The sequence below is a fragment of the Magallana gigas genome, chromosome 1 (genome assembly GCF_963853765.1).
Source record: "Magallana gigas chromosome 1, xbMagGiga1.1, whole genome shotgun sequence".
Lineage (NCBI taxonomy): Eukaryota > Metazoa > Mollusca > Bivalvia > Ostreida > Ostreidae > Magallana > Magallana gigas.
The window spans coordinates 25664665-25736753 of NC_088853.1; the positions used below are offsets into that span (position 1 = coordinate 25664665).

The window sequence follows — 72089 nt, forward strand, 5'->3', positions numbered from 1 at the left end:
TACAAGTGCAACAGCAATCTTGTATAAGTCATAAAATTTGAACCTGATAGTGAACATGAACATGAATTCGTAAATATTTTAAGCATGTTTTTTTTTGTAAAAAAAAAAATACAAAAAACTCTTTATTTAGTTTTTAAATTACTTTTTTTAAAACGTATTTACTTTTCACAAAGTAACAGTAATGCATTACTTTACTTATGTAATGGTAATGTAATCCATTATTCAAGAAAAGTAAGTAATGATAATGGTAATTTAATGCTCTAATTCATTAAGTAATGGTAATATAATGCATTATTTTACAATGTAATTCACCCCAATTGATTCCAACAAAGCCAGAAAACATGAACATTAACATTTAACTCTGTTCATCAATCGATAAAATTGTATATATATGATATGATGTATAAGTCTTCCAAATCGTATAATCTATTATAGATTTTGCTTACAATGCATTTTTTTAAATTTAAATTCAGTTTAATCAACTAAAGAGCCGACAAACGAGAAGGCAAATTCAGACTTGTTTTTATTTTCTTTGTACAAAATTCCTTTAGAGATGAACAGCATTCATACTGCAAGTAGACTGGAAGACAATGAAACGCCTATTTAATCTGTAAAACATCTGTGCATAGCCCGTCCCGATTTTAACTTCGGCTTGGGCATGAGGTTTTGTAGTATTAAGGTGAAAAAATGTCAAAAAAAAAATTCACAACTTTTCAAAAATGGCACATTGCGTTTGGGAAGTTTAATTTCGATTCCACCATCAACCTTTTCTATTGATTAATGAGCTCGTACACACAAACTGAATCGTCAACGGCGCTGTGCATATAGTTACGTAACTCATTCCACATTTGAACCCGAGCAAGAATATTTTGATCAATAAAACTATTTGTTTATATTCTATTTTCAAATCATATGTATGATCTCCATTACTTCATACTATGGCAATAATCATACAATTACCGTTTGTAATGCGTACAGTAACGAGCCCACTTCTTATAAAAAATAGTAAAATGTTCAACTTTAAAACGTGTTGCTGAAAATATATTAAAATTTACCATCAAAATTAGTACAGCCAATTCGTTATATATACATTCTACTGTGTTTTTCCATTAAATTCTGTGATCTTCAAATGCCTCTAAATCAAGTAGTCAAAGGTCAAATTGACGAGTTTTATTATGACGTCACAAACGTTGAACGCTGTAAACTGCAACGTCACAAGCGAAAAATAAAGTTCACGCTTGTGGCTGTTTCTGTGGCGCTTCCATTAATATAAACTTACCCTTAGGATAAAATAGGAATTTTAAGGTATGAATAACATTTGCAGACAAGGCAAGAAGTTAAAAAATGTAAATATAAGCATTAAATCATGACTTTTTGAAGTATTCACTCTCATAACTGCAGCGGTGTGTGCATACAAATTTTCATAACGCGCTAACGCGCGTTACTCAAATTGTATGCACACACCGCTGCAGATATGAGAGTGAATACTTCAAAAAATCATGATTCAATGCTATAATTTTCATCTTTGTGGTATGTTTTTTTATGTAAACAACCATTGATGATTCATACAACAATCATATTCTTAGCGAACCATTTGACGTTTGCGTCAATATGTTTTCTTGTTCCTTTTGTAACATCACCGAAGGGGTAGTTTGATATTATTATTATAAATATGACGTCATGTCAGCTGTTTTACGTGGTACCTACCGTGAAAACTTTCTCCCACAATAAACACGTGCCCTAAGAAGGAGTTGTACTATTGTTGCAACAACAACAAAATAGAGTAAAAAGGTATTTACTGAGCACGAAAAATGTGATTCTCATTTTTAAACATGCTTGGTGTATTATAAACGTACATTTCCCTAAATCTACAGTTAAATAATGAGATTTGCATGCATATATCTATGTTACACAAGTCAACAATGAAAACGAAAAATGTAGGCCTACAGCTTATTTAAACACAATGCAAATATAATAATGAAATTAATGAGTTATTAAAATTCGATATCATACCGTACACCTAGACTCTTTTAACATACTTGATTAGTGACATATTTGTAACTGAGAGCTGTATCATCTTTTAACATACTTGATTAGTGACCTATTTGTAACTGAGAACTGTATCATCGCGGTGTGCTGACCACTAGAGCCGAGTTCAAGTTAAAAATTGTCTGCTATTTATTGAAATTAAATAAATGCATTTGGAAATATCATCCTTTGACATTTCAGATTCTGAATAATTACTCCTATTGTTTTACTATCTCGTCTGTCTAAACAGCCGATATTTTTATCTGAGTCAAAGCCTGTGATTAAATTATGAATCACCTATTTAGTTTTCAAATTGCGAGAGAAACTCGTGAAAATGACCATTTAGATAGCAATAATAGTTGAAGTTAATTCCATAATTTGAAAGTCATAGGATAATAATATAAAATGATTTGGCTTATATAAAAGGCATGTTTAACCGTGTAAAGTTGTAAAAGTTTTTGAAGATACAGCAAAACAAGATGGCATTAAAATGGTTTTATGTCGCCATAGTAACATGGACGTTGTCTGCAAACTACAGCTGTGTAAGTGTCTTATATTTTTACAATTCGTTATCTACAATTTCATTCAATTTTAAATGTTCATAGTTGATCTAGTCATGGATCAGCCGCACATTTTATAAAGCAAGTTTGTATGTGCAATGTAAAACAATTTGATTTGAAACATTGACTTCGTTAAAATCATGGTGAAAGTTTGCCAGTAACCCTAAATTTGATCTTTTTTCCCTTTAAATCAAGATTCCATCGCTAAACATTTTTTTTTATTACTATTAGTGAAGTATTATTTATTACGGTTCCAAATTGGAAAATTTTAAAGGACAATTATATATATAAATATATTGTACATTGATCACTTAGATATAGCTTTGCTAAAGGTAAACCGTAAAATACAGTGAACGATATCTTGTATAAAGTAACAATAAACATGTTTTTATGCTTGATTTCTATATAAAAAATTGTCATATTTTAGAAAAAAATGAAAGAAATTGACAACATAAACATGTACATGTAACATTAAATGTTTCTATTATAAGAGACATGTATCTGTGACAGTCAATATGAAAAATAAGAACAAAGATAATGTTCAAATACTTCGGATTAAGGGGTAGTAACTGATTGATATAAAAATTTTCTTTTTGGAATTACTTTGCCTTTTGTAATAATAATTCAAAACATAACGTTTTCATATTTTAGAATGCTGAAAATCCAAACTAAACATATTTCCTTATTTTAAGATTGCTGAAATTGTTCGCATGCCCCAGCAACCATCAATACAAATGCTGGGACTGACTGTTAAACCTTTGAATGAAAGCTTCTCCGCGTATGTTCTTGTTTTCCTTGGACCTTCCGATACAGAGGTTGAATTCAACGGCGACACCCTGGAAGTCACCAAAGGTATTTGTCTGAAGTCAGTTAAAATAATACTTACTGTTGACAAATAATTCAACACTAATTTTTTTTAATTACTGTTCTAGAAAATGACAAACATTTATTTTTTTTCCAAAGCCAAACAATGTTGGAGCATGACTATTTTATCAACATTTTTAAAGACTTCTTTTTATTTCTGTTTTAGTAGATGTAGATGAATTTAAAGCATTAATGGTGAATAATAACGACAACATGGACAGGAGGATAACCTTAAAGTCGAAATCAAAAGAGGAAACCATTTCAATGTATCCGAACTTTAACTACAACCTCCTTACTAAAACAAGCTTTATTGAAAACACCTGTTATGTCAAGATAGAAAAGGATGAAATGGGAGAACGCACAAAATATACAGCTACAGTGTCATCATTTGCAGACAGAGAGGACTTGGAGAATGTGTCCAAGTATTTTATTGCATACATACGCGATAAATCAGGCGCCATTGTACAACTAACGACACGCCATCTGAATGATACTGAAAATGAAAATGTTGTCAGTTATTACAAATACCTCGACACTTACTATTCAGGAAGTAAAACTGACAGTTACAATGAATACTATGCCATTCTGAACTATCCCGCAATCGAAGCGGATGGTATAACTGTCCAAAGTTTTGGCTTTGTTTTGTATGTTTCAAGCTCAGATTATTATGGAAACGACATGACGATAAATCGCAGTTGGTATTATCAGATCGTCTAAACGCATAATTTAGAAGCTGTTTAATACCAATACCTATACGTTTTGAAATAAACAAAATGATACTCCAGATCAATGTGTTTTTTTCTCTTGTAGTAGTATATTGATTCAGATTTTTTTTTGGGAGTTGATTTTAATCAACTCTCCTATGCAGTTACTCTGGCAAACCGGAAGTGAAATGTGTTTGGACCGACACCTTCTAAATACCTGAAATAATAAAGACCTGAATGGCCTAAAACTTTATATAAATGATAAACTTTTATGTTTTGTGTCAAACAAAATGACTTTGTGTGTGTGATTATTTCCTTATAAAATATGGGAAAAAAATATCACAAAATGACATCCATATGAATTATTTACGCAGAAATATGGAAGACTTGAAGATTTGAATTGACCTGAAAATTTCAGCTGAGCTGAAATTTTAATAAATTATACGTTTTTATGTTCTGCATTAAATTAGATGACTAGGTGTTAGGTTTTCCCTATTATACACATGGATCGAAATTCTTGTTGGAAAAGCCAAAGGATTCATATTAGAAAAACAATTTTGCGCATTATTATTCATATACAGTTAAGGAACTACTTGCCAAGCCAAATATCGTTGATTTTAGCCTAAGAATACTCAATAAAATCAACTCCCGTCAGTACTTCTGTACTTTGACTTTTTATTTATTCTAAAAATATCTACTTAGAATAGAAAGTCCAAAAAATCCTAATGCCTGTTACAAGGGTTTGTTATAACGCACTTTGAAAAAAAAAAGGTGTAGACATATTGGATCACGTCAACACACTCTAAACAAAACGTGCACAGATTGGTCAAGATAGCTCACGCATTGCTGTATGTTTTACAATTAAATGCTAGTATGCCGTGGAATGCAATTTTAATGATTATCGAATCCAACGCTGGGAGATTTGTATGTGTTCCTATGAGAAATTGAATGTAAGACTTAATTATATGGTATTAAATGATACTATGAAAGTTTAACTACAAATTGTTCGAAGTAAGTATTTTTAAAAAGCCCAAAGATGACCACGTATCTGAAATGTAAACATTTGTTCTTTAAAGCTATAATTGATAACTGAATTAAACCAAGAGATGTTTGTAGAAAATTTATGCCAGCAAGATACCCCATTGTAGAGAGTACCTACGACGCACCTGAAGATGATTCTATTACAGGGGCTGTTCATGAGATATGTGCAATATAAGTTTTTGGTATCAATGCATTAAATTAAATTCAATACTCTGCATATTATTACTATAAAGCTATGTATTCAATTATGATTAGGCGTTACAGTGTATAAATGTGTGAATAAATTTACTTTGATGTGTCAATATATAAACCGTGCCTGTTTAAGAGGGTAACAGTTGAAATTGACACCCCGAGAAAACCATTGACAACCTCTACGAAATTGACAACAAGAGGAAACCATTGATAACCTTCGCGAATCATACTGAATGTTTAAATTTAGAAAAAAGGTTACTCATTTTCTATTGGACTGACTTGATTAAAACGGCGAACCGTATACGCACTATTTACGTGCATGTAACAATTCGTAATAATTTGTTGTGTTACTCGTTGACAAGTGTGTTGCTAACGCTGAGGATAATAGAACTGATGATTAGACGTGTCTAAACCAGTCCAAAGTCAGTTTTAAAATATAAGTACAATAAATAAATTTAGTTCTCGACTGTTCTTTAATGATCAGTTAAGTAAGCTTAAGTGTTGGAAAACTATTGTTTTTATAGGATGCGAAGTTGGTGAATATGGCGCTGATTTTAGGTCGTGAATTGGATGCCGAGTCTGTGATATAACTAGTGGTATCTGTAGTACATGTAAGTCATTTATCTAACCAAAATATGTAGATAATAAATGAAATAAAATTCACGATGTATCGAAATTTAGATAATGTATGCAAATAAAATGAAGAAATGATATTGAATGGCCCATTAAATATGTTCAACTTATTTTTAATCGAAATAAATATACTTTTCTATGTGTAAGTCTAGGAGTACATGTATGTGTGTGTATGAATGGAAATGCTTTATGTGTATCTATTATGATGTTAACTATATAATTCTGTTAGCTTATTTAATACTGCATCTCTCAACTTATATTTTACAATTTTAAAAATTGATATGTTAAATGTTACATATTTAATTCTTTAAGATAATGAATTGCTATGATTTGATTTGATTCTAAAAACATACGATTTCAAACAAAAGCGGTACAAATTTGACAAATTCTCATTTTTATCTATTTTCTTTTTTCTAAATGCGGAACTGTGCATGATTTCTACTAGGAAATATTACATATTTATATATTAAATATATCATACCATTGTTGTTTCTCATAAATATATAAATAAGATTTCGAGATACACAATGTAGTTTTGAATTTTTAAACACTCTTCTCTTTTACAGGGTAAAAGTTGAATTTTTTTGATTGAAACACTAAACAGTTATTCAATAATCGTATAAACGCGTTATAAATTATTATTGCAATATGATTACAATGTATTTTATTGCGTTTGATTTTTTTGAGCGAATTATTTCTTTCTGATAAAATAGTTATTTTTAGAATTAAACGTTATTTCTTTTATAATAGTAAAATATTGCTGTAATATAACGCTCAAGTAATACATTTTTGTCAAAACCTGTTAATCATACCAATGTTTTTCTTTTCTTATTCGCTTAAGGAAAACTAAAATTTCTCTAAACATATATTTTTATGATGTTGAGAACAGCATTTTGATGACTGATTTTGTTTTTGAGATATTTTCATACATCTTTTCTTGTGTTTAAATTAACAAGCATTTTTTTTAATTTTATTTTTCCAAATCAAAGAAACACTGCACACCTGATACACAGTTTTATTTCTCAGGCCAATCAATGGAGGTCAATATAGATTTGTATACTAAAATATCTGTTTTGTTGTAAGATTTTTTCCCCAAATATTTAAGGAACGGTAAGTATTTGTTGAATAAAATAAAAATACCTCTCTTTTGATATAAAGAACAAGGTGCTGGCCAGCCAAATTAGGCGCCAATCTGACTTCTTTTTTCATCCACAGCTCTCATACTTGAAACATAAGGTGCCTGACTCTTCGAAAAATAATGCACCGTCATTTCATAATCATCAATAAAAAACAATTAATGGCGCAATGCATCGATTTAACGTGAACACGTTTGTAAACAGGATGTCACATTATTGTAATGAGTTTTATATTGAATCTAGTTATCTACATCCCGATCTGCTTCAATACTCGTATTGAAAATAGAGTAACAATGTCCGTCTGCGAAATTTTTTAAGCATTTTATCATGAAAAAAAAACGTTTCGCACACTGAGACTTTTGTTACATAAATCAACCTCAAAATAATGATCACAACCATTCTCGAAGTATTTACAAAGTAGTTTTCATGAAAATATTTCAGAAAAAATAAAGAAGTTGCCCTATATCAGCATATACATGTACCCTCGTAAACACGAAGTATATGAAATGGTCATTTTTTTAATGACATTAAATAAAAATCATCATATAATTCTTATGTTTCAATTTCGTTGGAAATCTATTGAATATTTTTTTTTCAAAATATATATCTCTCAAGAACGCTTCTCTCGGTTATATTCAAGTGAAAAAGAAAAGTAATACAAAAAATGTGTAATTGTCCCTTCTACATATGTTATTCTTTTTATGTTATTTTTTTTCTATTGATCTAAATATATTTTGGTTACTTTTACTCATAAAAAAATCATGATATTCATTATTGTAGAAGTGAAATAAGCCAGTTGTCCTTGTCTTATGATTTCAAACAAAACATTAAGAAATGATTAAGTTTTAATTTTAGACTATCTGAAAAATTGTTTTTGTCCTTATTTCAAAAATAGAGAGAAATATATTTTGAAACAAATAGAAAAGTCAGATAGTAAGCGATTTTATAATAAATATTACGTAATTGTTAGAGATTGCTTAGACGCTCTCCGATCCTCAGCTATGCCTGACAACTCTAAATTGTCAGAATTTATTTCACTTGTTCCATAAATATGCCTTAACGCAGACAAATTTAATAACCCATCAAGTGTTAATGTTACGGTCTGCCTTTCAGCGAATTGTTTGGGTTAGTGAGTCCACGGAGATCTACTGAATTTACATCTTTAATGGTGTTCGAACCTTTTTTTTTTAATTCGACCTCAACTTGTGTATATATATATATATCCTTTTATATTCATTGTATACAAATTTACAATACCTTTGTAATAAGCTTAGATACCATTGATAATGATGGATACTTTATAACAAATCCTGTCTTAAAATCGTTGATCTTTGCCGAAGGGGCATACGACTCTGCAGCATCACTTTCAACCATACTTCATGGCTGCAGTTTAAATACAAGTATTATTTTAAAGGAATGATCGACAATAATTATATATTGATACCTAAAAGCTATCAACATGATCAGTTTGATGTAAAATAATTTTAAAAAATACTTTTTTTTGTTTTGTTTTTTTACAAAATTGGATTATTTTAAATCTGTACACCATTATTTCATCATTATAAACCGTCAACAAATTAAATTTTGAAATAAATTTGGGGAAAGCCGTTCGTAAACTCCTCGTCTAGTTTTATATTTTTAATGTAATTATTAAATGTTAATGTATCTTCTTCTTCTTCTTCTTCTTCTTCTTCTTCTTCTTCTTCTTCTTCTTCTTCTTCTTCAGAATACTGAGTAGGGATCTTCAAAGAGCATTAACACGTATACAAAGAGAGTGTTGTATGAAAACAATTTAATGCGACTGAAAAATATTGAATGCCATCATAACTTGCTATTGAGGTCGCATTATAATGTAATGTTGTTTATAAATCAAGCCATCTTCCTAGCTACTATTATGCAACATCAATAGATCGAGGTCAGTTCATGGAGCATTTTCTTATGATTGAGGTCAGTTCATCGAGGTCAACTACATTATTGAATGAATCTTTCGATCGAAATTCTTACGCGTGAGGCAAAATGTGCATTCTTGAATTAACAGGTCGAACTGTATTTTATGTATGTTTGCATCTCTTAAGGTAAATGAATTGAAAATAAAACTGAGTAAAATGTTATATAAATACTAAACCAAACTTAAAGTTTTTATAAGAACTATTTATACAAGCGGAATGTGTGCGCACTTGGAAGCATTTGCCGGATGCCTTATATGGACACAACCGTGATCGGCCGAAACCGATCACAATAATATACAGTGTGTATACGTAGTGAGTTTTGTTCAGTATCAATCATCTCACATTCCATAAAACGCTCTTTTCACCAACTTAAAGGACACCTTAAATAATCTGTACTAAAAATAAAAAGCCATTAGGATTTATAACGTGTATGAAAAGCTCATTCATCGTAGTATTACATTTTTGTAACAAAAAAGTGCCGTCATTTTCAGATCATGTTTGGTTGTCAAAAACTAAAGTCAAGGTCTTATTTCACATTATACAAACAGATGCAAGACCTTCTCGTTGCTTGCAATAAGATCGCGTTTTGTGTCTGTTGTTCAAATATAAAAAAAATTACAGAATTATCTATATAGTTGGAAAACAGAGGAGGCTTTATCTTTTGTATATTTGTGTGTTTACAGAACTATTACATTATACACTGTTTTTGTTTTGGAAATACTTTAAATATGATAAAAAGAGTTACATGTTTATTAGATACAAAAAAAAATTACATTGTAAAATAAAAGAAAAGAAATTTACTGTTTCAAATATTTTTTTAAGTGTAATTCATGTAGAATTAATATCATCATTTTGCAAATATAAGTGAAATAAAGGAAATATTTAGATCCATTTACGAAGAATCTTGTAATTAACCTATTACTGATACATGTGTATTTGAGAAAGAAACGACGTTTTCTCGGTCCTTCTAACAACCAGTGAGTTTAACTTGGAGGCAAACAGCCCGTGTGGCTCCCGGATGTTGAAAATAAAGTCAAATTCAGCAAAAGAAGCCATATGGATTTTGTTCAATCTGAACTCAAAAGCCCGTAGAGAAACTACATTTCCTTTGAACAGCTGTAAAATTGAAATTGAAAAGCGTGAGAATGGTATACAAACAGAGTACAAAGCGAGAGTGGAGAATTGTGCAGATGAAGATGGATTTTAGAAGTATTTTGTACTCGATCTTAACCTCAAATCAGGAGACGCATCCCAGATATATTCCAAAGATCTTAACGGTCCGGATATTCAGCGAGTTAGCAAATATTTCAAATACGCAAAGACATATTATACCAGCACCGAAAGAGATACATATTACACCATCCTAAATAACCCTGCACTGGAAGCTGACGAGATTACTATTACAAACTTTCACTTCACTGTTTCATCTAAATCGAATCCTTCTCTTTTTAGTGATAATATTTATTCTACCTATAACTGGAACTACTATATATGAATACAAATACCATTGTAAAAAGCATCTCAGCTCAGATAGGTAGTCTTACATGTATCTGGGGAAATCCTCAATTTAAACATGTACAACAAAATGCATTTATAATTAAATAAAGTTTGATGCTTCCAACAGTTTGTTTGAGCCCCTTTAGATATGCTGCAGCTTTATTCATATCGCTCAAGTGTTATTATTATACTTTCATGTAAAATACTGGAATCTGATTGGTTTAGACGCAGTTGATAATACGTTCTATTACCCTCAGCGTTATCAACACACTTGACAACGGGTAACACAACCAATTGTTACATGTGTGTAAATTATGCGCGTACGGTTCGCCATAGAATTCACGTCATTTCAATATAAATGCAGTAAAGTTTTCTTTAAAATGGAGACATTCAGTATAATAAAATAAATAGTGCCTGTTTGGGAGGGGAAGAGTTGAAATTGACACCCTTCGCGTTGTTTGACAATAGTTTTCTCGGGTTGTCAATTTCAACTCTTACAGTTCCAAACAGGCACTATTTATATAATGCTCTAATTTTGATTTGAAAATGTAAAACAAAAATGCATTTATGGTTAAATAAAGAATTGATGCTTCCAAAGTTTGTTTGAGTCCCTTTAGAAATGCTGCAGCTTTATTCATATCGCTCAAGTGTTAATAAACTAATCTTGATATAAACCATTAGAATGCTGCATTCTATATCACACTGCTTCATTTTTAAGATTTGAATTATATTAACAGTTTATATAACATGCTATTTATAAACATATCCTTTTCTATTCTTCCGGGCGTTATTACATGAACTCAGATTTCTCCAGATCCAACCCATTTCATAAATCACACACGTAGCATCGTTTTTTAATGAAGGGGGGGGGGGGTAGTCTCATTGAAAAATGTTGACAAACCAAAATCATTGTTTTTTCTTTAAAAAATTCTTTAAATTCTTTGAATTTCTGTGAAGCTCATTTCTCATATTTCAAATTTATTGCCCATGTTATAAGAGTTCCGTCGGTATAATCGGTATTTTATTAGTTTGAATACTTTATTGATAAGTCACAAAATAAATAAAAACAACTGTTAGTTTTAACAAATAAATTAATTGCCCAGTCAATTCGGATGCAGAACAGCAATGCAATCATTTCATAAAATTGTCTAGCCTACGATTCGTGGATAACTTCCATCATTAAGAAAAAAATCCAAACAATCGCTGTTACACGATTGATTAAAATGATTATGAACGGCATCGTCAGCTGTATGATTTTACTTTTTATATAATTAGTTAATTTTTAAGCAAAAAAGGAGTCTATAAGTATACACTAATGCAATTATGTTTAAAAGTGATAAATAATCATTTTATTTTTCCATTAGAAAAAAAAAAGAATACAATAACCATGTTAAAAAAATATTTATCGACTCTTTATCAACATTGTTTTTTTTTGGGGGGGGGGGGGGGGGAGATGAGCCTTATTATTGGTAAGTTATTGGTAAGTTGCAAAGCAGTAACAATCATTTCAACTTCAAAGTTATCCCAAATTATATGTAACCGACCTATTATCAATAGCATTTAATAGCATTTTAAAATGAATGAAGTAGCCTTTGACGGGCATCTATCAAAGTCACCGAACGCAAAATTAGACCTAATCTGGATAAGTAATTGAAGAGTCAATGGAGGATTTGTGTGGCTAATTTCGCCGAATGAGTTGTCATTTATACAATTGAATTTTTTTAAAGTTTTGTATGTCTAGTTGATTTAATATATTTTCAAGACTGTTCATTGTTACATGCTATTAGAAAATATCATAACATTACAGGCGCCCAGGGGACACGTTGCTTATGAAATTGATAATTTGCAAAATATTTTATGTTTTAAAATTATAGCACGAACAGTTAACTCAATCATTTTTACAAAGTCATAAATAAGGTAAATGTGTTGACTTTTTTAGTGAACAAAGTAACATGTGTTAGTGACAATTATCATGTATTTTGTATTTCGAAATTATGGATTTTTCTGTATAACCCAATTTTCAGCACCATTTCCGTTTAAATTTTTTCAGTGAAGTTTATCTGTGCAATTTAGCTGTCTTGATTAATGAAACTGCTTATATTTGTTGTAACTCTCACGTTGTGAAGTTGTTTTCATTTCAGAAAGTCATAAAGCTACATGATGGAGGCAACCCATTTCTTTCTACAGCTTTCTCTAGTTGTTGTACTGACTGCAAACCATAAATCTGCAAGTTGTATTACATTTATATGTATCCATTTTTTTTTTTTTCATTTTAGTAGTGTTTGTCAACATACGCATAGTTTAGTATTTTATGTCTTATACTTGTTTTCATTAATTTTTACGTAAAAACATTCTGCTTTTAATTTCTTCTTTGTTTTTATTTTTTGTGTGTGTTCGTTGTTTTTGTTGTTGTTTTCGTTTTTTAAACATTTTTGTTATACTTGATAAATATTAAAAAAAATATATTTATTGAAGTAGAAAATATCACCGTCTTTCTTTTCTGGCTTAATGATGAATAAATAAAGTTTGCTAATAGTTACATTTTTGGGTATTATTATAATTGTTCATAGATATTAGTTGGTATATAATAGGCAGAACTAAATTTTGTACAGCTATTTCTTGCATTGTTTCTACAATTATATGCTATGCTCTGCGATTTTAATGATATGGTATGAGATTTTAATGCAATGTTAAATATTTGAATTTGATAGTATTAGAAAACAAATAAAGGGCTTAATGATATACAAAATCGCCTCCCTAAGCAGTGTCCTTAACTATTTCGAAGTAAAATGATAAGAAGTCATAGTGAACCACTAATCTGCAATGTGAACATTTGTCCCTTAAAATAAAAACGTTTCAAGCCGATTTATTATAACTTTGTTTTTTTTATTTTATGGTATGCAATCGCATGATATGACGAATAATAAAATCTGCGACTGTATGCTATTGTATTAGATTTCAATGCTATGGTATAAGATTCAAATGCTATGCTATGAAATTTGAATAATATGATATGGGATTTGAATTGTTGTAAAAGAACAGGCGTGAGCTGACTGTAAATTTTGATTTTATTTGCTTTGTATTAAAGATAGCTGAAAGTGTGCGAAGACTCGGAAAGCCCGTGCTACAAATACTGGCAATCAACAAATCACTGGACGCCCATGACGGAGTGTACAATGGGGCTTTCAACGGCCCAGCTGAAACAGGGTTTGAATTCACAGGCAGGTCAATTGAGGTCAACAAAGGTTTGTTAACTTTAATTTTTGCAAGCTATTTATTTTTCGTTTATATCTTAAAACTAATCAAGGGGTTTTTGTTGTTTTATTACAAATTAAATATTTTTGCCTATTTTGAATGTGTATACAGGTTTGAGAACGATCTATTGAACTGCCGGTCAATAGACTGTGATCTATTGGACCGCCGGTCAATAGACTGTGATCTACTGTGAGATACAGGCAAGTGGCCGGTGCAATGTGTATCGTTCCGATCCTCTCAGATTGTCGTTTAACTGTATTCCACCTGTATCTCAAGCGACTGTGTAGTGCGCGGCCAGCGCGCTAGGTTCCGTTCGTTATCGAAAGCAAGATTTTTGTCTTGCCTAGGTAGCCGAGTGGGGAGCGCGGTGGCCGCTCACTGCTAGAAGAATGGGTTCCAGAGGTCGTGAGTTCAAGCCTCGGTCGGGGCGGATGGTGGAGCTCCAACAAAAGTGAATTTCTCTGTGCTTTATATATATCTTTATCATTCACTATGGGCAGGTATATGTCAGTTTGAGAGTTATTGCAATGTTTGTGCTTGTTATATATGTTTGTATCTATGCAATGTGTATCGTTCCGATCCTCTCAGATTGTCGTTTAACTGTATTCCACCTGTATCTCAAGCGACTGTGTAGTGCGCGGCCAGCACGCTAGGTTCCGTTCGTTATCGAAAGCAAGATTTTTGTCTTGCCTAGGTAGCCGAGTGGGGAGCGCGGTGGCCGCTCACTGCTAGAAGAATGGGTTCCAGAGGTCGTGAGTTCAAGCCTCGGTCGGGGCGGATGGTGGAGCTCCAACAAAAGTGAATTTCTCTGTGCTTTATATATATCTTTATCATTCACTATGGGCAGGTATATGTCAGTTTGAGAGTTATTGCAATGTTTGTGCTTGTTATATATATATATATATATATATATATATATATATATATATATATATATATATATATATATATATATATATATATATATATATATATATTCTTCATTACTTCATACTATGGCAATGATCATACAATTAACGTTAGTAATGCTTACAGTAACGAACCAATTCTTAATAATAATAGTAAAATGTTCAACTTCAAAAAGTGTTGCTGAAAATATATTAAAATATACCATCGAAATTAGTACAGGCAACTCGTTATTTTCATCTTTGTGGTATGTTTTTTTATGTAACCAACCAATGATGATTCATACAAAAATTATATTTTTTGCAGCTGATTTATAATTAACGCTTGCGTCAATGTTTTCTTGGTTCTTTTGTAACAAAGTTGAGAGGGTAGTTTGATAAAATAATAATAAATATGACGTCATGTCAGCTGTTTTACGTGGTACGCCCATATCGCCGATCTACCATGAAAACTTTCTCCCACTATAAACACGTGCCCTAAGAAGGAGTTGTACCATTGTTGCAACAACAACAAAAAAAGAGAAAAGTATTCACTGAGAAAGAAAGATGTGATTTTCATCTTTAAATACATCTACAAGTATATTAAAGAGATTTGCATCCATCTTTCTATGTTACACAAGTTGCCAATGAAAACGTAGGCTTACAACTTATTTATACAAAATACACAATGAAAATATATTAATGAAATGATTTAGTTGTTAAATTCTACATCATACTGTACACGTAGACTCTGATAACGTACTTGAGTAAGGGAATATTTGATGACTGAAAGCTGTATTATCGCGGTGTGCTGACCTCTAGAATCCAGTTTAAGTTAAAAATTTTCTGCTATTTATTGAAATTAAATAATGCACTTTGAAATAGCATTCGTCCTTTGACATTTCACATTCCAAATAATTACTCCTTTCGTTTAACTATCACGTCTGTCTAAACAGCTGATATTTTTATCTGAGGTCAAAGCCCGTGGTTAAATTATAAATCACCTATTTAGTTTTCAAATTGCGAAAGAAACTCGTCAAAATGACCGTTTAGATAGCAAAAATGATAGTAGTTAATTCCATAGTTTGAGAGTCATTGGATAATGAGATAAAATGATTTGGCTTATATAAGAAGGCGTGTTTAACCGTGTAAAGTTGTAAAAGTTTTTGAAGAGACAGCAAAACAAGATGGCATTAAAATGGTTTTATGTCTCCATAACAGTGGCCATGTTGTCTGCAAACTACAGCTGTGTAAGTTTCTTATATTTTTACAATTCGTTAACTACAATTTTGTTCAGTTTTAAATGTTCGTAGTTGATCTAGTCATGGATCATCCGCAGATTTTATAAAGCGAGTTTGTGTGTGCAATGTAAATTAATTTGATTTGAAACATTGATTTTCGTTAAGATCATGGTAAAAGTTTGCCACTAACCCTAAATTTGATTTTTTCCCCATTCAATCAAGATTCCACGGTTAAGCAAATTTGGTTTTTTAATTACTATTAGTGAAGTATTATTCATTACGGTTCCAAATTGGTGAATTTTTAAGGACAATGTTATAATATATACCGACATAGCTTTGCAAAGGTGAACAATCAGGTAAAATACAGGGAACAATATCTTTTATTAAGTAACAATAAACATGTCATATTTTAGGGGAAAAATGAAAGAAACTGTAAACATGTACATGTAACATTAAATGTTTCTATTATAAGAGACGTGTATCTGATCTGTGACAGTCAATATAAGAAATAAGAAAAAAAGATATGTTCAGATAGTTCAGGTATAGAGGGTACAGTGCTGCTATCGTGAAAATTGACAAAATAATCCTATCCTATCCTATATCATTGGGTTCATGTTCAATGAAAAAGATTTTTAAATACTAAATTTTTATTCAATACATTTGTTCTTGGGTATGAGAGCTAGGCCTGTACAAATTAGACCTTTTCTATATCATGTTGTAGATGTAGTAACTGATTGAAATATATAATTTTTTTTTCAATTACTTTGCCTTTGGTGATGATAATTACAAACAATCACATGGTTCTATATTTTAGATTGCTAAAATTCAAAACTAAACAAATTTCCTTATTTTAGATTGCCGAAATTGTTAGAATGCCCCTGCAGCCAACAATATCTACGGTGGCAATGTCTGTTATACCTTTGAATGAAAGCTTCTCTGTGTGTGTTCTTGTTTTCTTTGGACCTTCCGATACAGAGATCAAATTCAACGGCGACACCCTGGAAGTCTCCAGAGGTATTTGTTCTCAGACATTTAAAATAATACCAACTGTTGACAAATTATTTAGCACTATATTTATTCTAATTACTGTTCTAGAAAATGACAAACATTTATATTTTTTCCCCAAAGCCAAACAATGTTGCAACATGTCTTTTTCATTAACACATCTTTAGACTCCTTTTTATTACTGTTTTAGAACATGTAGATGAATTTGAGGTCTACATGGTGAACAATAATGCCAACATGGATAGAAGAATAACCTTAAAGTCGAAATCAAAAGGAGAAACAATTACAATGTATCCAAACTTTAACTACAACCTCCCTATTAAATCAAGCTTTATTGAAAACACCTGCTATGTCAAGATAGAAAAGGATGCAATGGGAGAACGCACAAAATATACAGCTACAGTAACATCATTTGCAGAAAGAGAGGACTTGGAGAATTTGTCCAAATATTTTATTGCATACATACGCGATAGATCAGGCGCCCGTGTACAATTATCGACACGCCATCTGAATGAAACTGAAAATGAAAATGTTGTCAGTTATTATAAATACCTCGACACTTACTATTCAGGAAGTAAAACTGACAGTTGCAGTGAGTACTATTCGATTCTGAACTATTCCGCGATCGAAGCAGATGGTATCACTGTCGAAAGTTTTGGCTTTGTTTTGAATGTTTCAAGTTCAGATTACTATGGAAACGACATGACAATTAATCGCAGTTGGTATTATCAGATCGTTTAAAAGCATAATTTGAAATCTGTTCAATACCAATACCTATAAGTTTTGAAATAAACGAAATAATGCTTCAGAACATTGTGTTGTTTCTCTTGTACTACTATATATAGTTTATTGATTTAGATCATTTTTTTTTATTTATTCAAAAATATATACTTAATATAGAAAGTTCAAAAAATTTTAATGCCTGTAATAAGGGTATGTTACAACGCATTTTGGAAAATTAAAAAGGTGTAGACATATTGGATCACGTCGACACACGCTAAAAAATGTACACAGATTGGTCCTCATGCATATATGTAAATTTTACAATTTAATTCATGCTGTGGAATGCAATTTCAATGATTATCGTATCCAACACTGGGAGATTTTTAAGAAATTTAGTGTAAGGCTGAATGAAATGGTATTCCATGATATGGTATGAAAGTTAAACAATATCGCTTTCGTATGATTAAAAGTTTCTAAATATTCGAAGTTAAATATTTTCAAAAGCCCAAAAACGTATTTGAAATAGTAACATTTGTTCTTTAAAACAATAATTGACAACTAAAATAAAACAAGAGATGTCTCAATATATGTAATATCTTCAAAGAAAATAAATGTATAATGCAAAAAATTTTGTGTTTTTTAAAGTCCAAGGGGAAAAATCTGTCAAATCTTGCTTGATCATACCTGGAAAAGAACTTGATCAGATATTATTAAGATAAATCTGTGTACCAAATTTCATTTCAAAATGTGCAACCCTTGCGAAGAAAATGAACTGCTTCTGCAATAAAGAAACTTTTCTAACTGTAAGGGGCATGACTCTTTCCAAAATTGCTTGATAGAACACAAAACTGAATTTGACCAAGTTATTCCTATGATATAACATTTTACCAAATTTCATTTTAATATTTGCAAGATTTACAAAGAAAAAGAACAGAATATTTTGGTGAAACGACTGATCGACAGACGAATATACATATAGGCGTACGGACAACAGCAAAGCAATAATTTATTGCTCCTTAGAATGAAGTATAATTACAGAAACGAAATTCCCGATCATGTTAAGGCTTCCCGATGGATTTTACAGCGATGTGTAGAAAGTCACTTGTCTGTACTTCATACGATATGACGTCATAATTATGTTTGACGTCACGATCTGCATTCCTGTCGATAGTTCTCAGGGAAAGTATCATAACGTAAAAAGTGAATTATAGCAAACCACTATAAAATTGCATGTTTCCTTTACATAAATGCTGCCGTTAATGCTAGACGTTCAGAATTCACTCATATTAAAAACCGGTATCAAATAATCGACAGTTTTAAAACTTCGTTTTAAATAAAAGACTATTAATAAACTTGTAGTTTGGAGACTTTCCCTTCTAAGTGTAAACAACTGAATGAAGAAAATGTAATGCATGTAAAAACAGCTTGTCGCAGTTGAAAGATCAACACAATTTTAGAATATTTTACGTAAAATTGGTAGAGAACATAAGTACCATTGTGAATTGTTTTTGGGAAACCTACGGATTTACCCCAATTTTTTGTAAATCACTTTTCAATAGTATAAATGTGCATTCTTTTGGTGATTTTGTGGAATGTTTCAACAATTATCTTCCATAAAGGAAATATCTTTTTATTCCCAAGCAAGAACTTCAAAGCATATGACTTAACAAAGGATTTTTCTTAAAAATATGTATAATTTAATGTCATTAAATACCTACACCTATGCGATTTAAATAGATCATTTGCAATATTACCCGTCACGTGATTACAAAGAACATATGACGTCACAAAAATGCATCAAATACAATGTTTAACATCGGTGTCAATAAATGTTACATAGATTTTAATAAATACTCCCGCTCAAGGTATTTTTGCGATAATTGAAATAATATCGTTTCCCAGCCGTTTTTTAGCATCGAAAGTCTTCAATGAGCAATATTAAATTTTGACAATAATCACACATCCTTTTTTCCAATAACTAGGTTCTTGGCAAAGATATGGCATCTCATTTGACATTAAAGTCGTTTACATTTTTTTATGAAAGCGAAATAAAAGAGCGAATGGAGATATTTCCTTTATCGGTTTTAAAGATAGTTCTGAAATTCATTTGATGTTGTTCTTGCAGCTGAAAAATACTTCACGCATGATGTTGACTTTTTTTTTGGTTAATTGAACTGACAACTCCTGTAATAAGTAAGTACTATCATGTTATAAGTCGTCTAACTCTAATGGCCTATGTTTCTATGTTTCTTCTATGTCAAGTCTCTTCAAAATGTTAGTTTAACTTGTTGCAGAGTGTTCCAGAAATCTGCAAAGAACACAACAACAAGATTAGCAATAGTTGATCAAGGTATATCTAGACATGAGAAGTGTCAGTTATTCTTGCAGCATCTTAAGGTAAGTAGCCAAAAAATAAACAATATTGCAGGACATTTATTTCCTTACACGACCAAACTTCGACTTCATCTTATATGGGCAAATAAAATTCACCGGTGGCAAAAATAAATACAACAGGTTGTTACACCATTTAATAATGAAAGGTAAAAAATTAAGTTCTCATGGGATGTATGTAATTGTGAGTTTTTCCCTTCTATTTTATTTACTTGCAGCATGAACACATCAGTTTTATTCATGATACACTAATAAGTGGAAGACATCTCAATCTCTAACTGAAGATGAACTTAGTGTATCAATTGTGTTTTACAACGTTCAATATTGAATCTCGTTATATGTACATGTATCATACAATGGAAAATCAGTTCAAACAGGGAGCAATATTTATAACATTCCTACCAAAAGTTTAAAGTTAAACAATGACCCTGTAAATTGATTTAACATGCTACAATTCATATTAATTATCTTTATTAAATGTACTTGTACTCTTCCTTTTGCTATGGTAGAAAGACATGTTAAAACCGTATATGAAATTAAATGCAAAAAATATACATTTAGCTTTGCCACTAGAAAATAATATCTCCTTCAAAGTCATATTACGCAGCTTGTTATTGCACAAGATATGAAAGGGTTATGTAAATCAATGTATTTATTTACTATAAAGAAAAACATGACAAGATCTGTCATCGATCTGTAGGTACATCGGAAAAATTATCAGTATATTTCTCCCATTAATCTACTCTTGTATTATTTAATTGGTTTTAGCTTACTCGAGTTGGAAACCATGATCCCAGGGGTATATTGGGATCATATTGGGTCTCAATGTTTTAGTTAAGAATGTAAAGAGAAAAAATCTTTAAAAATCTTTCTTTTTACACCAATAGTAAGTAAGTAATGTCAACCTAGTGAAAACAACTTTAGATAGTGTGTATTCAATTTATTCAGAACCGTGATTATATGGAGTTAGTTTGGGCCACACTGAAGGGTCACAGTTTAAGAAAGGAAAAAAACTATATATGCCGTAACGCCACGAATGCAATCATAATTTTCAAATGCCAAATTTAGAAAAAACAATTTCCCGACTGCAAACAAAGTTATACATGTAAATCCCTCATTCTATTACATATCGCCTTTCGGCTCTGCGAGGGTATCATATAGCATTACTTTCCCGAGTTCAGCGAGGCATACCATTCACGATCTCAATTCAAAGATTTTAACAATAGAGTATAATCATGTAACAACATTGTATATACCGCCCCTATATAAACCGATGTGCCTCGTGCGGCATCATTCTTTTTCCTGAGCGGGCATAACGTAAATTTTACTCAGACCTGTGTACTACCTGACAGGATATATAATATCTTGTTTCTAGGACGAAGTCCAGAAATTCAAACTTATGTTGTGTATACCAAGAACGTAGTTGTGGTTCTCTTTCCTGTATAATTTTACAGGTATTCTCTACCGTTACGTTGACACTTCGGTTGTTTAATGGCCGGTAGAATTATGTCGAATATGGATGTTATTTTGTCATTAGGGGAGAACACGGATGATAATTTTGACAACGATGTTATCCCCGATAATGCTGACAAAATGCAAACTAGGTCCGAGAGTACGAAGGGTAAGTCCCGTACTGTCTGGAGATAAAAGAAAAGCATCTGAGGCGAGCTCGAAACCGTCTAAAAACGCCATGTTACAAACAAGACAGCGGAAAACGAACCCTGTCTTGATATTGACTCATTAATATCAACACTAGGTATAGAATCGATTTTAAAGTCTATTTCGTGTTTATCTGAATCTGTTAAGAAATTGACGAATATAGATCAATGTAAGGCGGGCAGTTTTAGCAATAATGAAAATGCTATGGAACAAAGTTGTAGTCATTATCAACCAAGTGCAACTATTACGAGACCTACAGAGTTTGTTAGTCTTAATCAGGATGATGGAAATGATTATGCTATAGATGGTTTTAATTTTAGTTATATTGATTCCCCTAACAGTTTATCCCATGTAGGTGTTGATCCCCAAATAGCATTTAAAGATGCATTTGAAGTTCCAAGTAATACTGGGAACATAGATCAAGTCAATTCTGTTGATAATTGGGATATCCAACAATTAACGCCAGAGGAGGCTACTGGTCCAAAAAAAGGACTGGTTTGGCTAAGGCTGTACATGCAGCTGTTTCTGTTTAGTCTAGCAAAGAAAGCATGGGTGAAATAGCTAAACGGTATGGTAGGCCAGAGAATTGTACTTACCTCAAAGTTCCCAGGGTAAACAAAGAAATCTGGGATGTAATGAACACTCAAAGTACTGAGAGTACTGAGAGGCGGGGTCTTGAAAGTTTGAATTTGTAATTGTCCTGGATTTCCTCTAATATGCTTAGAGTAAGTAAGTATTTTTAAAAAGCCCAAAGATGACCACGTATCTGAAATGTAAACATTTGTTCTTTAAAACCATAATTGATAACTGAATTAAAACAAGAGATGTTTGTAGAAAATTTATGCCAGCAAGATACCCCATTGTAGAGAGTACCTACGACGCACCTGAAGATGATCCTATTACAGGGGCTGTTCATGAGATATGTGCAATATAAGTTTTTGGTATCAATGCATTAAATTAAATTCAATACTCTGCATATTATTACTATAAAGCTATGTATTCAATTATGATTAAGCGTTACAGTGTATAAATGTGTGAATAAATTTACTTTGATATGTCAATATATAAACCGTGCCTGTTTAAGAGGGTAACAGTTGAAATTGACACCCCGAGAAAACCATTGACAACCTCTACGAATTTGACAACAAGAGGAAACCATTGATAACCTTCGCGAATCATACTGAATGTTTAAATTTAGAAAAAAGGTTACTCATTTTCTATTGGACTGACTTGATTAAAACGGCGAACCGTATACGCACTATTTACGTGCATGTAACAATTCGTAATAATTTGTTGTGTTACTCGTTGACAAGTGTGTTGCTAACGCTGAGGATAATAGAACTGATGATTAGATGTGTCTAAATCAGTCCAAAGTCAGTTTTAAAATATAAGTACAATAAATAAATTTAGTTCTCGACTGTTCTTTAATGATCAGTTAAGTAAGCTTAAGTGTTGGAAAACTATTGATTTTATAGGATGCGAAGTTGGTGAATATGGCGCTGATTTTAGGTCGTGAATTGGATGCCGAGTCTGTGATATAACTAGTGGTATCTGTAGTACATGTAAGTCATTTATCTAACCAAAATATGTAGATAATAAATGAAATAAAATTCACGATGTATCGAAATTTAGATAATGTATGCAAATAAAATGAAGAAATGATATTGAATGGCCCATTAAATATGTTTAACTTATTTTTAATCAAAATTAATATACTTTTCTATGTGTAAGTCTATGAGTACATGTATGTGTGTGTATGAATGGGAATGCTTTATGTGTATCTATTATGATGTTAACTATATCACTCTGTTAGCTTATTTAATACTGCATCTCTCAACTTATATTTTACAATTTTAAAAATTGATATGTTAAATGTTACATATTTAATTCTTTAAGATAAGGAATTGCTATGATTTGATTTGATTCTAAAAACATACGATTTCAAACAAAAGCGGTACAAATTTAACAAATTCTCATTTTTACCTCCTTTCTTTTTTGTAAATGCGGAACTGTGCATGCTTTCTACTAGGAAATATTACATATTTATATATTGAATATATCATACCATTGTTGTTTCTCATAAATATATAAATAAGATTTCGAGATAGTTTTGAAATTTTAAACACTCTTCACTTTTAAAGGGTAAAAGTTGAACTTTTTTGATTGAAACACTAAACAGTTATTCAATAATCGTATAAACGCGTTATAAATTATTATTGCAATATGATTACAATGTGTTTTATTGGGTTTGATTTTTTTTAACGAAATATTTATTTCTGATAAAATAGTTATTTTTAGAATTAAAAGTTATTTCTTTTTTAATATCAAAATATTGCTGTAATATAACGCTCAAGTAATACATTTTTGTCAAAACCTGTTAATCATACCAATGTTTTTCTTTTCTTATTCGCTTAAGGAAAACTAAAATTTATGTTAACATATATTTTTATGAAGTTGAGAACAGCATTTTGATGACTGATTTTGTTTTTGAGATATTTTCATACATCTTTTCTTGCGTTTAAATTAACAAGCAATATTTTAATTTTATTTTTCCAAATCAAAGAAACACTGCACACCTGATACACAGTTTTATTTCTCAGGCCAATCAATGGAGGTCAATATAGATTTGTATACTGTAATTTCTTTTTTGTTGTAAGAATTTTTCCCCAAAAATTTAAGGAACGGTAATTATTTGTTGAATAAAATAAAAATATCTCTCTTTTGATATCAAGAACAAGGTGCTGGCCAGCCAAATTAGGCGCCAATCTGACTTCTTTTTTCATCCACAGCTCTCATACTTGAAACATAAGGTGCCTGACTCTTCGAAAAATAATGCACCGTCATTTCATAATCATCAATGAAAAATAATTAATGGCGCAATGCATCGCTTTAACGTGAACACGTTTGTAAACAGGATGTCACATTATTGTAATGAGTTTTCTCCCCGATAAAACTCTCGAGTTTTAAGGGGTAGATTGTCACGGCGGTAAGATCAGTAAAGAGCGTGTTACTGTTATGGTGTGTTCAAACATGTCAGGTGATGAAAAGCTGCCACTTCTCGTAATCGGGAAGTCAAAGAAGCCGCGATGCTTTAAAGGCATCAAAGCCCTACCGACAGCATACGAAGCCAACAAGAAAGCTTGGATCACGTCTGAGCTCTTCACCGCATGGCTGAAGCAGAGACAGAAAAGAAAAGTCGCCATGATCGTTGACAATTGCCCCGCCCACCCCAAGGTTAAAGACTTGAAAGCCATCACCCTGTTCTTCCTGCCGCCGAATACCACCAGCAAGACCCAGTCTATGGACCAGGGCATCATCCAGAATTTGAAAATCCACTACCGAAAGCTCGTCATCATGAAGCAGCTAAAGTCCATCGAAAGAAACAAAGAACTACAGATAACAGTACTCGACGCATTACGGATGCTATACCAGGCCTGGGACAGAGTCACAGAGAAGACCATCAAAAACTGCTTCCGTCATGCAACTTCGTAAGTGCCGCCACCAATGAGCATGCATATTCCCCTGACAGCGATAAGGAAGATCCAGAAGATGACATCCCCCTAGCCGCCCTCTGCCTTCGTGTGCCGTTTGATAACTACGCCCAGATCGACGAGACAGTGATAACGACAGAAGCAGTCACAGATAAAGACATCTTGGTCAACATCATCGCAGCTAGACACAAAGAAGCAGAAGAAGACGAAGAAGAAAAAGTATCAGAACCCACGGAGGCACCAAAGAAGAAGCCTACTCTACAGAAAGTCGACGCCGCCCTCGAAATAATTCAAGACTGGATCGAGATGACAGAAGACACAGAGGACCTGCTTCCCAGCTATCAGAAGATACATCGACGAGTGACTTCAGCACAAGTCCGTGCATCTGTTTTAGTACAGAGTACCCTCACCACGCTTCTCAGTGACTGTGCCAGTGGTCGCGATGTGAATTAAAGACTGACAGTGTTCCATAATATCATCATGTGTGTTATGTGATTTGACAATAGTGTGAACGTGATTTATTTATATTCTGAAAAGTTGTAAACATGTACATTATGCTTGTATGTTTGATTAAATGTTATTTAAAATAATTGTAACGTTTCATATAAATTCTTATTTAAGTGTATATGTGCAATGTCTATAAATGTCTATAAATAAAACATCGTTTCAATATTTCGTCTTTTTTTTTCTGTTCATACCGGTTCTCAAATTATAGTGCATATAAGGACTTCCTGTGTTAACATGTCAGGACAAAAACAAAAACGCTAATGGAGTCGAAGAATTTCGACTTCGGATATCTCGAACACCCGGATATCTCGAAGTTTTTCCGTGGTCCCCCGAACTTCGAGATATCGATATTTAACTGTATTTATAAACATATCTTCTTTTTATTCTTCTGGGCGTTATTACATGAACTCAGATCATTTTTCAGATCCAACCCATTTCATAAATTAAACACGTAGCATCGGGTTTTCTTTAATGAAGGGGACGGGGGTGGGGGGGGGGTTAGTCTCATTGAAAAAAAATTAACAAATAAAAATCATTTTTTTTTCTTTCAAAAATTCTTAAAATTTCTGTGAAATTCATTTATCATATTTCATTTTCATTGCCCATATTATAAGAGTTCCGTCGGTATTACCGGTTTTTTATTCGTTTGAATACTTTATTGATAAGTTACAAAATAAATAAAAACTAACAAATAAATCAATTGCCCAGTCAATTCGGATGCAGAACAGCAATGCAATCATTTCAAAAACTTGTCTAGCCTACAATTCGCTGATATCTTCCATCATAAAGAAAAAAATCCAAGCGATCGCTGTTACACGATTGATTAGAATGATTATGAACGGCATCGTCAGCTGTATGATTTTACTTTTTATATAATTAGTTAATTTTTACACAACAAAGGAGTCTATAAGTATAAACTAATGCAATTATATTTAAAAGTGATAAATAATCATTTTTTTTTTCTATTAGAAAAAAAGGAATACAATAACCATGTAAAAAAATATTAATAGTTTTAATATCAACATATTTTTGTTTTGGGGGAGGGGGGGGGGAGAAATGAGCCTTATTATTGATAAGTTGCAAAACAGTAACAATCATTTCAACTTCAAAGTTATCCCAATTATATGTAACCGACCTATAATCAATAGCATTTTGAAATGAATGAAGTAGCCTTTGACGAGCATCTATCAATGTCACCGAACGCAAAATTGGACCTTATCTGAATAAGTAATTGAAGAGCTAATGAGGGATTTTTTTGGCTAATTTCGCCGAATGAGTTGTCATTAAGTACAATAGAAATTTCTAATTTGTGTAGGTCTAGTTGATTTAATATATTTTCAAGACTGTTCATTGAAACATGTTATTAGAAGATTTCATAAACTTTTACGCGCCCAGGAAAAGGTTGCTTATGAAATTGCAAAATATTTAATGGTATAAGATTATAGCGTGAACTGTTAACTCAATTAATTTTACAAAGTCATAAATAAGGTAAAAGCGTTGACTTTTTAAGTGAACAACGTAACACGTGTTAATGACAATTATCATCTATTTTGTATTTCGAAATTATGGAATGTTCTGTTTTACCCAATTTTCAGCACCATTGCCGTTTAAATATTATCAGTGAAGTTTATCTGTGCAATTATCCTGTCTTAATTCATGAACTGCGTATATTTGTGGTAACTCTCACGTTGTGAAGCTGATTTCATTTCAGAAAGTCATAAAGCTACATGATGGAGGCAAACCATATCTTTATACAGCTTCTTGTAATTGTTGTACTGACTGCAAACCATAAATCTGTAAGTTGTATTATATTGATATGTGTCATTTTTTTTTCCATTTAAGTAGTGTTTGTCATCATACGCATGGTTTTATATTTGTATGTCTTATTTTTTTTAATTTTTACGTAAAATAACATTCTGCTTCTAATTTCGTCTTTGTTTTACTTCTTTTTATTTTAGAGTGTGTGTGTTTGTTGTTTTTTGTTGTTGTTTTGTTTTTTTAAACGTTTTGTTAAAGTTGATTAATATTAAAAACATATATTTATTGAAGTAAAAGATATCAACGTCTCTCTTTTCTGGCTTAATGATGAATAAAAAAAATTGCTAATAGTTACATTTTTGTGTGTTATTATAATTCTCCATAGAAATTAGTTGGTATATAATAAGCATAATTATATTTTGAACAGTTATTTCTTGCATATTTTTCACAAATGTATGCTATGATATACGATTTTAATGGTATGGTATGAGATTTTGATGCAATGCTATGTATACATATGTATTTGATAGTATTAGAAAACAATAAAGGTCTTATTGATAAACAAAATCGCCTCCCTATGCAGTGCTTAAAACATTTCGAAGTAAAATGATAAGAAGTCATAGTTAACCACTAATCTGCAATGTGAACATTTATCTCCTCAAAACCAATTTATTATCACTGTGTATGTTATACTATAGTGTGCAATATCATGATATGACAAAGGATAAAATCTGAGATTGTATGCTATTGTATGAGATTTCAATGCAATTGTATGAGATTCCAATGCTATGCTATGAAATTTGAATACTATGATAAGGGATTTATATTGTTGTAAAAGAACAGGCGTGAGCTCACTGTATATGTTGATTTTATTTTTTTTGTATTTAAGAGAGCTGAAATTGTGCGAAGACTCGGAAAGCGCGCGCTACAAATACTGGCAATCAACGAATCACTGGACGCCCATGACGGAGTGTACAATGGCGCTTTCAACGGCCCAGCTGACACAGAGTTTGAATTCACAGGCAGGTCAATTGAAGTCAACAAAGGTTTGTAAACTTTAATTTTTGCGAGCTATATTCATTTCGTTTATATCTAATAACTAAATTAAATTGTATGACATGTAAATGGTTGGATAAATGGAATGCATACTCCGTTAAAATTAATCAAAATAAAACTGTTATATTAGAAATATGGATATGATTTCGTATTTAACAAAATAGATTTAAAACGAGATGGTTGAAATTAAGATACATAACTGGTTTAAATTGAGATTTAATTATAACATATCTTGACAGAACTTGCAGAATCCCCCCTTTGCATTCTTTTAGTCTTAAAGACATTAAAGCGTTAAATGCGCATGTGAGCGTTTAGGAAAAAACGAATTTGTGATAAAACGTCACTAGAGTTAACAATTTAAAAATCCAAACACAATAGGTTTACAAAGAATATAAAATTCAATATTTTCATTTTTGACTGCACTTCAAGAAGATTGGAGTCATCGATTTGCATATATAAGTAAAATTAATAATCAATTACATTTTCGAAATGACTTGTGATAGACATTATTTTGATATTTTTAGGAGAAAACAACGTTTTCTCGGCCCTAATGACAACAAGGGAGAAAAGTTTCAATGCAAACAGTCCGTATGGTTCCCGGATGTTAACCATAAAGTCAAATCCCACGAAAGAAACCCTGTCGGTGTTCATTGATCTAAACTCAAAATCCCGCACACAAACAACATTTCCAATCAACAATTGCCTAATTGGAATAGAAAAGCTTGAAAATGGTAATCAAACACAATACAAAGCTACAGTGAAGAATTGTGCAGTTGAAGACGGATTTGAGAAGTATTTCATGCTAACTCTTAAGTTCAAACCGTGGGGGTCATCAACGATACATTCCACAGAAGAGCTGAATGTTCAGAATATTGAAGATTTCAAATACGCCAAAACGTATTACACCAGCGACGATATAGATACTTTTAACACCATTCTCAACAATCCTGCATTGGAGGCTGACGGAGTTACCACTTCAGACTTTCAATTCCAAGTTTCCTACTGGAATCCCTCCCGTGTAGGTGATGATATTGTTGCAAACTATTACTGGAAATACAATATCTGAATACAAACACCATCGTAAAGGCAATTCAGCTCAGAAACTGTTTATTTCATTGGTTGGTTTTACCTGCGAATTCTTATATACCTAAAATATTTTTTTAGTGTAATATAAGATGTGTTATGGTTGAACACAGATGTATTACTTTTCGATGAACCATACTATAATATGTGATTCAAAGATTCTATTTAATATTTTGTTTAATTTGTACCCTAAAAAATAAACCAGTGTATGTTTAGTTTTCTGCTTCAACCGTAACCTTCTTTTATCTGAGAAACACACATACTCATATTCGCTTAGCAGCTGGTACATTTTATTTCTAAAACATGTAAGATTGTTGTTGTTTAAAAATCTATGATCTTTGACTTTTTTTATTTAACAGGTTTCAAATTTGAAAAAAAAATAAATGAAGTAAAATTTGGGTTCATGACTGTATTATCCATACTTTTTCATTTTCAATTTTAGCTGTCAATCTTGAATACTTCTTCTATCAATGTGACCGAACACGGAATTAGTGCTTATATGAATATGTAATTTGAAGATCCCACGAAGGGATTTATTTGCGTAATTCCGCCAAATGATATGTTGTTTAGTATAGTAAACATTAATTTAGTTTTCTTATTCTTGTAGTTCTAGTTGATTTAAGATACACTGATTCAATGTGTGTTTACATATAAAAGACAGCACAAAGAAAAGCTGATTACAGTCTTTTTTCATTACTTAAATACATATTAATCAAAATACAAATATCTTTTCAATATAAACTACTATCCTTTTAGTTTTACAAGTATCTAAAGATATTTCAACTATGAACAATTGTCCTTGGTTTACAGTCAGCAATAAGAGAAAATAAAGACATTTAAAACGATATCAAACACTGGGAAAGCCGGGGGGTTTGACAGAGGAGAAACTTCCTCATTGGTGGTGTGTTGAAGACTGGCCTTCTGTCCGTTTTATAAATTCTGTAGCACAAGCTGATACATCTATTAATCTCCCACAAGTATCCCTTTTTCCCTGGGCTTCGCCATTGGAATCCAAAACACAGGTCGTTCCATAAGTTGTTGTCGGAGCGCAGAGCATTGGCCGGTGAGGAATGACCACTTAGGAGCATCTGGTTTAATTGACGAACAACCCCTGTCAGCTAGTCATCATTACCCTATTAGGCCGCGCGAAACAGTCTGGCAGTTAACAATTGACCCCTGTCAATTATAGCATCAAGCTGATCAATATCAAGACAAATAAGCATAAGTAAGAATAAAAATCATTGAAGAGTACTTATGTGCTAGGCAAAACTTGAACACACTTTTATATGTTGTAGCTGATTGTGTTACGGGAAGATATTTTGCTTTTAAAATTAAATTTTGATTTTAATTGACATCTTTTTTTGTAGGAATAAGTGGTTTCTGTAGTTAATCAAAGAGTACAAATAGAAAACGTACGATGTTCATGCTTGATTTTTAGAGTTTTCTAAACCGATATCGATATGTGAATGTTAAACTATGAACAAAAAAAAAACGTTGTCTAGAAGTGTACTTCAATCACTCAAAATAAACATGATAATAAACTTGTTAATGCACAAGAAACATATTGAGCATATATTTTCAAAACTCATCATTGCAACACATTACTAGAAGCACAGGATGAATGACCATCTTTAAGTCCTCCTTAAAGATAGCTTAAAGGTGTTTAAAGGTAGCTTAAAGACGATCTTTAAGCCACCTTTAAGCTATATGTGTTGCTTAAAGGTGGCTTAAAGAAAGCGTAAAGATGGCTTAAAGGCAGCTTAAAGACTGTCTTTAAGCCACCTTTAGGGACAACTTATAGGTCCTTAATGTCCAAACTTCTTTAAGCCACCTTTAAGCTACCTTTAAGCTACCTTTAAGCTACCTTTAAGCCACCTTTAAGCCACCTTTAAGCCATTTAACAAAATATAATTCAATATTGTGCTTAGTTTACCAACAAAATGTATTAACTTTATGAAAGGAAAGGTATTAAAAACGATTTTTGTTCTAGAAAAAAAAAACAGGAAAAAAAAAACAAAAAAACGCCCACGGCGAGAAATGAACCCAGGACCCTTTGTTTACTAGCATCACCACACTTCCTCTGCGCCACGGCAACTTACATATTTATGGTTGTTTTTATATCCTATATATCGGTGGATATTGAATCAATGTATTGAATGTGTTGACTTGAAAAGATTTTGACAAACCATTCAGTTTGTAACAATCAATTATATCTAATTTATAAATTACATGCATGCATGTATTTAGAATGAAATACATAACGTGGTCGTCAGTGAACAAAAATATATTATACCTAAATGGAAACCGTTAGGCTCACTAGTAGGCTTTCTTAGTTTATAAATTTAAACCGAGTAGATATACGTTTATCTAATTTATAGCTATGAAAATGTAAGAAAGAAAATGAAATCATTTCTTTTATTAAATGCATTGAAACTTTTAGGGTATTTGTTCAATTTCCCGCAATTTCCCGGTTTTCATGATCGCGGCGCCGTTCCAGTATGTGTAAATATTTAATTGTATACATGCTTTTTAAACTATCAATTCTATAACAAACAATATTACCAATTACCGGTGACGTATTTACTGCATGTGGCAATTGCAAATGATGTATACATATACTTGTACATGTATTGTATGATGTACCAGGCCGGGTATGTGACATATTCACCCTTATACATATATTTAAATAATTAACCCCTATTTATGATCACCGGTACATTAATTAATTAGCCTCAAGAATTTACTCTTACATACATGTATCGTTAATTTGTAGACGTAACATTTTTGAAACCCAGAGCTAGGAAATAATACTTTGAAAATGAACTTCAAATGTAAATTAACTTTTATTCACTAGACTTATCGTATACTCGTACATACTAAGATTCAACGCCTTTAGAAACCCTGCACCTGGGCACACGACACACCTGTTGTGTATATCTTGTATATTCTGTGTTAATTCCAGGGGTTTTCTTAAGTTGGACAAACAATAGACTTTAATTAGATATACACAAACGTGCACCTGGGCACACGACACAACTGTTGTGTATATCTTGTATATTCTGTGTTAGTTCCAGGGGTTTTCTTAAGTTGGACAATCAATAGACTCTAATTAGATATACACAAACGAACAAAACTATGTCTAGACAAACAAAGCAGTAATATCCTGCCCGATATAACAAAGGCAGTTGAGAGTCTTTTCATCTTTAACATGTATCTAGCAGATCTAGAGTTAGACCTAGAAATAATGAAAATTGAAAAAAAAAATACAAACCTTAAACCGATTATCAAATTAAATCATGCATTTTTGGTTCATTATCTTTATTTTTGTTTAATAACTGGATGAACTGAGAGAGAGAGAGAGAGAGAGAGAGAGAGAGAGAGAGAGAGAGAGAGAGAGAGAGAGAGAGAGAGAGAGAGAGAGAGAGAGAGAGAGAGAGAGAGAGAGATATTTTTCACCGATTAATTTACATGTATAGTAGGAAACAAACATACTTTAATTAGTTTTATGCACAGATTAAAATACAGAGACTGCGCTCACCCCTACAATAATTTTCAAACCCCCCAAAAAATTATGAAGAATTTTATAACGGCAATCTGTGTCCATCGGAGCGGTGTTGATGATAGCGATCTGTGTTTAATGGAGCGACAATTAAAAACCGCCTGGAACACCCCTCCCCCTTCTTTGGAAATTATATTATCACTCGGATGACCCCCTCCCATCCCTATAAGAGCTTTTGCATATAATATATATCTTTTATCGATCAGCTTGATCAAACTTGACTTAAAGGGAACTTAAAAATGGTTTAAAGACAACTTAAAGGGAGCGTAAATGCTACTTAAAGATGCTTAAAGGTAGCTTAAAGATGGCTTAAGGATTGTATAACCTTTAAGCCACCTTTACGCCTCCTTTAAGCCGCCTTTAAGGACTTGCTTTAAGATTGTTTTTTGCCCTGTGAAGATTTTTTAACATAATTGGCACCCGGTGACAACGTTGCTTATGAACTTGGCTAACTGCAAACTATTCAATGTTTTAAAATTACAGCGTGAACTGTTACCTCAATCATTTTTACAAAGTCATTAATCAAGTAAATGTGTGGGCTTTTTCATTAAACAACGTCACATGTGTTAGTAACAATTATCTTGATCTTTACGTCACCGTTTACGAATCACAAATCAAAAGTGATTAATTTGAAAAGAGGGAATATTCTCTAGATTTTATTCCAAGCCAGTAAATATTGAAAAAAAAAATATTGATCGGTCAATATTTTTGGACGAGCTAATATTACATAATTATACTTACTTTTTGTCTATATAGTTATATATACTAAGAATAATACTTCTGAATATAACACAAAAAAATACGATTTGTATAAAACACTATATAAGAAAATACAAATAAATCCTACGTTCCTCATTCTATTGATCGAAGTCATTGTCAGTTGTAAATGTGCTGAAGATATACATGTGTATATTTATACATAATAATTTATGTCATGAATTCAACGTATGAAATCTAAATACAGCTGCAAGCTCCGATGTGACGCAGTCAATTTTGACAGGTCATCAGATACGAGATGTAGTAATAATGTCGTGATGTTATTCTATTTATTTTATTGTACTGTCCTTATTACAATATTCCTTTTTAATTTTCTTTGTGTGTGTACATGTTTGGTAATTTTGGAAATCCAGCATCCCTTGAATAATGGACAGAGCCAATTCAAATTTTCCAAAAGTATATGGGCTTAAATCATAATTACGGTCCGCCAGAAGGTGGTCATTAATTTTATAACAATTTAGATACTGTAACCGTTTTTCTGCGGAATAGGTTTTTTTTATAGAATTAATATCATGCTTATTCTTATAAATTCAAAGTTATTCTGCATGTAGAAACATGTTTTATGCCTTTAAGTTTCTCATTCTGTTCAAACGAGACCTGAAACACTTAAGGCCTGAATGACATGGAATTGTTTATAAATGATATATTTGAATTTTTATGTTCTGCGTCAAAAATGACTTTGTGTGTGTATTTATTATACTAGTATTTTAATGTGAAATGTGGTAGGGAAATATAATAAAAATTACATCCATATCAATGATTAAAAAAAAATTACAAATGACCTGAAAATTTGAGATGACCAGATTTATCGTTAATTCTCTTGATAACAGTATTCAATTAAATAACAATCTTTATAAACTGAAGTGTTGATAAGATTTATAACTCCATTTAAGAAAAAAATATTATCTTTTACCTAAAAAATTCTGCAGTTTCTACCGGCTGAGCATGATCTTACGGGCGCCTGTAAAGTGCGAAACGAAATCGAAACGAGACGAAACGAAACGAAATCGAACGAAACGAAACCAATCGAAACGAAACGAAACCAATCGAAACGAAACGAAATCAAACGAAACGAAACCAAAAATCTAAACGAAACGAAACGGAATTTAAACAAAACTAATATCAATTTTGACTTCATAAAAGTGAAAATAAATTCATTGAAATAATATGTTGAACCATAAAATATAACTACCTGTATGTTTCAGATTTTCGCTGTAAGTTTTTAAGCCGATTATCCGAAATTTGCAAAAAATATATAATTACGAGGGTTGTTCGGAAATTATTGAGACATTTACTCTTATTTCCTTGGGGGGAAAAAGAAACCCTTGAAATTTCACCAAAACGTAAATCTGGATAGAGTTTAACAATGTGAAAAGTTTCGTGTCCATAGCATGATTAGATCATTCCTGGTAAACGGACCACCTTGCCTTCGTCGAGTGACCTGGCGCAACCGCAAACTTACCGCAACGTCATTTTAACGCTTCTCGTTGATCATATGTTTTAAACACCAAACAAACAAAGGGATATTAGAATTAATTCTTCATTTCTCATCTTTTGTTTACATTGCAAGATGTCAACATTCTCTCCATTCTTGATTTTTTGGGGGAAAAATCGGGTTATTTCTAACCGAAAGTCAAATAACTGTGAAATGTCTCTTACAGTCATTCTGTGTACATATTTTAGAACTGTTGACATCATATAGTGTGCGAAAAGTACTTGATATTAAGTCACTTTGTCTGAATTCTAGCTAAACAATTAGTAAAAGAAGACGATATACTGAAGCCCTCTATCCCTTGCCATCGTATATTTTTTGTTAAAGCAATTGGGTGCACTGAAAAGGTTTTTCCGAAATTTCCACCAATTTGATGTATATTTGCTGCGCCGCCTTGACGTCAAAATTCAATATACCGTCGTTGTCAGATTTCTATTGCTTGGTAAATATATCTGTATCATATCCGTATTTCAACTCGAACAGAAATGAAACTTGATCAAAAGTTCGTCACAATAAATAGCAAAATGAACATATATAATCTGATTTCTTTTATTATAAATTGTTACTTTGCGGACACTTAGATAGACGATGTTTTAGTTTTATTATTCTCCGAGTTTATGCTTGCACCGGGTACCCCGATCGCTGATTTGTTAATCTACCGTTGTAAACAAAATATTGAACATTTTTAAAATATTTTTTTGTTTAATTATTTGTTAAGGTTTCTTAAATGTTCATGCCAATTTTCACCCTAATTCGTCACTTAGGAAGGGAAATATCCATGTTGTCTCAATAATTTCCGAACAACTCTCGTATATAAATAAGTGATGTACATTCCTCTACCTTTTAATGTTTCTAATTTGTTTCATTAACTACACAATATAAAGATGATTATACTGTAAACGTATTAAAACTGTCTTTACCCCTTTGGCTGTGTATTCTATTTTGCGTTTTTGGCGGAAAATGGCGTCCGCAAAATCAAGTACATTGCCAAATGTAAAATATATAAGTAGATAAAAAGGTAAATTCAGAAATGCGCTAAATCAAATCCATGCTAACTTGTTGAAAAATTATATTCCGCCAAATAGTGTACGCCCTGAATATAATGCGTTTACAGTATTTACGGAGACATTCCAACTACACGATTTTTTATATCGATATGAAATATTGTAAAAATGATTCAAATACATTGTGCGTGTGTGTGAAAGGGAGAGAAAGAGGGGATTATGTTTGATTTAAGGTAAAACACAGGTAAAAAAAAAACCTCTTTATCTTGCACGTTAATTTTGTCAAATTACGACGTCCAAATTCAAGCTATACATTACAACAATTCTTATTATATGCTCGAAGCTGGTAACCAACCAGTATGCTCTAAATCACATTGTATTCGATCGTTTAATTTTAACAATATTTCAAATCGATAGAAAGAAAATTGATGTTAGAATGTCCCCTTCAGTATCACCATCATCATCATATCTCTATCTCTCTCTTTCTTTCTCTCTCTCCCAAACTTGCGTATATAACTTTGCTTTGTGATGTCGCTGATAAGTTTTAAGGCATCTCTCTCTCTTTCTCTCTCTCTCTCTCTCTCTCTCTCTCTCTCTCTCTCTCTCTCTCTCTCTCCCAAAACGTCTGAATATCATTTTTATCATTTAAGGAAACAAATTAGAAACATTAAAAGGTAGAGGAATGTACATAACATATTTACATAATTATATAATTTTTGCAAATTTCAGATAATCGGCTTTAAAATTTGCAGCGGCAATCTGAAACATACAGGTAGTTATATTTTATGGTTAAAAAATTTATTTCAATGAATTTATGTAGTCAAAATTGATACTAGTTGTGTTTAAATTCCGTTTCGTTTCGTTTTGATTTTTGGTTTCGTTTCGTTTGATTTCGTTTCGGTTCGATTGGTTTCGTTTCGTTTCGATTGGTTTCGTTTTGTTTTGTTTCGATTTCATTTCGCACTTTACAGGCGCCCTGATCTAACATGTACATTGTACCTTGAAAATAATCCATTTCTATTTTATTATTATTTCATACCACGACAATGATCATACAATAAGCGTTACAAAAGCTTACAATAACGAACTTCAATCCTACTATGATAGTAAAATGTTAAATAGCAAAACGTGTTGCTGAAAATATATTAAAACATACCATCAAAATTAGTATAACCAATTCGTTATTTTCCCTAAATCTACAGTTAAATTAAGATTTGCGTGCATATATCTATGTTACACAAGTTACCAATGAAAACGCAGACTACAGCTTATCTATACACAATGCAAATTTATTAATAAAATAAAGGAGTTGTTAAAATTACACATCATACTGTACACGTAGACTCATATAACATACTTGATTAGTTGAATATTTAATGACTGAGAGCTGTATCACCGCGGTGTGCTGACCTCTAAAAACCGAGTTCATGTTACAATTTATGTGTTATTTATTGAAATTAAATAATGCATTTGGCAATAGCATCCATCCTTTGACATTTCAGATTCTAAATAATTACTCCTATCGTATAATTATCTCGTCTGTCTAAACAGCCGATATTTTTATCTGAGGTCAAAGCCTGTGTTTTAATTATAAATCACCTATTAAGTTTTCAAATTGCGAGAGAAACTCGTCAAAATGACCGTTTAGATAGCAATAATGATTGTAGTTAATTCCATAATTTGAGTGTCATTGGATAATGAGATAAAATGATTTGGCTTATATAAAAGGTATGTTTTACCGTGTAAAGTTGTCTACATTGTTTGAAGACACAGCAAAAGAAGATGGCATTCAAATGGTTTTATGTCGCCATAGTAGCAGTGGTCATGTTGTCTGCTAACTACAGCTGTGTAAGTTTCTTATATTTTTACGTTACCTACAATTTTATTCAGTTTTAAATGTTTGTAGTTGATCTAGTCATGGATCAGCCGCACATTTTATAAAGCGAGTTTGTATGTGTAATGTAAGGTAATTTGATTTGAAACATTGATTTTCTTTTAGATCATGGTAAAAGTTTGTCAGTAACCCTAAATTTGATTTTTACCCTTTCAATCAAGATTCCACCACTAAGCAAACTTGGTTTTTAAATTACTATTAGTGAAGTATTATTCATTACGGTTCCAAATTGGTAAATTTCAAAGGACAATGTTATAATATATATCGACATAGCTATGTACAGGTGAACGATCACGTAAAATACAGGGAATAATATGTTTTATGTAGTAATAATAAACAGGTTTTATGCTTGATTTCTATATTAAAAAGTATGCCATATTTAAGGGGAAAAAATGAAAAAACCGTCAACATAAACATGTAACATTGAACCTTCCCATTTTAATAGACGTTTATCTGTGAAAGTCAATATAAGAATAAAGAAAAAAATATATGTTCAACTAGTTCAGGTTAAGAGGGTAGTAACTGATTGAAATATATATATATATATATATATATATATATATATATATATATATATATATATATATATATATATATATATATATATATATATATATATATATATATATATATATTTATATATATATATATTTTCAAATTGCTTTGCCTTTGGTGATAATTATTGCAAACAATCACATAGTTCCATATTTTAGATTCCTGAAATTCCAAACTACACAAATTTCCTTATTTTAGATTGCTGAAATTGTTCGCATGCCTGAGCAACCTTCAATACAAACGATGGCACTTACTGTTACACCTTTGAATGAAAGCTTCTCTGCGTATGTTCTTATTTTCTCTGGGCCTTCCGATACAGAGATTGAATTCAACGGTGACACCCTGGAAGTCTCCAAAGGTATTTGTCTTCAGACATTTAAGATAATATCTACTGTTGACAAATAATTCAGAACTATTTTTTTCTAATTACTATTCAAGAAAATGACAAACATTTTTTTTCCCAAAGTCAAACAATGTTGGATTATGACTATATTGATAACATTTTTGTAGACTCCTTTTTATAATTGTTTTAGAAGAAGGATATGAATTTACAGCTTTAATGGTAAATTATAACTACAACTTTGATAGAAGGATAACCTTAAAGTCGAAATCAAAAGGAGAAACCACTTCAATGTATCCGAACTTTAACTACAACCTCCTTACTAAAACAAGCTTTATTGAAAACACCTGCTACGTCCAGATAGAAAAGGATGCAATGGGAGAACGCACAAAATATACAGCTACAGTATCATCATTTGCAGACAGAGAGGACTTGGAGAATTTGTCCAAGTATTTTATTGCATACATACGCGATAAATCAGGCGCCATTGTACAACTAACGACACGCCATCTGAATGATACTGAAAATGAAAATGTTGTCAGTTATTACAAATACCTCGACACTTACTATTCAGGAAGTAAAACTGACAGTCACAATGAATACTATGCCATTCTGAACTATCCCGCAATCGAAGCGGATGGTATCACTGTCCAAAGTTTTGGCTTTATTTTGTATGTTTCAAGCTCAGATTATTATGGAAACGACATGACGATAAATCGCAGTTGGTATTATCAGATCGTCTAAACGCATAATTTAGAAGCTGTTTAATACCAATACCTATACGTTTTGAAATAAACAAAATGATACTTCAGATCACTGTGTTTTTTCTCTTGTAGTAGTATATTGATTCAGATTTTTTTTTGGGAGTTGATTTTAATCAACTCTCCTATGCAGTTACTCTGGCAAACCGGAAGTGAAATGTGTTTGGACCGACACCTTCTATATACCTGAAATAATAAAGACCTGAATGGCCTAAAACTTTATATAAATTATATACTTTTATGTTTTGTGTCAAACAAAATGACTTTGTGTGTGTGATTATTTCCTTATAAAATGTGGGAAAAGAATATCACGAAATAACATCCATATGAATTATTTACGCAGAAATATGGAAGACTTGAAGATTTGAATTGACCTGAAAATTTCAGCTGAGCTGAAATTTTAATAAATTATACGTTTTTATGTTCTGCATTAAATTAGATGACTAGGTGTTAGGTTTTCCCTATTATACACATGGATCGAAATTCTTGTTGGAAAAGCCAAAGGATTCATATTAGAAAAACAATTTTGCGCATTATTATTCATATACAGTTAAGGAACTACTTGCTAAGCCAAATATCGTTGATTTTAGCCTAAGAATACTCAATAAAATCAACTCCCGTCAGTACTTCTGTACTTTGACTTTTTATTTATTCTAAAAATATCTACTTAGAATAGAAAGTCCAAAAAATCTTAATGCCTGTTACAAGGGTTTGTTATAACGCACTTTGAAAAAAAAAGGTATAGACATATTGGATCACCTCGACACACTCTAAACAAAACGTGCACAGATTGGTCAAGATATCCCAAGCATTCCTGAAAAATTTACAATTAAATGCTAGTATACCGTGGAATGCAATTTTAATGATTATCGAATCCAACGCTGGGAGATTTGTATGTGTTCCTATGAGAAATTGAATGTAAGACTTACTCATATGGTATTAAATGATACTATGAAAGTTTAACTTCAAATTGTTCGAAGTAAGTATTTTTAAAAAGCCCAAAGATGACCACGTATCTGAAATGTAAACATTTGTTCTTTAAAACCATAATTGATAACTGAATTAAAACAAGAGATGTTTGTAGAAAATTTATGCCAGCAAGATACCCTATTTTAGAGAGTACCTACGACGCACCTGAATATGATCCTATTACAGGGGCTGTTCATGAGATATGTGCAATAGAAGTTTTTGGTATCAATGCATTAAATTAAATTCAATACTCTGCATATTATTACTATAAAGCTATGTATTCAATTATAATTAAGCGTTACAGTGTGTAAATGTGTGAAAAAATTTACTTTGATGTGTCAATATATAAACCGTGCCTGTTTAAGAGGGTAACAGTTGAAATTGACACCCCGAGAAAACCATTGACAACCTCCACGAAATTGACAACAAGAGAAAACCATTGATAACCTTCGCGAATCATACTGAATGTTTAAATTTAGAAAAAAAGTTACTCATTTTCTGTTGTACTGACTTGATTAAAACGGCGAACCGTATACGCACTATTTACGTGCATGTAACAATTCGTAATAATTTGTTGTGTTACTCGTTGACAAGTGTGTTGCTAACGCTGAGGATAATATAACTGAGGATTAAATGTGTCTAAATCAGTCCAAAGTAAGTATTAAAATATAAGTACAATAAATAAATTTAGTTCTCGACTGTTCTTTAATGATCAGTTAAGTAAGCTTAAGTGTTGGAAAACTATTGTTTTTATAGGATGAGAAGTTGGTGAATATGGCGCTGATTTTAGGTCGTGAATTGGACGCTAAGTCTGCGATATAACTAGTGGTATCTATAGTACATGTAAGTCATTTATCTAACCAAAATATGTAGATAATAAATGAAATAAAATTCACTATGTATCGAAATTTAGATAATGTATGCAAATAAAATGAAGAAATGATATTGAATGGCCCATTTAATATTTTTAACTTATTTTTAATCGAAATAAATATACTTTTCTATGTGTAAGTCTATAAGTACATGTATGTGTGTGTATGAATGGAAATGCTTTATGTGTATCTATTATGATGGTAACTATGTCATTCTGTTAGCTTATTTAATACTGCATCTCTCAACTTATATTTTACAATTTTAAAAATTGATATGTTAAATGTTACATATTTAATTCTTTAAGATAATGAATTGCTATGATTTGATTTGATTCTAAAAACATACGATTTCAAAGAAAAGCGGTACAAATTTGACAAATTCTCATTTTTATCTCCTTTCTTTTTTGTAAATGCGGAACTGTGCATGCTTTCTACTAGGAAATATTACATATTTATATATTAAATATATCATACCATTGTTGTTTCTCATAACTATATAAATAAGATTTCGAGATACATGTACACAATGTAGTTTTCAATTTTTAAACACTCTTCTCTTTTACAGGGTAAAAGTTGAATTTTTTTGATTGAAACACTAAACAGTTATTCAATAATCGTATAAACGCGTTATAAATTATTATTGCAATATGATTACAATGTATTTTATTGCGTTTGATTTTTTTGAGCGAATTATTTATTTCTGATAAAATAGTTATTTTTAAAATTAAAAGTTATTTCTTTTATAATATTAAAATATTGCTGTAATATAAGGCTCAAGTAATACATTTTTGTCAAAACCTGTTAATCATACCAATGTTTTTCTTTTCTTATTCGCTTAAGGAAAACTAAAATTTCTCTAAACATATATTTTTATGATGTTGAGAACAGCATTTTGATGACTGATTTTGTTTTTGAGATATTTTCATACATCTTTTCTTGTGTTTAAATTAACAAGCATTTTTTAAATTTTATTTTTCCAAATCAAAGAAACACTGCACACCTGATACACAGTTTTATTTCTCAGGCCAATCAATGGAGGTCAATATAGATTTGTATACTGTAATTTCTGTTTTGTTGTAAGATTTTTTCCCCAAATATTTAAGGAACGGTAACTATTTGTTGAATAAAATAAAAATACCTCTCTTTTGCTATCAAGAACAAGGTGCTGGCCAGCCAAATTAGGCGCCAATCTGACTTCTTTTTTCATCCACAGCTCTCATACTTGAAACATAAGGTGCCTGACTCTTCGAAAAATAATGCACCGTCATTTCATAATCATCAATGAAAAATAATTAATGGCGCAATGCATCGCTTTAACGTGAACACGTTTGTAAACAGGATGTCACATTATTGTAATGAGTTTTATATTGAATCTAGTTATTTACATCCCGATCTGCTTCAATACTCGTATTGAAAATAGAGTAACAATGTCCGTCTGCGAAATTTTTTAAAAATTTTATCATGAAAAAAAAACGTTTCGCACACTGAGACTTTTGTTACATAAATCAACCTCAAAATAATGATCACAACCATTCTCGAAGTATTTACAAAGAAGTTTTCATGAAAGTATTTCAGAAAAAATAAAGAAGTTGCCCTATATCAGCATATACATGTACCCTCGTAAACACGAAGTATATGAAATGGTCATTTTTTTAATGACATTAAATAAAAATCATCATATAAGTCTTATGTTTCAATTTCGTTGGAAATCTATTGAATATTTTTTTTTCAAAATATATATCTCTCAAGAACGCTTCTCTCGGTTATATTCAAGTGAAAAAGAAAAGTAATACAAAAAATGTGTAATTGTCCCTTCTACATATGTTATTCATTTTTTTTCTATTGATCTAAATATATTTTGGTTACTTTTACTCATAAAAAAGTCATGATATTCATTATTGTAGAAGTGAAATAAGCCAGTTGTCCTTGTCTTATGATTTCAAACAAAACATTAAGAAATGATTAATTTTTAATTTTAGACTATCTGAAAAATTGTTTTTGTCTTTATTTCAAAAATAGAGAGAAATATATTTTGAAACAAATAGAAAAGTCAGATAGTAAGCGATTTTATAATAAATATTACGTAGTTGTTAGAGATTGCTTAGACGCTCTCCGATCCTCAGCTATGCCTGACAACTCTAAATTGTCAGAATTTATTTCACTTGTTCCATAAATATGCCTTAACGCAGACAAATTTAATAACCCATCTAGTGTTAATGTTACGGTCAGCCTTTCAGCCAATTGTTTGGGTTAGTGAGTCCACGGAGATCTACTGAATATACATCTTTAATGGTGTTCGAACCTTTTTTTTTTTTAATTCGACCTCAACCTGTGTATATATATATATCCTTTTATATTCATTGTATACAAATTTACAATACCTTTGTAATAAGCTTAGATACCATTGATAATAATGGATAATTTATAACAAATCCTGTCTTAAAATCGTTGATCTTTGCCGAAGGGGCATACGACTCTGCAGCATCACTTTCAACCATACTTCATGGCTGCAGTTTAAATACAAGTATTATTTTAAAGGAATAATAGACAATAATTATATATTGATACCTAAAAGCTATCAACATGATCAGTTTGATGTAAAACAATTTTAAAAAATACTTTTTTTTGTTTTGTTTTTTTACAAAATTGGATTATTTTAAATCTGTACACCATTATTTCATCATTATAAACCGTCAACAAATTAAATTTTGAAATAAATTTGGGGAAAGCCGTTCGTAAACTCCTCGTCTAGTTTTATATTTTTAATGTAATTATTAAATGTTAATGTATCTTCTTCTTCTTCTTCTTCTTCTTCTTCTTCTTCTTCTTCTTCTTCTTCTTCTTCTTCTTCTTCTTCTTCTTCTTCAGAATACTGAGTAGGGATCTTCAAAGAGCATTAACACGTATACAAAGAGAGTGTTGTATGAAAACAATTTAATGCGACTGAAAAATATTGAACCCCATCATAACTTGCTATTGAGGTCGCATTATAATGTAATGTTGTTTATAAATCAAGCCATCTTCCTAGCTACTATTATGCAACATCAATAGATCGAGGTCAGTTCATGGAGCATTTTCTTATGATTGAGGTCAGTTCATCGAGGTCAACTGCATTATTGAATGAATCTTTCGATCGAAATTCTTACGCGTGGGGCAAAATATGCATTCTTGAATTAACAGGTCGAACTGTATTTTATGTATGTTTGCATCTCTTAAGGTAAATGAATTGAAAATAAAACTGAGTAAAATGTTATATAAATACTAAACCAAACTTAAAGTTTTTATAAGAACTACTTATACAAGCGGAATGTGTGCGCACGTGGAAGCATTTGCCGGATGCCTTATTTGGACACAACCGTGATCGGCCGAAGCGCGGGGGTGTTAAGGAAGCATATGGAATCTGAGTTAGATGTTATTCCGTGAAATCACAAATCTTACTAATTATGTACATATTCAAATATCTAAGCAACGAAACGTAGACCAAAAACTAATAAAAAATACTGAAGACAATTTTTTTTCAGAAATTAGTTTGTATTACGTAGATTTACACATTGATGACGTCATGACTAAAAGTTGAATGTCGTGTGAATTTGATCGGAAAGCATTGTAAACAGAGTCAAAATATAACTTATCTAAGAACTATAATAAAGTATTGTGGTGTGATTTATTGAGAATTGAACATAAGAATACTGGGAAAGAAGTTAGTTTTATCAATCATTCGCTTAAAGGTATGTAAATTTGCTTTTATTTATCGGCCAGGCTTTCCTCTGTCGTTGTTTACGATATAAAAATCCGCCTAGAACAACACTACCCCGTATATATTGAACTTGAAATTTTATACGTATCGTTAGTTTGATCAATGCTATATTTGAAAAGTGCTGCTAGAATCCCATGTTTTGTGTTGTTTTGATGGAACATACCGTTTTCCGTGCAAACTTAATAAAAGTTGGGAAGGTTTTACGAGAGCCGGATGAATAACTATTTAATTAAGAAGAACATAGAATTCTAGCAGCGGTTTTGATTAAACTGAGATGATTTGCCTTCACTTGGTATATTTATTTTATTTTAGAAACCGCGGAGTAGTGTTGTTCTATCACATTTTACGTTAAGGAAGATACGTAAGCTATTTATAGTTGTCACGTGATAATGCACCAATGTGGCAGTAATGTACTACCCGATTTTATTGCACTGACATCTGTTTTAAAGGATAATACTAAGTTTTTGATCTTATTCAAAATATTTATTTAATTTCACGATTTTGAATATAACAGTCAAAATAAGACGCTAAATTGTCCACATGCTTCCTTAACACCCCCGCGAGCCGATCACAATAATATACAGGACCTTTCTTTTATACGTAGTGAGTTTTGTTCAGTATCAATCATCTCACATTCCATAAAACGCTCTTTTCACCAATTTAAAGGACACCTTAAATAATCTGTACTAAAAAAAAAAACCCATTAGGATTTATAACGTGTATGAAATGCTCATTCATCGTAGTGTTACATTTTTGTAACAAAAAAGTGCCGTCATTTTCAGATCATGTTTGGTTGTCAAAAACTAAAGTCAAGGTCTTATTTCACATTATACAAACAGATGCAAGACCTTCTCGTTGCTTGCAATAAGATCGTGTTTTGTGTCTGTTGTTCAAATATAAACAATTTAACTACAGAATTATATATATAGTTGGAAAACAGAGGAGGCTTTATCTTTTGTATATTTGTGTGTTTACAGAACTATTACATTATACACTGTTTTGGTTTTGGAAATACTTTAAATATGATAAAAGAGATGTTGAAAATAAAGTCAAATTCAGCAAAAGAAGCCATTTTGTTCAATCTGAACTCAAAAGCCCGTAATGAAACTATATTTCCTTTGAACAGCTTAAAAATTCAAATTGAAAAGCGTGAGAATGGTACCCAAACAGAGTACAAAGCGAGAGTGGAGAATTGTGCAGATGAAGATGGATTTGAGAAGTATTTTGTACTCGATCTTAACTTCAAATCAGGAGACGCATCGCAGATATATTCCCTAGATCTTAACGGTCAGGATATTCAGCGAGTTAGCAAATATTTCAAATACGCAAAGACATATTATACCAGCACCGAAAGAGATACATATTACACCATCCTAAATAACCCTGCACTTCACTGTTTCATCTAAATCGAATCCTTCTCTTTTTAGTGATAATCTTTTTTTTAAACCTATTACTGGAATTACAATATCTGAATACAATTACCATTGTAAAAGGCATCTTGGTTCAGATAGTCTTACATGTATCCTCAATTGAACTCCAAAACAAAAAGCATTGATGGTTAAATAAAGAATCGATGCTTCCAGCAGGTTGTTTGAGCCTCTTTAGATATGCTTCAGCTTTATTAATATCGCCCAAGTGTTGATGATCTAAACTTGATATGAAGCATAAGAATACTGCATGTATATATCACGATGCTTCATTTTTAAGATTTGAATGATATTTACAGTAAATTGAACATATTGTTATTTATAAACATAGCGCATTCATTCTTTAGAGCCTTGTTACATGAACTTAGATCGTTCTCGAGACGCAACACATTTCATACAACAGGCACGTAGCATCGTTTATGAAAGTGGGAGGGGGGAGTCTTATTGAAAAAACCTCTTACTATTATGGGCAATTCCATTACAATCATGAGCAACTCCTTGATAATTAAGACAGCTTTATGGAAGATTTGATCACGTACCGACCCGTATTTATATCCCGATATACATCGAAAATGATGCCTTATTTCTTATATTTACATTTGTGGCAAATTTAGACAATAACAATGCTCCATACTTTCTCTTTTGTGTGGACATATAAAGCCTCTTCGTTTAAGATGACGTAACAAAAAATAGTGCAACAATGTGGCAAGCATTTCATTATCGTGATAAATAAAGATGACACCACTGTTGACAGGACAACACTTTTTCATTATTAAAAAAGGAAACAGAAAAGAAAATTCACTTCTATAATTGAAAAAAAACCGATTGAAGCTTGGCGGAAGAGTACCTTTTGAAGTCGCAGAGCGGTTAGAAATTTGAAAACAAAGCGATCGAAAGTTGAGTTAGAGTCTACTTAGGCATTTTCAGGGGAAACTCTATCGCAGAATCAGATTCAAGATCATAATGATTTTCCTCCGACATTATAAAGGGAAACCTATTTTAACTTCGAAGTATTTTTTACGGAACAAATCGGACAGAAAAGCACAAGGAGGTAAATTTGACCATGATCCGTGAATGGACTAAACACGAAAGGTATGTGATATTGCTTTTGCAATTTTGACCGATGCTTGTAATTAAGTCAGAAATGAACTTTAACTAAATTAACTCCTTTGACAAATTGCGATTGTAATTTCCAAGAACACCTCGTTACGATATCGATCCATAAACATGAAACATTCCGTTTACAGGCCTAACGTGTTATCTAACACAAATCGTTTATGCACAAAGTTAATGTTATATTTTTGTAAGAACATGAATGAATAAAACATCGTATAACAAAATACAGATACGTTTTCCCTACGACGTTTTATAGATGTGTTTCAGTATAAGTCGGTTAGTTTGAGTACATAGAAAAAGTAGTGACCTATAGATTATTCATGCGCTACTTTGACCTCTTGACTCATAATGATGTTATGTAGAAATAGCAGCTGATTGCATAAACAGTGTTATATAAGAGACACTATTTGCAAGTGTAAATATTTTGATTTTTATATGTTAATTCAACAAAAATGTCCCCCCCCCCCCCCGATGCCACGTCCCTGTATATAATTACGACAATCACAGGATAAAGCTATTTCATTCAGTAAAACGTCAAGCATTGAAAAGTGATTAACTTATAAATATATGTCATCCAACACAATTACAACTCAAGGGTCTGGAAAAGTAATGAAATAGAAGACGAAAATGAAGAAAGTGGTGACCCCACGTTTACTTTATATACAAAATGCAAATACATGCATTACATTTACCATGCATTACATTTACAAATAATAATAAACCGGTCATTTTTCTTCAGATGTAACGAAATAGAAGGAATAAATGTAGAAAATTTTTACTTTTACTTCTTTTGTGCAATATGCAAATAAATAGTGAACATATATTAATGAATCAGGTTATTTACTATTCCAAAAGCATTCCTTGAGGTACTTATATTCTGTTTGAAAAATTAAGGAAATAAAAAGTATAAAAATGAAAAAAAGGGGAGAAAAAATTGGCAACAGTATTTTAACATTTTTTTACAATATCCAATTACTTTTTTTAAAAAGAGTAATGAAAAGATCAATTACCATTCCGAATGCATTTACTTGAGGTATTTATATTTTGATGCAAATGTAGTAGGTGCATTAATTAATATGTTACTGTTTTTCGTTTATCAATTTTGCCTTTTATAACTTAGATATAACATATTTTTTTCTTTAAATATTTGCTTAATAGATGCCTTTTAAGAAATATCTTAATTATACTTTATTGGGTATATTTTGTCACGCTTTTTACATTAAAATTTAAATCAAAAAATCTTCTTTTCAATAACAACTTGACCTTTCATTTCATATAAATGACTGAGAAATAAATAAGAACCTCTAATAATTTAACTTGCAAAACTGCCCTCGTCAGAATTTGAAAGATAGAGAGAAATATATTCTTATTTCAATAAAAATCAGATATTCATCGCTTTAATGTATACCTTATACGTCATCGATTGTTCTTAACGGTGTCATTAAACTGAGTCCAAATTCTGAAAGTTAGGTTAGAATGGAATACTCTAGGAGAGAAAGAGAACCAAAAAATAATGACATGTAACATAGAGTCTGCTTTAGAAAGATTAATATTGTTTTAGTAAAAATACGAAATATCTTCTGTGAATTTACTTTTCATAGCGTGTACCAAGATACCACTTAAAGTTATCAAAGTTAAAACAATGAAACGGTAAAGGTTTAAAAGGATTTAGATTTAACTTTGAGAGATCAAGAACTCAGAGGGACCGACGTTTGAGCCATTGGGTGTCACCTGTATATGACAAAGGTACATTTTAGCATCAATGAATGAATCTTGTAATTCAGGTGTTTTTTTTCTGGTGATGTCATTTCATAGAAAAAGGGTATCAAAATATAAAACTTCATTTTGAAACTTTTTTACTACATCGTTAAACATACTTATTCAAATCTTACACAATGTGCATACATTCATCATAACAGCTATGTTACTGTTTAAGATAACGCAAGGTTCGTTTTCTTTTAGCGTGTACATTTTTTTGTAAATATAAATGTACTAATGTACATAAATTAATATTTTTTTTTCTTGAACAAAAAAATTGATTGAAAAATGATCATCCTTATATTAAAACACTTGATTGACTCGTTTGACTCAACGCCAAGAATTATTTTCTTTGAATTTCTGAGGTCTAATTTTTCAACTTATAATTTTTTTTCTTATAATAACTAATCATCTTAAATATGAGTTTTCTCTACTAAAATATTTTAACTTTACTGTCTATACTACAAGAATTCCCTCTGTATTAGTTAATCGAATTTGAATAATTCAATGATAAGACATAAAGTAAATAAACTGTTAGTTTTAACGTATAAATCTAAAATCTATTGCCCAGAAAATATAGATGCAGAATAGCAAATCAATTCTTTCAAATATTTGTCTAGCATACCTTTTGTTGAAAACTTTCATCATTTAGGGGGAACAATTTCCAAGTAACGGCTGTTACATGAGTGATTGAATGATTAAGAATGTCATCATCATTTACAAAAATTAAACAGAAAAATGCGTGACAGTGCACATTAATAAACAGTTTAATAAATATAACTGTTCATTTAAAAGCTAAGCAAAAAACAGGAGTAAATACCGATTAAAACCTTGAAATTTACTCAAAACTAGCACAATCAATATGCCATGACGCGCACATGAAATGTTGTCAGTCAAGGTAGAAATTTTAATGTTCCTTAATTGCATTTGTTCCTAAGAAGAAGTCAATGATTTACAATACAAGAGAAGGCACAGGGGATATTTACCGATAAAAGTAGGGATCGTTAATGCTCGACAATTTCCCTAACTGGATATTGTTATAGGTTACATTTGTTATCATTTATTTTATATTTCGTGAAGGATTACGAACATACTTTGATACTATATTAATAACGTGTTAGCCCAAATGTCGATTATAGAAATTCTAAATCCAAGTGGAAATTTAATAAGAGAGGATAACTCTTTCAATACCGATAAATCTAGTTTATGAAAAGCGGAGGCGGATTGGGTTTTATACAATGAATTATATAATTGAAATGAACAGGTAACAAACCAATTACATACACTAAAACCACAAAAAACATTTAAATCTTATGGGTGTTTTTACGGAATAAATGAATATATGCTTGTTGATACACAAAATGACTGGAATGGAAATGTGTGCTGAATGTGTATAATTCAAGTAAGAATGTACATTAAATGTCATTGTGAAAACTTCTGACACATTTGACGTTAACGTCAACAACGTCAAACTTATTTACTTCGCGAAGTAAATAACAACATAATGCCCTGATTTTCCATTGCGTGATACATGTACAAATAACGAAGGAAGGAATTTAACATTAAAAGTTGTAAAACACAACTGACACAATAAACACATCTTCAGTCAGAGATTGACATGATTGCCTCCCACTTTCAGTGTTTCATAAATAACAACTAGTGTGTTCATTCTGTAAGTATATCAAATCGAGAGGAAAAACTCAAAATTACATACATTCCAGGACAAATTATTTTGTACCTTCAAGTACGACATGGTGTAACAACCTGTTGTATTTCTTTATACCCCCTGCAAACAAAGTTTGGGGGTATATAGGAATGACCTTGTCCGTCCGTTCGTCTGTCTGTGCAATCGTGTCCGGTCCATATCTTTTATATGGAGAAACATTGGAAGTTCATATTTCACACAAAGATTGCTTATGACCTGAGGATGTGTCATGACATTGACCCAAAGTCATTTGGGCAATGTCAAGGTCACTGGCAAAAAAAATGCAAAGTTCGTGTTCGGTCCATATCTTCCTTTTTGAGAAGCATTGAATGTTCTAACTTCACACAAATATTGCTCATGACCAAAGAGTGTGTCTTGACCTTGACCCAAGGTCAGTTGAGGAAGTTCAAGGTCATTGTATCAAAAAAGCTAAATTCTGTCTGTGTCATGTCTTGTATTAATGGACATATTAGAAGCTAAAACTGGACACAAAGCTTGCTTGTCTCAGGCCACGTAAACTTTTTTTTTAGATTTTCATCCCCTTCTCTCTGAAAATGGCCTTCCCCGATGATTTTTTTTAAGAGAAAAATGTTTGGATAAAAAATTTCGGAAAAAAATCGGGCTCTGTAAACCAATAATTCAAAATGTTTAATTATTAAATGCTGCTTGACATGTGGATTTCATTTGATTCGAGTCATGGTTGTTAACGGAAGGATGCAAATGTCCTCATGCATTTACAGTGAACCTAAATAAAATGGAGTTAAAAGTAGGGATCGTTAATGCTCGACAATTTCCCTAACTGGATTTTGTTATAGGTTACATTTGTTATCATTTATTTCATATTTCGTGAAGGATTACGAACATACTTTGATACTATATTAATAACGTGTTAGCCCAAATGTCGAAGTTAGAAATTCTTAATCCAAGTGGAAATTTAATAAGAGAGGATAACTCTTTCAATACCGATAAATCTAGTTTATGAAAAGCGGAGGCGGATTGGGTTTTATACAATGAATTATATAATTGAAATGAACAGGTAACAAACCAATTACATACACTAAAACCACAAAAAAACATTTAAATCTTAAGGGTGTTTTACGGAATAAATGAATATATGCTTGTTGATACACACAATGACTGGAAAGGAAATGTGTGCTGAATGTGTATAATTCAAGTAAGAATGTACATTAAATGTCATTGTGAAAACTTCTGACACATTTGACGTTAACTTCAACAACGTCAAACTTATTTACTTCGCGAAGTTAATAACAACATAATGCCCTGATTTTCCATAGCGTGATACATGTACATATAACGAAGGAAGGAATTTAACATTAAAAGTTGTAAAACACAACTGACACACTAAACACATCTTCAGTTAGAGATTGACATGATTGTCTCCCACTTTTCAGTGTTTCATAAATAACAACTAGTGTGTTCATTCTGTAAGTATATCAAATCGAGGGGAAAAACTCAAAATTACATACATTCCAGGACAAATTATTTTGTACCTTCAAGTACGACATGGTGTAACAACCTGTTGTATTTCTTTATACCCCCTGCAAACAAAGTTTGGGGATATATAGGAATGACCTTGTCCGTCCGTTCGTCTGTCTGTGCAATCGTGTCCGGTCTATATCTTTTATATGGAGAAACATTGGAAGTTCATACTTCACACAAAGATTGCTTATGACCTAAGGATGTGTCATGACATTGACCCAAGGTCATTTGGGCAAAGTCAAGGTCACTGGCAAAAAAATGCAAAGTTCGTGTTCGGTCCATATCTTCCTTTTTGAGAAGCATTGAATGTTCTAACTTCACACAAATATTGCTCATGACCAAAGAGTGTGTCTTGACCTTCACCCAAGGTCAATTGAGGAAGTTCAAGGTCATTGTATCAACAAAGCTAAATTCTGTCTGTGTCATGTCTTGTATTAATGGAAATATTAGAAGCTAAAACTGGACACAAAGCTTGCTTGTCTCAGGCCACGTAAACTTTTTTTTAGATTTTCATCCCCTTCTCTCTGAAAATGGCTTCCCCGATGATTTTTTTTAAGAGAAACATGTTTGGATAAAAAATTTCGGAAAAAAATCGGGCTCTGTAAACCAATAATTCAAAATGTTTAAATATTAAATGCTGCTTGACATGAAGATTTCATTTGATTCGAGTCATGGTTGTTAACGGAAGGATGCAAATGTCCTCATGCATTTACAGTGAACCTAAATAAAATGGAGTTAACTCCTATTAGCATTGACATTTCTCAAAAATAAAGCAGTTGTTATTTATAGAAAATGTAGAGTGATAAAGATTCATCCAGTATTTTCTATTATAGCAAAAATTCTTAGCGGGGGGGGGGGGGGGGTACATGTATCAACTGTGAGCTTGCTCACAGTACTTCTAGTTTTTGTTACCGGTGAATTGTATTTGTCCATATAAGATAAAGTCGAAATTTTCTCATATAGGTAAGTAAATGTTCTGCAATATTGTTTATTCATTGGTCATTAGCTTGAAATGCTACAAGAAATACTAGCGCTTTTCCAAATAGATTGATAGATAGTACCGAGCAATTGTCATCACCATGTTTAAATATATATTTAACATCTACTGTTCGTTTTGTTATTGTGTTCTTTGCAGATTGCTGGAACACTGTGCAACATGTTAAACTAATATTTTGAAAAGACCAGACTGGAACAAAACATAAGTTATTATTGATAGACGACTTACTCATTAGAGGAGTTGTCAGGACAATTAACCAAATAAGAAAAAATCAGCATAATGTGTAGATAATTATTCAACTGCAAGAATATCATCAACTGATTCGCAGAACTATCTTTAAAAGTGATTAAGGATATATATCGCTTTTTCATTTCTCCACAAAACAACTTGAAAACGACTTCAATTTCAAATGAGATGCTATATTTTTGCCAAGAATCGAGGTATTGAAAAAAAGGTAGTGTGAATATTGTCAAAGTCTAAAATTGTTCAGACATTGAAAACTTCGTGGTTCTAAACATATAAAGACAAATTTCATTTCTGTAATGAAGCCCCTTACTAAGGAGGAATGACTCATTGCTTCCGTCTGTCTGGTCTGTTTTCTACGTGTCTGTCTGTCTGTCAGTCGTTCCACGAATAGATTCAGTTCTTTTTCTTCGTAAAGCTTGCATAAATATTAAAATGAAACTTGGTAAAAACAAATTTGTAAGGACTACATATTTGATCAAATTCCTGCTCCGAATTGTATTCAATTATGAAATAATATCATAAAAAAAATCACAGTACATGCCTATCCATTCAATTTTGATTTTAATCATCATTGCTCATTATCTGTTTATCTATACCGTCACCCATATAAGCAATTCCCGAAAATTTGCAAAGAAATGAAAATATTGTAAATTTTTTCTATTTTTGCATTGGGAAGTAGAGAGCGCAGGTCTGCTCAAGTAGGATTTTAATATTTGTTTTTATTCATATAATTATATACATCATACTAAACAATGATACTTGAGCCAGCCTCGGTTCGATGTTTCCAAGTCGAAACATCCATATTTTTTTTCAAAACATAAATATAACGGAATAAGACTAATTTCATGACTCAATTTTTCTACATTATGATGTTACTCTGGTTATAACGTTTTACACACTTATCAGGTACCTTCCTCTTTATTTTTAAAGCTCTTTAAAAAATATTTAATTTGTGGGTGAATAATGCATAATACAAATGTACTGCACATTGCCCTTTGAGATTTATGTCAAAAATATCTATATCAAGTTCTACTTTGGGTACGATCATGCAATTTTAGACAGGGTAATGAGCCTATTACTCAGAAAATTTCCAATTATCTGCAGTTCCCATTTTTTTCTATGCAGATGTTTCTCGGGGAGGGAAGGGTGCATAAATTTTTACAAACATCTCTTGTTTTAATTCAGTTACCAATTATGCTTTAAAAGAACAAATGTTTACATTTCAGATACATGTACGTGGTCATCTTTGGGCTTTTTAAAAATGTGTTGAAGTTAAACTTTTATAGTACCATTTAATACCATATAATTAAGTCTTACATTCAATTTCTCATAGCAAAACATACAAATCTCCCAGCGTTGGATTCGATAATCATTAAAATTGCACCTCACAGCATACTAGCATTTAATTGTAAAACATACAGCAATGCGTGAGATATCTTGACCAATCTGTGCACGTTTTGTTTAAAGTGTGTCGAGGTGATCCAATATGTCTATACCTTTTTTTTTTAAAGTGCGTTAAAACAAACCCTTGTAACAGGCATTAAGATGTTTTGGACTTTCTATACTGAGCAGATATTTTCAGAATACATGAAAAGTCAAAGTACAGACGTACTGACGGGAGTTGATTTTATTGAGTATTCTTAGGCTAAAATCAACGATATTTGGCTTGGCAAGTAGTTTCTTAGCTGTATATGAATAATATTGCGCAATAATATTTTTTTCTAATACATTTTTTCACTTCCCGTTTGCCATAGTAACTGCATAGGAGAGTTGATTAAAATCAACTCCCAAAAAAGATCTGAATCAATATACTACTAAGAGAGAAAAAAACACAGTGACTTGAAATATCATTTTGTTTATTTAAAAACGTATAGGTATTGGTATTAAACAGCTTCTAAATTATGCTTTTAGACGATCTGATAATACCAACTGCGACTTATCGTCAGGTCCTTTCCATAATGCATGTAATCTGAGTTTGAAACATACAATTCAAAGCCAAAACGTTGGACAGTGATACCATCCGCTTCGATTGCAGGATAGTTCAGAATGGCATAGTACTCATTGTAACTGTCAGTTTTACTTCCTGATAGTAAGTGTCGAGGTATTTGTAATAACTGACAACATGTTCATTTTCAGTTTCATTCAGATGGCGTGTCTTTAGTTGTACAGTGGCGCCTGATTTATTGCGTATGTATGCAATAAAATACATGCACAAATTCTCAAAGTCCTCTATGTCTGCACATGATGACACTGTAGCTGTATATTTTGTGCGTCCTCCCATTGCATCCTTTTCTATCTGGACGTAGCAGGTGTTTTCAATAAAGCTTGTTTTAGTAAGGAGGTTGTAGTTAAAGTATGGGTACATTGAAATGGTTTCCCCTTTTGATTTCGACTGTAAGGTTATCCTTCTATTCATGTTGTCGTATTTATTCACCATTAAGGCTTTAAATTCATCTTCATCTTTTAAAACAATAATAAAAAGGAGTCTATGAAATGTTGATGAAATAGTCATGCTCCAACATTGTTTGGCTTTGGAAAAAAAATGTTTTTCATTTTCCAGAACAGTAATTAGAAAAAAAATAGTTCTGAATAATTTGTCAATAGTTTGTATTATTTTAACTGACTTCAGACAAATACCTTTGGTGACTTCCAGGGTGTCGCCGGTGAATTCAATATCTGTATCGGAAGGTCCAAGGTAAACAAGAACATACTCGGAGAAGCTTTCATTCAAAGGTTTAACAGTCAGTCCCAGCGTTTGTATTGATGGTTGTTGTGGCATGCGAACAATTTCAGCAATCTAAAATAAGGAAATATGTGTAGTTTGGAATTTCAGTAATCTAAAATATGGAAACATGTGATGTTTTGAATAATTATCACAAAAGGCAAAGTAATTTAAAAAAGAAATTATTTATTTCAATTAGTTAATATCCTCTTAATCCGAACTATCTGAACATTATCTTTGTTCTTATGTCTTATATTGACTGTCACGGAGACACATCTCTTATAATGGAAACATTTAATGTTACATGTTTATGTTGTCAATGTCTTTCATTTTTTCCTAAAATATGACATAATTTGTAATACCAAAAGGAAGCATAAAAACACGTTTATTGTTACCACATTGTACATACAAGATATCGTTCCCTGTATTTTACGTGTTTACCTTTTTCAGAGCTATATCTGTATATATACAATATATGTATATATAACATTGTCTTATAAAATTTACCAATTTGGAACCGTATTGAATAATACTTCACTAATAGTAATTTAAAAACCAAATTTGTTTAGCGGTGGAATCTTGATTTAAAGGGGAAACATCAATGTCTCAAATCAAATTGTTTCACACTGCACATACAAACTCGCTTTTTAAAATGTGCAGCTGATCCATGACTAGATCAACTACGAACATTTAAAACTGAATAAAATTGTAGATAACGAATTGTAAAAATATAAGAAACTTACACAGCTGTGGTTTGCAGACAACATGGCCACTGTTACTATGGCGACATTGAACCATTTTAATGCCATCTTCTTTTGCTGTGTCTTCAAACAATGTAGACACCTTTAAACGGTTAAACATGTCTTTTATATAAGCCAAATCATTTTATCTCATTATCCTATGACTCTAAAATTATGGAATAAACTTCAACCATTATTGCTATCTAAATGGTCATTTTGACGAGTTTCTCTCGCAATTTGAAAACTAAATAGGTGATTTATAATTTAACCACATGCTTTGACCTCAGATCAAATTATCGGCTGTTTAGACAGACGAGATAGGAGTAATTATTTAGAATCTGAAATTGCAAAGGATGATATTTCCAAATGCATTTATTTAATTTCAATAAATAGCAGACAATATTTAACTTGAACTCGGTTTTAGAGGTCAGCACACCGCGATGATACAGCTCTCAGTCATTAAATATCACACTAATCAAGTATGTTAAAAAAGTCTAGGTGTACAGTATGATATCGAATTTTAACAACTCATTTATTTCATTATTATATTTGCAATGTGTATAAATAAGCTGTAGGCCTACATTTTTCGTTGGATTGGTAACTTGTGTAACATAGATATATACATGCAAATCTCGTAAGTTTACCGGTATATTTAGGTAAACTCTAATTTAAGATACACCAAGGATGTTTAAAAATGAAAATAACATTTTTCCTACTCAGCAAATACTTTTCCCTCTTTCTTCTTGTTGTTGCAACAATAGTACAACTCCTTATTAGGGCACGTATTTATAATGGGAAAAAGTTTTTATGGTAGATCGGCGATATGAGCGTATAATTTACATTACATAATTGATTTATTTCTATTTATTCTAAATTTTAAAGCGTCTAAATAAATTTTATTTTAAACATATGTGTATAAAATCTACTAGATAATAATGCGTATTGTATTTTCATTTGAAAGAAAAACGTTGGGAATAATCGTTTAGTTTAAAACGGGGAACGGGTAAGCTTGGCTGCTTTCATTCAACGTGTCGCTTTTACCAATATGATTGAAATTATGTGTCAAGACACAATTGATGCTTGATATAGGCTGATTATAAAATTAAGCAAAACTAACTCGACCGAACAAAGGATTGAATAAGCTATGGAAATAAAAAAATGTATTTAACGACAAAAGAGAAAATGAATGTACACAACTGTCAATGTTCTTATATAAAAAAAGTTTTAAATTCACATTGTTTTATAAAAACTACTTGTCTTTGTTTTAAGAATAAGTCCTGGCATTTCGTAAAAAAATTACAAAACGAAAAAACCGCACGATCACGCACGAACACGCACGGTAAAAAACGCAAACCAATTTTCCTGATACACGCACGATCTCGCACCTTACACGAACGATCACCCACGTTACACGAACTATTTAACACGATTGGCTTGTCAACAATAACGGTGTTACCACTGTACCACGTAAAACAGTTAACATGACGTCAAATTTATAATAATTATACCAAACTACCCTCTCAGCTTTGTTACAAAAGAAGCAAGAAACATATTCACTCTAGCGTCAAATAAGCTTCAAAAATTTGATTGTTGTACGAATCATCATTGGTTGTTTACATAAAAAACATACCACAAAGATGAAAAAAACTAGTGGGCTGAACTAATTTCGATGATATATTTTTATATATTTTCAGCAACACGTTTTGAAGTTTAACATTTTACTATTATTATAAAGAATTGGGTTCGTTACTGTAAGCATTACTAACGGTAATTGCATGGTCATTGCCATAGTATGAAGTAATGGAGAACATATATTATAGGATTTGAACATTATTTAAATGCAAAGTTCAACTCATCATAATTCTCTTGGAGATTATGTATTTCAAACCAATTTTTTTATGTTGCAATGTATTGAATTAAAACTTAATGCATTACTTTATATGATTATTAGTAACCACATAATAAAAAAAGAAATAGATTACTTCGAAGGTACAATGTATATGCAAGATGCTCAGCTGGTAGAAACTGCACAATTTAAAAGGTAAACAAATATTTTGTTTTCCTAAATGGAGCTATGAATCTTTTCAACACTTCATTTTATAAAGATATTTATTTTATTGTATAATGTTCTGAAAAGAGTTTTAAAAATCAGGTTAACTCAAATTTTCAGGTCATCTAAATTTTCAGGTCTTTCAAATTTTCGCGTAAATAATTTATATGAATGTCATTTCATGATATGTCTCTATCACATTTCACATGGATATATAATAAATACACACACCAAGTCATTTTTTTTTTCACAGAACATAACAATTTTAATTTATATCATTTATAAAAAGAAATGCATGTCATTCAGGTCTTTAGTGTTTCAGGGCTTTAGTGTCCCGGATACCGATCCCGATTCATTGTTTTGAAAAGAATAAAAAAAAAACTTCGAAAATTTAGATAGATTAAAGTCTATGACCTACTTCACATTTACGAGTAAGACAAAAAATATGTAATATTTTTAAAGGCATAACACATACTTCTACCTGCAAAATTACTTTGAAGTAATAAGAATATGTATGGTAATAATTTTATTAAAAATACCTATCCCGCAGAAACACAGTTACAATACCTATTTGCATATGAAATAACGGGATAAGCTCTGTCCATTATTCAAGTAATGCTAGATTTCCAAAATTACTAAACATGTACACACACACAAATTATGAAGGAATATTGCATTAAGGACAATGTAATAAAATAATATAATATCATCAAAATATTACTTTATCTCGTGTCTGGTGACCTGTCGAAATTAACTGCGTCACATCGGCGCTTGCAGCTGTATTTAAATTTCCCAAGTTAAATGCATGACATAAATTATTATGTATAAAGTATACACATGTATATCTTCAGCACATTTACAACTGACAATGACTTCGATCAATAGAAGGAACTAATGAGGAACCTAGGATTTATTTGTATTTTCGTATATAGTGTTTTATACAAAAATGTATGTTGCGTTTTTAAAACTGTCCCGCTTATAGATTATATTTTACTGAACTTGGGTTTTATATATAACCCGGGATGTTGTGAAATGCAACTTTTGGGGGTCCCAAATCTGTATATTGGTACCAAAAAAAACTTAAAGTCAGGATTCAAATAAAATAAAGATATTCCAGTTTATTAAATGAGGATAGTCCCAAGACTCTGGGAGTGTAAATATAACATAAATGAATTCCCAACTTGATGGGATTAAAATACAAAAATTACAAATAGCCAAAACCCTTAATAAATATAGCTCTAAATCCCACTTAACCGTGCGGGAGTCCCGTTCCTAAAATAATCTTCCCCCTGTAGCCTATATACTTAAATATATTATTAAAATTGATTGATAAAATAAGATTATCTCATCAGCTCAGCATTTACCCAACGGGATATCTCCTCGGCCATTTTCAATGTATGGCTGTTGTCCAGAAGTGGACTTGACCGTCTGATCTGCGGTGGCAGATCAAACCAACTGCCGTGCAAACAGCTGAGCTCGTTATTTAAGGCATCGGGCTCGGTCGTTATGACACCATACCGCATGCTATACAAACCTGCCGTTATGGGGAAAGCAGTAAACAAGATGGGAAAACTGAAACACGTGAAAAACGGCGTTTTGACGATATGTATTATCGAAAGGCAATAGAGGGAGTTGTGATTGAGGAATTAATAAAACGAAAGGGTTTAAATGATGCATGGAAATATAAATAAGACCAAATGAATCGTCGAGGAAACTCGGGATAATTTCTCGCCGATAATTTCGACATTGATTGGTAATTGTAAACAAAGAACACATGAATAATAAAATATCTTAGTACACAGCGAATGATCATCATACGATGTATTAAGCAGAAATTCACTTCTTGATATGGTGTATATGGACTTTTATTGCAATAGGGAATGTGTATTGGGATGTGAGAAAAAAATTTCGTAACACAGCTCCCTCCCTTGAAAAGCAATTGTCCTCGAATGGAATCAACATAACTTAAAAAAGGGTAATTATACTTGTTTTTAACATGACAATACATATAAAACAAATCATCAATAATATCAACACATATACAAATAGTATTACAGGTAATAATAAACATGTTATATATCATATCACTATTGTTTCATTTCACTTGCAGAATATTCCAACTCCTGGAAGATCCATCCTCAGTTGTTCGTGGTGACAGACACTTCCTGATGGTACTTCACGAAAACTTCAGTCCTGGTAATTTTTCTTAAAATATCAAATGGATTCATTGTTTCTAAAAAATTATCACACAGTCTTTATTCAGTTGAAATCTGCTTTTAAACGACTGGTCCGTATCTAGGATAGACAATTGTTCCTCCTTGGGGTATGCTGAAGGGAGTACTTATCAAGGCTCTCCTGAATTTGTCGAAGGCTTTATTACAGTCTTTGTTCCACACAAATTCAATGTTTTTCTCGATCAAGTTATATAATGTTCTAGCTTTATCGATAAGGTTCCAATGGTACAAACAAGGACCTCGATGACTGGGTACTTCATAAATACTTCTATGAATAGGCTCGTGCTTGATTTCTTCTATTTGTGGAGGGTCAGTAGCTACTACATGCATAACCCCTTCCTCACTAACAATATCTCCTAAACAGGATACCTCTTTTTGTAAAAGAATACATTTCTTTGGGTTCATTTTTAAATTTGCACCCTTTAACTTTTCAAAAACTTGTGTCAGATTCTCTAAATGTTCATCAAAAGTTTTGGACAATATAATAATGTCATCTAAATACACCAAACAGACCTTCCAGGAGAGGTTAGACAAAACTCTCTCCATTAATCTCTCAAAAGTGGCTCCGGCATTACACAAGCCGAATGGCATTTTCAAAAACTGCCAATGACCACCCCCCTGGGATTGAAAAAGCAGTTTTGGGCTTATCTTCAGGTTTTATCTCCACCTGCCAATACCCACTCTATAAATCTATAGTGGAGAACCATTTTGCTCCAGACAACGCATCTAACGTAGTATCAAATCTAGGTATAGGATAACTATCCTTAACAGTGACATCATTTATTTTTCTATAGTCTATACATAACCGGATTGTCCCGTCCTTGTTCGTAACAATGACTATGGGAGAACTCCATGGACTGTCTGATGTCTCAATAACTTCCCTCTCTAACATATCATCTATCTCCCTTCTCACTTCGACCATTTTGGCTAAGGGAATACGCCTAGGGTGTTGTTTAATGGGTCTTGCATTACCCATATTGATGGAATGTTTAACTAAGTCTGTCTTTCCCATATCTGATGATGAACATGAAAAACTTGATTTGTATTCTTTCAAAAAGTTTGCTAATTTTTGCTTCACTTCAACACTTATGCTCTCATGAACTTTGTCAATAATCTGTTCTAAATAATCTGGTAAAGCCAAGGGATCCCCCTCATCTCTGTAACACACTGACCTAACTACTTCTGTATCAGCATTTTCTACATCTACGTCTTCAACTCTTTCAATTGTAGCTACCACACTCCCTTGTAAAGTTTTAAACTCTCACAACTAAAATTCAAATATCGTAATGGGATATTCACCCCTGACACTTTAACTGATGACTTTGCCACGAGTACATTTTTCTTCTCCATAAATTTCTCTACTGGTTCAACAATAGTTGGCCATCTATAAAAATTAGGGCTCTCTACTCTAGCGGGTGCTACAAATTCACAATTGGGGGGAACAACTAAATCCTCTAATAAAACAATTCTGCTACATTCCGTAATCTCTGATTTGTCACTAAAATAAGGGATCTCTACTCCCTGTATCCTAAAAAATATCTGCTTCATGCAAATACCACAAGCAAACTTTGACATAAAGTCAACTCCTAATATACAACTACTTTCAATTCCTGCTATGACTACATTGTGGAAATATTCCAAATTTCCAAGAAAAATACTGAGTGTACACTCTCCCACTACTGGGATGTCATCTCCCTTTGCTGATTTCAATCTAAGGCTACTCTCAGTTATAACTAAATCTGATCTATTTTCTAAATCTACTTCTCTTAATAATTTGGGGTTAATAATTGTCACACTTGATCCGGTATCCACTAAAATTGTTGTATTAGCATTCCCAATCTTCCCTGTTATAAAAATTCCTTCATTGCCTTGTTTTACATCTCCCACTTTTATGCTTTTGGGAACTGACTTGTAGAGATGGGATTATTTTTACTCTTCTCAATACTTTCATTTTCATTTGTACACTCTGTTTCCTTATCTCTTGATACCGGATCTTCCCCTTTAGTTTTCTTTATTGACTGTTTCCGAGGCTTGTTGCCATAGGACGCCGACTTCCGCCCTTTAAACCCGACGTTTGACCGTTTGACTGGTCTCTCTTTTGAGAGTGATAGCTGTCATTAAACCTATGGTTTTTCCACTGAGGGATTCCCATATTATGGTTTCTGAACTGATTATTTCCCCCCATTATACCTATTTTGATAACTTCTCCCAGAGTCACAATTTCTGAAACTTGGATTTCTCTGCATTTGTGGAAGTCTACCAAAATTTTGGGAGTTCTTGTTTGTTTGACTAAGGGTATCCTGAATATTTTTGAGGAGAGATATAATTTATTTATTTTCATCCTTTGGGGCATGGGAAGAAACAACGTTTATTGGTCTTTGCCTCTGGGCATCTGCCATTTTGTACGTTTCCAATCTTATGGCCATAACTTTGGCCTCCCCTATATCTCTTACCCGGGATTCTCTGAGCCGTAACCGCATGTTAGGATCTGGGAGGGCATCTATAAAATGATCAAGTGCCAATATGTTCAACAAGTAGGGTCATCTGTAGGATAGGCTTGACGGACTAACTGTTTAATAGACTCGGATAGTTCCGATAGGGATTCTTTGGTTCCCATTACTCTATTTTTCAGTTTTGCCCTGAACATTTCTGATCTTTTCACTGACCCATAGCGCATGCTGAGAACTCTGACTAGGGAATCAAAGTCCCTTATTTGAGTTTCACTTAGCTCTCCCAATATACTGCTCTAGCACTCCCAGTAAGACTACTGGCTAGATAAAGGGATTTGGTACAATAATCCCACCCATGCAAATCAACCAGTGTTTTGAATTGGGATAAATATTCTTCAAAATCTTCAGACCCATCATATGTTTGAGATTTTAGAGATACTGTGGGCTTTGGTTTGAACACCATATTTTGACGACTATTTTCGTTTCTATTGACCCTTTGAAATGGGGCGTATGGGACTTTGTCACAGTGGAAACTTTCCCCTGGCCCTACAAATGGTAAATGCCTGGGATTTACATGTTCTGTATGTCTCCCATACTCTGACTGGGAATTTACATTAACATTGTTTTCCAGCATCCCAATTCTCTCTTGTAAACCTCGGGACGTTTCCCTAATGTGGGATAATTTCTCACCCAAATCTTGTTTCATGCAAACCACATCCCTATTCATTGTTTCAATAGCTTTTAACAATAATTCATTTACATTTTCAGACGCTGTGGGAGCTGATGATAAATCGAGAGAACAATAATTTCTGGGTCACTCCCCCCTTGAGATGCATCTTCACTTATCCCAATTGATCTTGGATTAAAGATTATCTCGCCGGAATCTCCCAATGGACTATTCTCCTGGGACATTTTCACACAAAAATTTATAGAAAAATTACTACTAAAAAAATGTTATTTTGAGTTTATGTTCTTTGTCCAATCAGATATATTGGGAATAAAAGAAAATCCCACTTCTGACACCAATGTTGCGTTTTTAAACTGTCCCGCTTATAGATTATATTTTACTGAACTTGGGTTTTATATATAACCCGGGATGTTGTGAAACGCAACTTGTTGGTCTCCCAAATCTGTATATTGGTACCAAAGAAAACTCAAAGTCATGATTCAAAAAAAAATATAGATATTCTAGTTTATTAAATTAGGATAGTCTCAAGACTCTGGGAGTGTAAATATAACATAAATGAATTCCCAACTTGATGGGATTAAAATACAAAAATTACAAATAGCCAAAACCCTTAATAAATATAGCTCTAAATCCCACTTAACCGTGCGGGAGTCCCGTTCCTAAAATAATCCTCCCCATGTAGCCTATATACTTAAATATAATATTAAAATTGATTGATAAAATAAGATTATCTCATCAGCTCAGCATTTACCCAACGGGATTTTTCCTCGGTCATTTCCAATGTATGGCTGTTGTCCAGAAGTGGACTTGACCGTCTGATCTGCCGTGGCAGATCAAACCAACTGCCGTGCAAACAGCTGAGCTCGTTATTTAAGGCATCGGGCTCGGTCGTTATGACGTCATACCGCATGCTATACAAACCCGCCGTTATGGGGAAAGCAGTAAACAAGATGGGAGAACTGAAACACGTGAATAACGGCGTTCTGACGATATGTATTATCGAAAGACAATAGAGGGAGTTGTGATTGAGGAATTAATAAAACGAAAGGGTTTAAATGATGCATGGAAATATAAATAAGACCAAATGAATCGTCGAGAAAACTCGGGATAATTTCTCGCCGATAATTCCGACATTGATTGGTAATTGTAAACAAAGAACACATGAATAATAAAATCTTATTACACAGCGAATGATCATCAAACGATGTATTAAACAGAAATTCACTTCTTGATATGGTGTATATGGACTTTTATTGCAATAGGGAATGTGTATTGGGATGAGAGAAATACATTTCGTAACATGTATTATTTTGAGATATATTAGTATTATTTTTAATATATATATAGACAAAAAGTATATATAATATAATTATGTAGTATTTGCTCGTATGAGTATATTGACCCATCAATATTGATCGGCTTGGAATAATATTTAGAGAATATTCCCTCTTTTTCAATTAATCGTTTTTTATTCATTGATTCGAAAACGGTGACGTAAAGATCTCTTCGGGACGCCAAAACAAGGTGACGTCATAATAGGCAATCTATTAAGGCAAGTAAACAACGGACGCGCAAGACGACTGTTTGCTATCACAGTGGATATAATGGTTGGCGAATTACTGTGCAGTAAAATCAAGTAAAACAATTGTAACTTAATTCCTTTGAGCGGCGAAATATTATCAGTGACCGTTTGATGCCGACGTTATTTTGAAAATGCACTAAATTTGCGCAAAATTGAATTTGTAAATACTAATTTGAGCTTAGAAAATTGGGGGGTCTGTTTTCAAATGCTTTCTTTAGTCAACATTTGCTTCTTGTTATATTTTATTAGCCCCCGAAGGACGAATATAGCCAGACGCGTTTTAGGGACATATACTAATGATGTAAATTCTACCATTTCGTTTGAGTCAACCCTACCACATAAAACGTGGAAAAAAAAAACAAAACAAAAAAACAAAAAAACATGCTTTTACTATTTCATCACGAACAGTTAAGGGATAAATGGAATCTTACCGTGCTAAAAACGGAACTGTTATGTTCACATAACGAGCCATACCATTACAAAAACCGAACCGTTTCATGCAAGAAACGATCGAACCGTTTCATGCAAGAAACGATAAGTACCGTTCATTATACAAGCAAAACTGTGCAAAGGCGCGATCTGTTATTTATGGAAGACATTCCAAAAAAAAAACAATTAAGGAAACCTGCTGTACCATGCGATAGGTGTTTAACTTCTCAGAAAATGTTGGCATAATCTGCAATTATGATACAATTAGACCAAACAATCGTTGTTTCCTGTCCCGCTACCAAGTTTTTAAAATTTAAAAGGGCTTTGTGTTATTGATAAATATAATGTGTATTTACCAACAGGCAAATAACAAAAATATACAAGAAAAGTTAAAACTTTAACCAAATTGTCTTATTTGATGTACTTATTCCTTTCGTACATAAACGATTCTTTAATATGTTAGCTAAATGACAATATTTATAAAATCAGTTTATGTACCTCTGTGTATTTCGATACTAGTTCAACTCTCTGGCCAACTTATAAACGTTATGAAGAGGATATGTTTAATTCTAAATATTACTATAGATAAATATTTTTATAATATTCCTGACATGTATTATAAAGTTTTGAACTATATCAACTTTAATATCAAGAATAAAAGTTGTAAACATCAGTTTTGCTATTTCCAATGCACATAATGTTGTTGCGTCTACCGTATTAATAACCACAAAAGATAAGATAGTCGTGAGTTATAAATCACTAAAGGGATAATTCTTTTAGAGAAAATGTCTTTAATTTAGTTTACTATCATTTTTTGGCCAATGAGGTTAATTCACACGATTGTTAACTCACTTTTTCTTAGAACATTCTGGCGAAGTTACCAATAGCCACCATTATCACCAATAATCTATTAGGGTCGAAGGATAAAATATAAGGTCTGTCGGGCGACAGAAAACAGGGGTTTTTTTTTGTAAATTTGGCCTTAAAATGTCAAAAGTATTAGATGTACCAGACACCTGTATGACTATTTACGAGCGGTGTTCAGCTTTAAGCCGGAACAGAAAAAAAAACGTTTATTTTTTCCAATTTAATAATATATGTTTTTTATTATAATCCACAAAAATAGAAATAAACGATAAAAAAAAAACTCCCAAAAAGAACAAAACAAACCCCAAAAAACAAATTGAAAACTAATGACAGAATGTTATTATACACGAAAATGAAAAAGATACCAATAAGACACGATAATATAAAATCATGCGTAGTGGATGCATATATTATTACTGTTTGTATGGCCACTTACAGATTTATGGTTTGCAGCAAGTGCAAGAACTCGCTTCTCTCCGACAACAAGCTGTGGAACTCCCCGTGTTTTGGACACCAAGGAAGATGCCCACGGGAAAAGGGATGATTGCAGGATATAACTGTATGTATCAGCTTGTGCTACAGAATGTTTATTAGGGAATATCCAGACCGGAACTGGCAAGTCCTCAACAAACCACCAACGAGGAAGATTCCCCTCTGTCAAAACTACCGGCTTTCCCAGTGATTAATATCGTTTGAAATGTCTTTAGTTTCTCTTATTGCTGACTGGGAATCAAGAACAATTGTTTATAGTTGAAATATCTTTAGATATAATTGTGTTTTTTTCTGATATCTTACAAGGATAGTAGTTTATTTTCAAAAGATATTTGTATTTTGGTCATTATGTATTTATGAAATAAAAACAGGACTGTATTGCCTGTAATCAGCTTTTCTTTGTGCTGTCTTTCATTTGTGAAAACACAATGAATCAGTGTATCTTAAATCAATTAGAACTACAAGAATTGGAAGACTAAATTGACGTTTATTAATCTAAACGACATATCATATTGCGGAATTAGACAAATAAATCCCTTCATGGGTTCTTTAATTACATATTCATATAAGCACTTATTCCGCGTTCGGTCACATTGATATACAAAATATCAAGATTGGCAGCTAAACTTGAAAATGAAAAAGTATGGATAATACACTTCATTTTTTCTTCTTCAAATTCTAAACCTGTTAAATAAAAAAAGTCAAAAATCATAGATTTTTACATGTTTTAAAAATAAAATGTACCAGCTGCTAAACTAATATGAGTATGTGTGTTTCTCAGATGAAAGAAGGTTATAGTTGGAACAGAAAACTCAACACACCGTTTGAAGCATACTCTGGTTTATTTTTAGGGTACAAATTCAACAAAATATTGAATAGAATCTTTGAATCACATATTATAGTATGGTTCATCAAAAAGTAATACATCTGAGTTCAACCATAAAACATCTTATATTACACTAAAAAAAGATTTTAGGTATATAAAAATTCGCAGGAAAAACAAACCACTAAAATAAACAGTTTCTGAGCTGAATTGCCTTTACGATGGTGTTTGTATTCAGATATTGTATTTCCAGTAATAGTTTGCAACAATATCATCACCTAGACGGGAGGGATTCCAGTAGGAAACTTGGAATTGAAAATCTGTAGTAGTAACTCCGTCAGCCTCCAATGCAGGAGTGTTGAGAATGTTGAAAAAGTATCTTTATCGTCGCTGGTGTAATAGGTTTTGGCGTATTTGAAATCTTCAATATTCTGAACATTCAGCTCTTGTGTTGAATGTATCGTTGATGACACCCACGGTTTGAACTTCAGAGTGAGCATGAAATACTTCTCAAATTCGTATTCAACTGCACAATTCTTCACTGTAGCTTTGTATTGTGTTTTATTACCATTTTCAAGCTCTTCTATTCCAATTAGGTAATTGTTAATTGGAAATGTTGTTTGTGTGCGGGATTTTGAGTTTAGATCAATGAACACCGACAGAGTTTCTGTCGTGGGATTTTACTTCATGGTTAACATCCGGGAACCATACGGGCGGTTTGCATTGCCACTTTTCTCCCTTGTTGTCATTACGGCTGAGAAAACGTTGTTTTCTCCTAAATATATCAAAAAAATGTCTATCACAAGTCATTTCTCAAATGTAATTGATTATTAATTTTACTTATATATGCAAATCGATGATTTCAATTTTCTTGCAGTCAAAAATGAAAACATTGAATTTTATAATCTTTGTAAACCATTTGTGTTTGAATTTTTAAATTGTTACCGCTAATGACGTTTCATCACAAATTCACAAATTCGTTTTTTTCCTAAACGCTCGCATGCACGTTTAAAGCTTTAATGTATATATGATTTAAAGAATGCAAAAGGGGGATTTCTATAAGTTCTGTCAAGAGATGTTATAATTAAATCTCAATTTAAACAAGTTATGTATTTTAATTTGAACCATCTAGTTTTAAATCTATTTCGTTAAATACGAAATCATTTCCATATCTCTTTTTCAAATAAGAGTTTTAATTCTGGTTAATTTTAACTGAATATGCATTACATTTATCCAACCATTTACATGTCATATATATGTAATTCATTTTAGTTATTAGATATAAACAAAAAAATATAGCTCGCAAAAATTAAAGTTTACAAACCTTTGTTGACCTCAATTGACCTGCCTGTGAATTCAAACTCGGTTTCAGCTGGGCCGTTGAAAGCGCCATTGTACACTCCGTCATTGGCGTCCAGTGATTTGTTGATTGCCAGTATTTGTAGCGCGGGCTTTCCGAATCTTCGCACGATTTCAGCTCTCTTAAATACAAAACAAATAAATTAACATATACAGTCAGCTCACCCCTGTTCTTTAACAACAATTCAAATCCCATATCATATTATTCAAATTTCATAGCATAGCATTTAAATCTCATACAATAGCATCGAAATCGCATATCACAGCATATAATTGTAAAAACAATGCAAGAAATAGCTGTAAAAATATAGTTATGCTTATTACCTACCACCTTATTTATAAAAAATTAAAATAATACATAAAAATGTAACTATTAGCAAACTTTATTCATTCATCATTAAGCCAGAAAGTAAAGACGTTGATATTTTCTACTTCAATAAATACATGTATATGTTTTAAATATTTATCAACTATAACAAAAATGTTTACAAAAACAAAAACCAACACACACACACACACATTCAAAGAATGTAATTAAGAAAGAAGAAATTAAAATCAGAATGTTATTTTACGTAAAAAATAAAAATAAAATAAGAAATGAAAATATAAAACCATGCGTATGTTGACAAACACTACTTAAATGGGGGGAGGGGGGGGGTGATACATATAAATAAAATACATCTTACAGATTTATGGTTTGCAGTCAGTATACAAGAACTAGAAGAAGCTGTATAAAGAAATAGTTTGCCTCCATCATGTAACTTTATGACTTTCTGAAATGAAAACAGTTTCACAACGTGAGAGTTACCACATATATATGCAGTACATTAATTAATTGCACAGATAAACTTCACTGGAAATATTTTAACGGCAATGAAGCTGTAAATTGGGTAATACACAAAAATTCCATAATTTCGAAATACATAATAGATGATAATTGTCACTAACATATGTTACGTTGTTCACTGAAAATGTCAACGCTTTTACCTTATTTATAACTTTGTAAAATTGATTGAGTTAACAGTTCACGCTATAATTTTATAACATTAAATGTTTTGCAATTTCAAAAGCAACCTTACCCCTGGTCGTTTAAAATTTTATGATATCTTCTAATAATATGTTTCAATGAACAGTCTTGAAAATATATTAACTCAACTAGCCCTACTAAAAATTAGAAAATGTTATTGTACTTAATGACAACTCATTCGGCGAAATTAGCCAAAGAAATCCCCTATTGACTATTTCATTACTTATTCAAATTAGGTCT

At 31.9% G+C, this 72089-nt stretch overlaps 5 protein-coding genes and 1 long non-coding RNA gene across 8 annotated transcripts; 5 read left to right on the top strand and 1 right to left on the bottom strand.

The window, feature by feature from the left end:
• Positions 1-2461: 2461 nt before the first annotated feature.
• On the top strand, positions 2462-4236 carry LOC117686936 (uncharacterized). 2 transcript variants are annotated; one of them, XM_034462826.2, is made up of 3 exons: positions 2462-2570; positions 3281-3440; positions 3619-4236. In XM_034462826.2, exons 1-3 carry the CDS (start codon positions 2508-2510, stop codon positions 4167-4169), a joined length of 774 nt encoding a protein of 257 aa, XP_034318717.2. In that variant the 5' UTR covers positions 2462-2507; the 3' UTR covers positions 4170-4236. The 2 variants fall into 2 exon arrangements, with proteins under 2 accessions (XP_034318717.2, XP_034318718.2); XM_034462827.2 differs by having other exon boundaries at positions 3622-4236.
• A 9459-nt stretch (positions 4237-13695) lies between these two features.
• LOC117686935 (uncharacterized) lies at positions 13696-17787 on the top strand. 2 transcript variants are annotated; one of them, XM_034462824.2, is made up of 3 exons: positions 13696-13849; positions 16839-16998; positions 17180-17787. In XM_034462824.2, the coding sequence occupies exons 1-3, from the start codon at positions 13766-13768 to the stop codon at positions 17728-17730; spliced, it is 795 nt and encodes a 264-aa protein (XP_034318715.2). In that variant the 5' UTR covers positions 13696-13765; the 3' UTR covers positions 17731-17787. The 2 variants fall into 2 exon arrangements, with proteins under 2 accessions (XP_034318715.2, XP_034318716.2); XM_034462825.2 differs by lacking the exon at positions 13696-13849 and adding an exon at positions 15863-15993.
• A 7005-nt stretch (positions 17788-24792) lies between these two features.
• LOC136275761 (tigger transposable element-derived protein 4-like) lies at positions 24793-25706 on the top strand. Its single transcript, XM_066085695.1, has 2 exons — positions 24793-25250; positions 25292-25706. Exons 1-2 carry the CDS (start codon positions 24793-24795, stop codon positions 25704-25706), a joined length of 873 nt encoding a protein of 290 aa, XP_065941767.1.
• Positions 25707-26791: 1085 nt separating this feature from the next.
• LOC136273571 (uncharacterized) lies at positions 26792-30229 on the top strand. Its single transcript, XM_066078259.1, has 3 exons — positions 26792-27556; positions 28408-28564; positions 29099-30229. The coding sequence occupies exons 1-3, from the start codon at positions 27488-27490 to the stop codon at positions 29638-29640; spliced, it is 768 nt and encodes a 255-aa protein (XP_065934331.1). The 5' UTR covers positions 26792-27487; the 3' UTR covers positions 29641-30229.
• A 7983-nt stretch (positions 30230-38212) lies between these two features.
• On the top strand, positions 38213-40089 carry LOC136273573 (uncharacterized). Its single transcript, XM_066078267.1, has 3 exons — positions 38213-38337; positions 39137-39296; positions 39472-40089. Exons 1-3 carry the CDS (start codon positions 38272-38274, stop codon positions 40020-40022), a joined length of 777 nt encoding a protein of 258 aa, XP_065934339.1. The 5' UTR covers positions 38213-38271; the 3' UTR covers positions 40023-40089.
• A 16137-nt stretch (positions 40090-56226) lies between these two features.
• Positions 56227-57177, bottom strand: LOC117687202 (uncharacterized). The gene is made up of 2 exons (XR_010711744.1): positions 57024-57177; positions 56227-56846 (listed from the first exon to the last, which is right to left on the bottom strand). It is a non-coding gene; the product is annotated as an uncharacterized lncRNA (long non-coding RNA).
• Positions 57178-72089: the final 14912 nt, after the last annotated feature.

What these genes read in the sequence shown, in the direction of transcription:
- LOC136273573 (XM_066078267.1), top strand. Translation starts at nt 38,272, where the DNA reads ATGGCATTCAAATGGTTTTATGTCGCCATAGTAGCAGTGGTCATGTTG. An exon ending in TGTCTGCTAACTACAGCTGT is followed by an intron (nt 38,338 to 39,136) that starts GTAAGTTTCTTA and finishes TCCTTATTTTAG; the next exon opens with ATTGCTGAAATTGTTCGCAT. An exon ending in CACCCTGGAAGTCTCCAAAG is followed by an intron (nt 39,297 to 39,471) that starts GTATTTGTCTTC and finishes TAATTGTTTTAG; the next exon opens with AAGAAGGATATGAATTTACA.
- LOC136275761 (XM_066085695.1), top strand. Translation starts at nt 24,793, where the DNA reads ATGTCAGGTGATGAAAAGCTGCCACTTCTCGTAATCGGGAAGTCAAAG. An exon ending in TGCTTCCGTCATGCAACTTC is followed by an intron (nt 25,251 to 25,291) that starts GTAAGTGCCGCC and finishes TTCCCCTGACAG; the next exon opens with CGATAAGGAAGATCCAGAAG.
- LOC136273571 (XM_066078259.1), top strand. Translation starts at nt 27,488, where the DNA reads ATGATGGAGGCAAACCATATCTTTATACAGCTTCTTGTAATTGTTGTA. An exon ending in TGACTGCAAACCATAAATCT is followed by an intron (nt 27,557 to 28,407) that starts GTAAGTTGTATT and finishes TTTGTATTTAAG; the next exon opens with AGAGCTGAAATTGTGCGAAG. An exon ending in GTCAATTGAAGTCAACAAAG is followed by an intron (nt 28,565 to 29,098) that starts GTTTGTAAACTT and finishes TGATATTTTTAG; the next exon opens with GAGAAAACAACGTTTTCTCG.
- LOC117686936 (XM_034462826.2), top strand. Translation starts at nt 2,508, where the DNA reads ATGGCATTAAAATGGTTTTATGTCGCCATAGTAACATGGACGTTGTCT. An exon ending in TGTCTGCAAACTACAGCTGT is followed by an intron (nt 2,571 to 3,280) that starts GTAAGTGTCTTA and finishes CCTTATTTTAAG; the next exon opens with ATTGCTGAAATTGTTCGCAT. An exon ending in CACCCTGGAAGTCACCAAAG is followed by an intron (nt 3,441 to 3,618) that starts GTATTTGTCTGA and finishes TTTCTGTTTTAG; the next exon opens with TAGATGTAGATGAATTTAAA.
- LOC117686935 (XM_034462824.2), top strand. Translation starts at nt 13,766, where the DNA reads ATGACGGAGTGTACAATGGGGCTTTCAACGGCCCAGCTGAAACAGGGT. An exon ending in GTCAATTGAGGTCAACAAAG is followed by an intron (nt 13,850 to 16,838) that starts GTTTGTTAACTT and finishes TCCTTATTTTAG; the next exon opens with ATTGCCGAAATTGTTAGAAT. An exon ending in CACCCTGGAAGTCTCCAGAG is followed by an intron (nt 16,999 to 17,179) that starts GTATTTGTTCTC and finishes TTACTGTTTTAG; the next exon opens with AACATGTAGATGAATTTGAG.